Genomic DNA, 72,089 nt, shown 5'->3' with positions numbered 1-72,089 from the left:
GATAAATAAATTGTGGTATATCCAAATCATGATATATCCATACAATGGAATATTATTCAACCATAAAAATAATGAAGTACTGATACATGTTACAACTACTTGATGAACCTTGAAAACATTATATAATGGGAAAGAAGTGAGACCCAAAAGTCATATATTACATCATTCCATGTATGTGAAATGCCCAAAATAGGCAAATCTATAGAAACAAAAAGCAGATCAGTGGTTGCCAGAGGCTAGAAGTAGAAAGAGAATGAATGGTGATTACTGAATAGGTATAGGATTTCTTTTTGAGGTAATGCAAATGTGCTGGGGTTAGATAGTAATGATGGTTGCACAATATAGTGAATGTATTAAAAGTTACTTAATTTACACTTTGAAATGGTTACAGTGGTGAACTTTTTTAATGTGAATTTTACCTCAATACAAAATTAAAAAAATAATGATAATATCAAATGCTGGCAAAGATTCAGAGAAACTGAATTATTCATACATTACCGGTGAAAATATAAAATGGTACTACTACTCCAGAAAATCAGTTTTGCAGTTTCTTAAAACACTAAGCATGCAACCATCATTCAGCACAACAATTGTGCTCCTGGACATTTACTCTAGAAAAAGAAAAAACTTACATTTACCCAAAAACCTGTGCACAAATGTTTACAGCAGCTTTATAGTAATAGCCAAAAACTGAAAAAATATCAGATGTCTTTAAACTCATAAATGGTTGAACAAACTGCTACATCCATACCATAGACTACTTCTCAGCAATAAAATGGAACCAACTATTGATACATGCAATATCTCTAGATAAATTACTCTTTGGGTGAATCTCCAGAAAACTGTGCTTAGTGAATAAAATCAGTCCCAAAAGATTAGGTACTGTATGACTCCATACACAAAACATTCTTGAAATTATAGAAATGAATGCAAAGTTATAAAATTGTAGAGCAAGTTGGTGTTTGCTAGGAATTAATGAGAGGTGGTGATGAGGAGGATATGGGGGTGGCTACGTAAAGGCAACATGAGGAATTTGGGGGTGATGTAAATATTCTTTATCTTAACTGTATCAATGCCTCAGTTATGATATTGTGGTATAGTTTTGCAAGATGTGTTCATTGAAAGGAAATTGGGGAAAAGGTACATGGGCTCTCTATTTTTTTTTTACAACTCCATGTAATCTACAATTATCTTCAGATAAATAAACTTTAAAAAATTTTAATAATATATTTTATGTCTTCCAATATAACAAAAATATCTTCACTTTATCAAATAATATATAGTTATTTTTATAAGCTTTATTTTGTTTTTAATTGATGCATAATAATTGCACATATTTATGGGGTACAGTGTGATATTTTCATATACATAGTATATATGTGTATATATAGTGTATATATATAGTGTAATGATCATATACTATATATATAGTATATATGTGTACATATAGTGTAATGATCAAATCAGGGTAAATAGCATATCTATCACCTCAAACACTTGTTATTTCTTCATGGTGAGAATGCTACAAATCCTCTCTTCCAGCTGTTTTGAAGTATACAATAGATTGTTGTTGACTATAGTTACCGCAATATACAATAGACCACCAGAACTTATTTCTCCTATCTAACTGTAACTTTGTACACATTGACCAATCTTTCCTCATCCTCCCTCATTCCTACTCTTCCCAATCTCTGGTAACCACTATTCTACTCTCTACTTCTATGAGATTAACTTATTAGAGCTCACATATGAGTGATATCATGCGTGTTTGTCCTTCTGTGCTTGGCTTATTTCACTTAACATAATGTCCTCTAGGTTTATTCATGTTGTTTCAAATGACAGGATTTCATTCTTTTTTATGGCTGAATAGCATTCCATTGTGTATATATGTCACATTTTCCTTATCCATTCATCTATTGATAGACACTTAGGTTGATGTCATATATTGGCCATTGTGAATAGTGCTGCAATAAGCATGAGGTTGCAGTATCTCTTCAATAAGTTGCTTTTATTTCCTTTGGATAAATACCAATAGTAGGATTGTTGAATCCTATGGTAGTTCTATTTTCAATTTTTTGAGGAACCTCCATACTTTTTTTCATAATAGCTGTACAAATTTACCTTTCCATCAACAGTGTAAGAGTTTCCCTTTCCCCATATCTTCACCAGCATTTGTTATTTTTATCTTTTTGATAATAGCCATTCTAACTGGAGGGAGGTGATATGGTGGTTTTGATTTGCATTTCCCCAATGATTAATGATGTCGAGCATTTTCTTAATGTTGATTGTTTGTCTTGTCAAATATCTGAAATGTCTATTCAGACCTTTTGCTCATTTTAAAAATTACTTGTTCATTTGCTATGAGTTATTTGAATTATTTATATACTCTGGATATTAACAGCTTGTAAGATGCATAGTTTGAGAATATTTTCTCCCATTTTGCAGGCTGTCTCTTCACCCTGTTGATTGTTTCCCTTGCTGTGCAGAAACTTTTTAGTTTGATGTCATTCCATTTGTCTATTTTTGTACTTGTTGTCTGTTTCTGAAGTCTTATTAAAAAATATTCTTGTTCAAACCAATGCCATGTTTTCTTCTAGTAGTTTCATAGCTTTGGGTCTTACATTTAAGTCTTTTTTCAGTTTCGAGTTGATTTTTGTAAGTGGTGAGAGAGAGGGATCTAGTTTCATCTTTCTGCATATGGATATCCAGTTTTCCCAGCACCATTTATTGAAGAGATAATCCTTTCTCCAAGGTGTGCTCTTGGCACTTTTGTCAAAAATGAGTTGGCCGTAAATGTGTGAATTTATTGAGCACTCTATTATGTTCCATTTGTCTATATGACTATTTTTATACCAGCAGCATGCTGTTTGGTTACTATTGCTTTGTAGCATATTTTAAAGTCAGGTAGTGTGATGCCTCCAGTTTTGTTCTCTTTTCTCAAGATAGCTTTAGCTATTTAGTGTATTTTGTGGTTTAATACACATTTTAGGATTGTTTTTTCTATTTCTGTAAAAAATGTCATTAGTATTTTGATAGGGATTGAATTGAATCTGTAGATCACTTTGGGTAGTACGGGCTTTTTATTTTTGTAAAAATATAATAAAGAAAAATCTTATTTGCTTCTATGGTGAAGTCCTTGCTATCTGGTGGTAACTTGGAGGTAGAAGGCCAGGCTGGCTAAGGCAATTGTGCACTGTAGCCCCACCATCCTGTCAGGGCACAGCAGTCAGGAAGGGGGACCTAGAGGTGGTGATTGTGCCAGGACCTTCTGGAGCTCTACTTCCACTCTGCTTTCTGGATCTGGCTACCAAACAGGAGCAAGAAACTGGGGGAGAGTGTTTTACTATTTCCCTGTGGCAAAGATTTCTACAACTTCTAGGAAAGGAAACCGGTGGTAAAGAGTGTATAAGAAGACTAGTAAATTCCTTGGTTATCTGTAATCTTGTGTCCATCATACAGAAGCTGGAGTCAGAACTGGGTTCTATAGTTCTATTGATGATGGAACAGGTGAACTCAGACAATTTTTTTTTCTAACTTACTATGTTTCAGTTTTCCTTTTAAAATGGTTGTACTAATCTCTCCTTTTATTATCTAGATGTTTGTATATCAACTTCCCTAATTAGACTATAAATAACAGGATGGCAAGCAAGTGTACCTTCATAATTTTCTGTCTGCAGTATCAAATTAGCACAGTGCACACAGTCAATAAAGGAATGAAGACATAACCCAAATGGAACCCTAAAATCTAATAATTATGTAGGCAAGCAGATCCCTTCCCTCAGAACTCTTAAGTACAATGTCTGGAGAATGGGTTTAGAAAGATAAATTTGGAACAAATGAATTAGAGCCATGGTTGCCAGGAAAGTCTTTCCTGATTGGAAGAGACCAACCAATTCATGTCGGCTCAAGGAGTCACCTTGAGAAATAGTTCGGTGTCCTCTTCCTTTTCACAAGAAAATAGCAAGAAATAAAGATTAAGACAAATTTTGAAATGAAGCCTTACAAAGCAAAAAGACATGAAGTCTTACAAAGCGAAAAGAAATTTGCCTTCCTTTCTCCATCTGTTATCTTTTGGGTATAGCAATGCTCACAAGTCAATGAACAGTTAATTAGTAACTCTCTGTCACAGGACATAAACAGCAAAGTGAGACTGAACTAGAACCACTTATCAAGGGATACTGAAGCTCAAGTGCCAGAACAGTCCACGTTCCCCACAGTGCTCTGGCTCTTAGCAGATTCAGGTTAACTTTGCTATTGAGGCCCAGACAACAACTAAAATAATCTTCGAGAAACTAATCTGTAGCTGGTGTTTGTATATACTCTTTAAAAATATTTATCTCTAGGTAAAATTTGTACAAAGTGAGTAATATATTTACTTAATATTCATATGTCTATTTTAAAGTAATGCTTTCTTGAAAAGCTAAGAAGCAGGGTTGTGTGGTCCACACTGCCTGTCCTGTGACATGCACTTGAGGACAGCTTGGCTGGTTAGGCACAGAAACATAATTTCTCCCCTGAAGGCAAAGTCCCTGAGGAAGATAACCAACTCCTAACAGCTGACCTTGGGAACCCAATTCTTAAGAACAACTGCAAACTTCATGGTAATATCATAGATTTTTTGTTCTCATTATTTCCTGCAAATAATTATTATCTACTATGTGACAGACACTGTTCTTTGCACTGGGATACGGTATCAGACAAAGCAGAGTTCCCTGCTCTTGTGGGATTACAGTCTAGTAGTAGGTGCAGTCAATTACCAAGGAAATAAAAAACATGCTTGGAAATAATGATATGCACCATGCCGAAATAAAAGCAGGGCATGCTCTAGGCAGAGGCAACAATTACAGATTCTCTGAGATAAAATAGGACTTGGTGTTCTTACAAGATGAGGCAAAAGAGAAAAAAAAAAAACTAATAGGCAGCCGAAAATAGTTAACTTTTATTTATATCAACATAGTCACATTCACAATCATGTGAATTTCTGAGGTTGACATATTAGGCTCAAAAATCCTTTTATTTCAGTCTTTTACATTTTCTTTTTAGATTTTCTTTCACCTTTTAAAGACTACCAATATGTAAAGATTATAATTGTAATCTTTCCTGAAGTCAAAGGATCAGAGTTATAATTGCTTCTTGTATTGTGCTATATGGGTTAAGAGTCAAGTATTACATGAATCTTACCCTCTGCAGAATATGTTTGAAGTTTCTATTCCTGAATAAACCTGTATTAGTGGCTTGATCTCAAAAAATAAATATCTCTTATTTCTAAAAGTAGAATGATCTCTTAGAAATTGAAAATTAGCCTTTCTGCAAAATAATTAAGTAGCTGAAATGCTTGAAACAGGCTTATCTGAAATGGTCTTGCTCTAAATAAAATAATCTTTGTATTTTGATCAGTGTTCTTTGACTTTTAAGAGGTATCATTTGGCATATAAAATCTTTTTAGCATCATTACTGCTTCTAACACCTATTCAGCTTCAATTCAGGCTCTAGAGTCCTTCCTCTAAACTGACTTGCTGACAATACCATTTGTGCAGTCTGCTAAAATGGAAAGGACACTAGATTTGAAGGAGTCAGACATTTGCTCCATATTTGTTCATTCCTCTAACTGATTAATCTTAAAGCCCTTGCTATGTGACAGGCTCCAAGATAGGACCTAAGTATGGGGTAGTAATGAGCAGGCACGTCTTCATGGGACATGCAGTTTGTTCCCAGTTCCCTCACAGTCCTCTGCCTGGACAGTTCTCAATGAGGAACTCTCTCAGAGCCTGGATGTCCTCATTTGTCAAACTGGCAATATAGAGGGGTTGTGAGGATGATAGATAGTTAAACTGGCATACATTAGATACTTAGTAAATAGATATCAATAAGGACAAGATTGCAGGAAGTCTGTATACTATAGCATAGACAACAAAAAAAAAATTAGTTCTAAAGAACAAATGAGATAGTTTCAATTTAGTGTTTATTTCATCAGTTTCATTTGTTTCACTTATTGGAGAGCTGTATTAATTTGTTAGTTTGAGCAAATGTCTCTCCAGTTTGCCAATGCCTATCGATAAATAAGAACTTTAATTCCATAAGGTTTCCATCACAAACTCACATTTCCTAGAACAGAACTAGCCTCAGTAACTTTTTTTTTTTTTTTTTGAGACGGAGTCTTAGTCTGTTGCCCAGGCTGGAGTGCAGTGGCGTGTGATCTCTGCTCACTGCAACCTCTGCTGCCCGGGTTCAAACAATTCTCCTGCTTCATCCTCCCAAGTAGCTGGGATTACAGGCGCCTGCCACTGAGCCCGGCTAATTTTTTTATTTTTATTTTTAGTAGAGACGAAGTTTCACAATCTTGACCAGGCTGGTCTTGAACTCCTGACCTCGTGATCCACCTGCCTCGGCCTCCCAAAGTGCTGGGATTACAGGCGTAAGCCACTGCGCCCAGCCCCTCGGTCACTATTTTTAATCAATGACAAGAATCCAGGAGGACACAAGTTCTTTAGAATCTTAATTGATGGCTTTGACAATAAATGTTTACTATTGCAGATAATTGTTTTGGTTCCCTACCAAACGTGTGACAATAAGGAGATGCACAGTGATTTTTCTTTCAGGAGGTAGAAACAAATTGAATGCTTCCTTCAAAATATTATTTTAATCCATTCCCCTAAAGCACAACATAATCACTCATTTTCAATTAAATCACTTTGTAAAGGTCGTATAAGTAAAAAGAGTCTTTATCAAAGTAGAAGCTTAATGCAAAGCAAGGAGGAAAAAGACATTTTCTTTAAGGTGAAGGTACCTTGGTTTCATAGAATTTGTAAGGTAAACAACAATTCCCCACCAGAGTCATTTGGGAAATGCCCATGAGCACCAGTATCAGGGGCTTTGCCCACAGAGGGATTCAAGTTTATATGGAAAAAAGAAAGCTGATAAATGAGGGCCAACCTCAAGTATCCTCCTACGTTCATGGGGAGAGACAGCTCTGACATGGTTTTTGTCAAGTGCACCACGTGGCATATTTCTGCATAAAAGCTGGATTCCAGATATCTAGCCCAGTTCTACAAATCCAGGGGAGGTGTACATGCCATAGTATTTGTGGCCTGGCTCCCCAAAATGGGAGAGGGTTCCTGTAAGGCACTGACAGGTAAAGCTCATCCATTCTGATGGTATACACTTGAATTTTTCCTGTTTTGAGTCCGCAATTTGCTAGATGAGTCCGTGTATACAATTGCCTACTGTATTAAATAAAATATTCCATATTGGTTTGGTGGCAAAATAAAATTATTTGCCTACATGGTTGTCCAATTGCCCAATTGTTCACCTGAACTGACCAGCACTTGGCATGAGTCAACTGTCCTTACCATCAGCTAGATGTTGGCTGAATGGATTGGTTAGTTCACTGACCACTTAATTCAGCTAAGAGGGTAGATCCTATTCATATAGCCCCGATTCCTCCTCTGCTTTTTGTTGTTGCTAGTGGAAGTTACAAAGCCCAGGATAATTCACCGAGTACTTGTGTTTTTTCTTGGCTTTGTGATAAGCGTCTTATATTTTGCCTAAATTTGCTTTATGTGTGTGTCCTAGGGGAATGAAATGCTTCTCAATTAGGAAAAAAAAAAATCTCAAGTTTGAAAGGAACGTTAAAAATCGTCAGATCCAAATAATTCTCTACTGATTTAGTCTCCTTTAGTTGTCTTCACATGTTTTTCTCATTGAACATCTCCAGTGATGGGGAGCAGATTCCTTCCTGAAAGAGTCCATTTACCTATAGACAATACTAACTGTGCTGGGCATATTTGGAAGGAAAGGAGGGAGTAGAGGAGGAAGAGCTGGAGAGGAGAGGATGAGGAAAAAGCACTGCCACTTACTGAGCACATTCCCTGGGCTCAGCCCTGTGCCAACATCATTTACAGACATATTGTGCAATTTGCCGGGCTGTGGCTCTAGAGTCAAGCTGCCTTATGTGAGCGGAGTTAACATAAGAGCATGTTAGCAGAGTTCACACCTTTAGCTTTTTCAATAATATTCTTTTAAAATTTGCTCACTTCTGCTGAGGAGATAAGGGAGGAGATAGTGGCTGCATGCTAGGGTGGGAGGTCAGTATCACTGGCTTCTCTGCTGCCCTTGAAGGCCTCTTTCTACTCAGATCTGGAGACAGTAGAACTGATTTTCCCTTAAAGGTTATCAAACTTGCCTTTGCTGAATGTCTTTGTCGCTGAGCAGCAGTTTGAAGCCAGCCTGTTTAGTTTTACAGCCCGTGCTCTCACAGGCTTCACTGTCTTTCTAGTCAATTCTCTCCTACTTTCACCTGGCCTTCCATTCTCCATCATGGGGCTCTGCCCTGCATCCAAGTGGTGAGGCAGTCCCGCAGCAGAAATGTAATTGCCTGGTAGAGGGGAAGTGGTAATGCCCTGTGCACATAAAAGTAGCAGCATGAAGGCAAATTCAGGAGATGATACAGAAAGTTGTCAGAGAGTGTGACTCTTCATGGGATTGTACTCTCACCAAGCAACAAAGCAGGCCTCACTTTCGCTGAAGTTAAAACCAGGATGAAAGGCTGCCCTGTGAAAACTTTTATCTTCTTACCGCTGTGAGATGATGCACACGAGCCAATGTACTCAGGCTCCATGATGGGCAGTGTTAGCGGTTAGGTACGAGAGATGTAGAGTGAGTCTAAGTTTCATCTTTGCCATTTTTTAGATGATTGTCATGGATAAGTTATTTAACATCTCTGTGACTCCACGTAAAGTGTGCTTCCATCTGTAATAAAAGTACTCACCACATAGGGTTGTTGTGACGATGATATTTAGTTCTACATTTTCAGCACTTAGAACAGTGCCTGGGATAGAGAACATCACCATCATTAGCAGCAGCCCCAGCCAGGAGTTTGGCTGTGTTCTGTCAGAACTGAAGCCCTCTCTTTGAGATCTCAGATCATAATTTGTACTTTGCAGGGGCTGGAGAGAAGTTTTCTCTTTGCACCTTCCCCATACTCCACTCAATGTGTTCAGGGTCTGAATCACCAGTTGCTGGGCATCCTCTGGGCACCAGGGCATCCTCTAGGCACCAGGACTGCCAGGCAGGTTATTTCTATAAGCCACCTGGAAAGCTAGAACTGATGCTCCACAAAATGGTTCCCACTGGATCAGTTTAAACATGCGATCAGTGTATTACCAAAGGCTATTGGTATGAGAACAGATAGCAGGAGCAGCTTAATTATTCATGCAGCTACACACACACACACACACACACACGTACACACACACACACACACAGAGTACAGGATACTGCAAAGGAGACTGAGCTTTGTTTCCAGTGCTCCCTTCAAAGTAAAAGCAATTCCTTGGTAAATTTAAGTAATGTCTGCAGCCCTGAATAGCCAACGATTTCCCAGTCTTTTCAGTTATATGCCTTTTGTACATATTTAGCACATGTTAAGTCCTCCAGTCCTATATCCCATTTTATAGTTTATGGCAAACTGTTAAACAACTTGCTCGAAGTATGATGCATAAACAGAGCTCCTGGCTTTGTTTGGGACTCTCTGGCTACTCATGGTAGCTACCTCATTATTATGGCCACACAGTGCTTTCCGTGCCTGTGTGTGTCCCATCTCCACTTGCTTTCCTGCAGCCAATGGTCCCTCTAAAACTACCTTAAGTAGGTGCAGATCCAGCACAAGGGAGCTGAGGATACTAAAGTGGGTTCAGCTTCAGACCTTGCCTGTGGCCTTAGCAGTTTTTTGGGGGGGATTGGGGGAGATTGTCTATCCATCCCGAGCATTTTGGTTGAGTGTGTGGTTAGCTTTAACCAAGATGGTACTGAAGATGAGACTTGGGCTTCCTTAACTAACTTAAACTAACCCAAGGCTACCTTACACTCAATTGGTTGTTTGCACACAGTGTGTTAGGCCAGTTAGTTCTGAATCTTATTTTCCCATTTACTGCAGTCCTAAATAAAATACTTCCAATGATCTGACTTTATCTATTTAAAATTGCAATAGAAGGCATTCCTGGGTTATACCAGCATTGCACGCTGACCTCAGAATTGGGGAATCTCAGCCAGGCATGGTGGCTCATGCCTGTAATCCCAGAGCTTTGGGAGGCTGAGGCGGGTGGATCACTTGAGATCAGGAGTTCAAGACCAGCCTGGCCAACAAGGTAAAACCCTGTCCCTACTAGAAATACAAAAATTAGCCAGGTGTGGTAGCACGTGTCTGTAATCCCAGCTACTTGGGAGGCTGAGGCAGGAGAATCGCCTGAACCCGGGAGGCAGAGGTTGCAGTGAGCCAAGATTGCACCACTGCACTCCAGCCTGGGTGAAAGAGTGAGACTTTGTCTCGGGGAAAAAAAAAAAAAAAGGAATCAGAGAATCTCAAACCTCACATTCACATGATTTTCTCTTGATAGTGCCATAGAAACCGAAACAGAAATAAAAATCTTCCTTCCCAACTCAGGAAGAAACTGAAAAGTAAAACTGAAAAGTAAAGGATACATGATTGATAGGATGGGGCCATTTCACTAAAAACAAACAATGCTTGAGGCAGGAGGGAAGGGCGGAGGAGTTCTTTGTCTTGGATCCATGACTCTCTAGGTACTGTGTGAGAGTTCTCGAATCTTCCAGAATGTGCTCCTCATCCTGTTCTTGGTCCCACCTCCCTTCAGATCTTCTTCCTTCCTTTTCATAACTCACCAGATGAATACAGAACATGCAGGAAGGGCATATAGTAGGTGATTTTTCCTCTCTTTCTTTGTCCTCCTTCCCCCTTTGCATTCCTCTGTTTCCGTTTTCCTCAAAGACTGACATTGCTCCTGAGGAAGTGAAGATACGAGATAAGAGAAAAGAGGAGATTGAAATCATAGGTTCTTATTCCAAATTTTTTTCTTTCCCATTTTAGACCTTGAAATGAAAAGATGATCTCTCTCCACTCAAATAAGAAACCTTCCAAAAACCTGAGTGGGGATTAAAAACCCTTCACTGTCCATGTTCTTCATGTAAGCTAGAACTTTCTGCATTTTCTTGTTTTATCACTGGGTGTTCTGTTTCTAGTGAAGTTGAGGCATGGTGATCCTGTCATGGGAAAACCAAATGATGAGAGTGGAATTCGTGCTTCGAGGATTCTCTTCCATCAGACAGCTAAGTATTTTCCTTTTTATGATAATTTTAGTTTTCTACATCTTAACTGTTTCTGGAAATATCCTCATTGTCCTTCTAGTTTTGGTCAGCCATCACCTCCACACCCCTACGTATTTCTTCCTGGTGAACTTGTCACCTCTTCTGCAGTGACTCTGGTCCCATTTCTCCTCATTGTAGCCTCCTACTCCTGCTTCCTTTCTGCTATCCTAAGAATTCCATCTGGCACAGACCAGAAAAAGGCCTTCTCCACCTGCTCTTCCCACCTCACTGTGGTCATGGTGTTTTATGGGACACTGATTGCCACATATCTTGTGCCCTCAGCCAACTCATTCTGACTCTTGCGCAAAGGGTCCTCTCTGCTCTACGTCATCCCGACACTCCTGTTTCACCCCATCATGTATAGCCTGAGAAACAAAGACATCCATGAAGCTCTCAAGAAGTGCCTGAGGAAGAAGTTAGGTTGCCCTAGATAATACGAAAAGGAAAAAAGTTGTATTTGTCTAAATGTTGATGAGCTGGGTTGAGTCATTTAAATTCTACATGAAACACAATTGCCTAAATGAGGAGCTACCTAAAACAGATGGCCAGACACCTCTACTGAGTTATGACAGCCCCAGGTAAACTGCTGTCCCAGGATACGATCTATGCAGGTCAGAGTGTGCTCTATCATCTCCCGTAGACTTGGATTCTTATGTAGAAGCCCATATTCAAAATGAGCCAGTAAGCGTGTTCACTCATTCATTAAAATATTCATCAAGGGTTTGTTATGCTCAAGGCATTGTGTTGGACATAAGCAATAAAGTGATGGGCAAAAACAGAGGCAGTCCCTGCTTTCACTGAACTCACAGTCTATGGGGAGAAAAACATTAATCAAGTAACGAATATAAAACTACATATATGACATACAACTGTACTTGTAATTCAAAATTGAAAATAAGAAGATGACCAGTACACACCTATTAGAACGGCCAAAACCCAAAACACTGACACCACCAAATGCTGGTGAGGATGTGGAGCAACAGGAACTGTCATTCACTGCTGGTGGGAATACAAAATGGTACACCCACTTTGGAGTATACTCGCAGTTTCTCACAACACTGAATATACTTTTACAACAAAATTCAGTAATCACACTCATTTTTTTTTTTTTTTTTTTTTTTGAGACGGAGTCTCACGCTGTTGCCCAGGCTGGAGTGCAGTGGCGCGATCTCAGCTCACTGCAAGCTCCGCCTCCCGGGTTCCCGCCATTCTCCTGCCTCAGCCTCCTGAGTAGCTGGGACTACAGGCGCCCGCCACCGCGCCCAGCTAATTTTTTGTATTTTTAGTAGAGACGGGGTTTCACTGTGGTCTCGATCTCCTGACCTTGTGATCCGCCCGCCTCGGCCTCCCAAAGTGCTGGGATTACAGGCTTGAGCCACCACGCCCAGCCTACACTCATTAATATTTACCCAAATTAGTTGAAAACATATGTCCATACAAAAACCTGTACATGGATGTTCATAGCAGCTTTATTCATAATTGCCCACATTTGGAAGCAAACAAGATGTCCTTCAGTAAGTGAATGAATAAATAAACTGTGGTATATCCAGACAATAGAATCCTGTTTGGTGCTAAAAAGAAATGAACCATCAAGCTATGAAAAGACATGAAGTAACCTTAAATGCATATTACTAAGTAAAAAAAGAAACATCTGAAAAGGCAAAATTATGGGAAGAAGTCAAAAGATTAGTAGTTGCCAAGAGCTAGGAGGGAGGGAGGAATAAGAGCACAAAGCAGAGCACGGAGAAATTTTACAGCCGTGAAACTACTCTATATGATAATATAGGGGTGGATACATGCCATTAAACATTTGTCCAAACCTATTAAGTGTACAACACCAAGCATGAACTCTAATGTAAATTACGGACTTTGGTGATGATGTGTCATTGTGGGTTCATTGATTATAACAAATGTACCACTCAGGTGTGAGATGTCAGTAGTGGGGAAGGCTGTGCATGTGTGAGGGTGAAGGGTATGTGGAAACCCTCTGTATTTTCTGCTCAATTTTGCTGTGAACCTAAAACTGCTCTTAAAAATCAATTTAAAAATAATAACTCTTATAGATGTTAATTGCATATCAAGAATGTAAGACTTCAGTCTCTCTGGAGTAGATTTTGCCTAGGAAAAGCATTTTCTAGTCCTTTGTACTCTTGAAATTAGAAGTGGGAAAATGAAGATTTGGGGAAATATGCTAGACAAAGGACCTATGACAGAATCTCCAGCACTCCATCTTCTCTGCTGCCACAGGCTAGAGTGCAGTGGTGCGATTTCAGCTCACTGCAACTTCCACCTCCCAGGTTCAGGCAATTCTCCTGCCTCAGCCTCCTGAGTAGCTGGGACTACAGGCATGCACCACCATACCTGGCTTTTTTTTTTTTTTTTTTGTATTTTTAGTAGAGACAGGGTTTTACCATGTTGGTCAGGCTGGTCTCGAACTCCTGACCTTAAATGATCTGCCAGCCTTGGTCTTTCAAAGTGTTGGGATTACAGGTGTGAGCCACCGTGCCCTGCCTGTCATGTCTATCTCATACTGCTAAGAACATATCCATTTCACGGTCTGGCCCACAGGAAAAGCTCAGTAAATGAAGAGCTCTTGTAATTCTTCTAGATTGCACCTTTTGCACCAAATCCTAGTCAAAAATATGCTCTACTAAGAATTATTTTTGATATTATAAAGTGATAAATGCCCAGAATTTTTTTTTTCCTTTGAGATGGAATTTCACTCTGCTGCCCAGGCTGGAGTGCAATGGTGCGATCTTGGCTCAACACAACCTCCGCCTCTGGGGTTCAAGCGATTCTCCTGCCTCAGCCTCCTGAGTAGCTGGGATTACAGGCATGTGCCACCAACCCAGGCTAATTTTTGTATTATTAGTAGAGATGGGGTTTCACCATGTTGGCCAGGCTGGTCTCGAACTCCCAACCTCAGGTGATCTGCCCGCCTAGGCCTCCCAAAGTGCTGGAATTACAGGCATGAGCCACATGCCCGGCCAATGCTCAGAATTTTTAAGGTGCAGAGAGAATATAATGGCTTACCTAGTCTATATTATTTCACAGATAGAAAAGTAATCTCCTACTTTAGGTGGACTTTTCCTGGATAATTATATAACAAAGGCTAGAATCCAGTGCTTCTGTTTCCAAATCTAGGCCTCTTCCCCAGTGACACACCACCTACCAACTCAGTGGCTTCTCTCTCTGTCCAGAGGCACCTAACAAACTTCCCTTTCACAGTAGTGCTCCCCTTATCTGAGGTTTTGCTTTCCAAGGTGTCAGTTACCCTCAGTAAACTATGCTCCAAAAATATTAAGTGGAAAATTCTAGAAATGTATAAGCTTTAACTTGCTTGTTCTCCTGAATAGCATGTTAAAAATATTTCACTGTCCCACTCTGTCCTGCACAGAAGTGAATCATCTCTTTATCCAGTGTATCCACACTGTATAGGCTACCTGCCCCATTAGTCACTCAGTAGCCCTCTGGAGTGTCAGAGCAATTGTCTCAGTATCGTAGAGTTTGTGTTCAAGTAACCATTATTTTGCTGAATAATGGACTCTAAGTGCAAGAGTAGTGAGACTGGTATATTGTTATTACTGTTTTATTTTGTTATTAGTTATTGCTGTTAATCTTACTGTGCCTAATTTATAAATTAAACTTTACCAGGGGCATGTAGGCATAGGTAAAAAAACATAGTGTATATAGGGTTTGGTGCTATCTGTGGTTTCAGGCATCTACAAGGGCTCTTGAAATGTGGTATCCCCTGCAGATAAGAGGAGACTACTGCATATGCCACAATTGCCTCTAGGATCACTGTTTGGTTACGCTTGGCAGGGATAGAGTGCAGTGTATCACAGCACATGCCAGCGCCATTGACATCCTCTGCCAGCACTGAGCTCCACGTTGTACCTTCTACAAAGTCACAACCTTGAATTAGGTAACATGGCCTCGAATGTTTGTGGTGAGCAAACCTCTATCACCTGAGAGATATTCCCATTATTCTTTCTGCAAAAAAGCCACAGCTCCCAGCCTTCTAAACAGGGAAGGGGAAATGTTGGGTATAGAACTGGCTTATTTTCATTGTGACATGACAAGGAAGCACAAAGGCTGGGGAGTCTTCTTCCAGGTCACTGAGGGATGTAGGACTGGAGGAACCACACCCCTGGTCTCACAACTGAAAAGAAATTCCAACACTGGCAAGGAACCCAGAAGTGTGACCCCCTGGACCAGTGGTTTTCTATCCTGAGAATTGGGCAAAGGTGCCTAAGAAGCCACCAAAGGAGAAAAGTGGCTGGGCAGTCTCTGATCCCACCCCTGTGCTCCCTGAGCAGTTCTGCTTTTATCTATCCTGTTTACTGCTATTCCGTTTAAAACTTCATTTGAATAAAGACTTTTGGTGCCATATATGCATGCCCACACACTTTCACACATATATCTTTTTGCTAGGCCTTTTCTTTCTTTAGAGCTTACCTTATTTTTCTGCTAGAAAACATGCAAAACACAAGGGTCATGTTTGGCTTAATTTATCTCCTGTGAGTTCAAAGACAGTTGGTGTGCCCTGGCTGAGAGGAGAAAAAGGAGAGAGTATCTGGAGAAGGCTACAGCTCCTAGAGAATGACCAGCTTCTATAGATAATTTTGTACATCACCATTACAAGCACTACACCTTTTTAAGCCTTCTGAATCTCTGTAACTGACTTTTCTTCTCCAAGTTGAGTCTTAAAACAACACTTGCCAATGCCTTCTCCAGATTTGTCAAGGATGCCCATCCCTGTGTGGCACAGGATACCCCCAGTTAACCTGGCTACACCCTGACATATTTGTTCTTTGAAGCTCAGGTGTGAGATGGACTTCAAAAGGAGTGTTTTGTCATCCACAGACAGTCAAATTACTTTTGAGGACAAGAAAAGGGAGTAATGCTACATCATGATCTATAAATTACTGCTCATAGCTGGCAGTCCTTTGGTGATAAATGGGAGAGGATACTGATGTACAGTCAAGGTCGGATTGGAGAACTGCATGGGAGATAACATAGCCACTGCAGTCATCACAGGATGTAGCAGTGTTTCCTGAGAGACTTCTCACTCTTCCCTCTTGGGACAAGAAAGCCCATCTAGTCGGGCTACGGTGTCATCCAGTCTTGGTTGCTTCTCACCTATCCATATCCATCTGAGCTCAAAGAAGATGAAACCTAAACGAGAGAGTCACAGCTTTCAAGCTGAAATCAAGAGTCTGCAGCATAAGGAGACCACTTCTTGTACATCCTCCTGGGACCTACCTGTCCCTCAACCGCTGAGTGAGTCAAGGTTGTGATGGTTCCTATGTAGCTGACAGACCTGGGCCAGTCTCTTAACTGCTTTGGGGCTCAGACTCCAAATCTGAAAAACCAGGAATATTGGCTAGGTGTTTTCTAAGGAACATAATAATAACTAATATTTATATTTTATTTTAAACTTTATAAAACTTTTCCACACAGCTACTCATGTGCTCCTCATTTAGTTGTAAAGTAGAAACCAACCCCATGACACAGATGAAAAAACTTAGACTCAAAGATGCTAAACAACTTTCACAAAATGTCTCTGTGAATGCCTTCAGGTTCCCAACATTCCATTATTTATTTCCATTACATCATACTCTTAGCTCTAAGATTTCATAATTCAGTGTTTTTCTTCTGGAGATATATATATATAAATATATATATATATATTTCTTCTGGAGATACATATATATATATCTCCATCCAAAGTACAGCAACTTCAAAGACTGAAGGAACATCAGCCCACACAGATGAGAAAGAACCAACTCAAGAACTCTGGCAACTCAGAAAGCCAGAATGCCTTCTTACGTCCAAACAACCACACTAGTTCCCCAGCAACGGCTCTTAACCAGACCAAAATGGATGAAATGACAGAAAGAAATAGAATTCATACATATACGCAGTTTTATATATATATATGTATATAATTATAGCTATATATAAATATATATATTTAATGACAGTTACAATAATCAGTCATAATACAGCCTTATGGGCCGGGCGCGGGGGCTCACGCCTGTAATCTCAGCACTTTGGGAGGCCGAGGCGGGCGGATCACGAGGTCAGGAGCTTGAGACCATTCTGGCTAACGCGGTGAAACCCCGTCTCTACTAAAAATAAAAAAAAATTAGCCGGGCGTGGTGGTGGGCGCCTGCGGTCCCAGCTACTCAGGAGGCTGAGGCAGGAGAATGGGGTGAACCTGGGAGGCGGAGCTTGCAGTGAGCCAAGATCGCACCACTGCACTCCAGCCTGGGCAATAGAGCGAGACTCCGTCTCAAAAAAGGAAAAAAAAATACTGCCTTATCTTTGGGGCTTAATCCAATGTGATACAGATTGGAAAGCTTGCATCCATGGTAGCTGCATGCTGGTACCATTGTCCCAGATGCCATACTGCCAAATAGTTTGGTACTTTTTATGTAATCTGTGACATATTACGCATAACTTGAATTAGGCCCTAGTAATGATATGGGCTCTTGGCAATACATACCCAATGTCTGAAACCCAGATTTTAATTCATATTTAATATAATTTTCTTTAACTTTTATTTTAGGTTTGGGGATACATGTGGAGTTTTTTTACATAGATAAACACATGTCACGGGGGTTTGTTGTACATATCATTTCATCACCCAGGTATTAAGCCCAATACCCAATAGTTATCTTTTCTGCTTCTCTCCCTCCTCCCACACTCCACCCTCAAGTAGACCCAGGGGCTGTTGTTTCCTTCTTTGTGTTCATAAGCGCCTATCATTTAGCTCCCACTTACAAGTGAGAACATGCAGTATTTTGTTTTCTGTTCCTGCATTAGTTTGTCTAGGATAAAAGCCTCCAGCTCCATACATGTTCCCACAAAAGACATAATCTTATTCTTTTTTATGGCTGCATAGTATTCGATGGTATGTTTGTAACACATTTTCTTTATCCAGTCTGTCACTGATGGGCATTTATGTTGATTCCATGTCATTGCTCTTACGAATAGTGCTGCAATTAACATTTGCATCCATGTGTCTTTATAGTAGAATGATTTATATTCCTCTGGGTATATACCCAGTAATGGGACTGCTGGGTTGAATGGTAGTTCTGGTTTTAGCTCTTTGAGGAATTGCCATACTGCTTTCCACAATGGTTAAACTAATAATTTACTCTCCCACCAACAGTGTATAAGCATACCCTTTTCTGTGCAGCCTTATCAGCATCTATTGTTTTTTGACTTCTTAATAATAGCCATTCTGACTCGTGTGAGATATTATCTCATTGTGGTTTTGATTTGCATTTCTCCAATGATCAATGATATTGAGATTTTTTTTCACGTGCCTGTTGGGCACATGTATGTTTTCTTTAGAGAAGTGTTTGTTCATGTCATTTGCCCACTTTTTTATTGGGTTGTTTTTCTCTTGTAAATTTGTTTAAGTTCCTTATAGTTCTGGATATTAGACCTTTGTCAGATGCATAGTTTGCAGATATTTTTTTCCCATTATGTAGGTTCTCTGTTTACTCTGTTGACTGTTTCTTTTGCTGTGCAGAAGTTCTTAAGTTTAGCTCTTAATCAGGTCCCAATTGTCAATTTTTGCCTTTGTCGTGAGTGCTTTTGGTGTCTTTGTCATGAAATCTTGCCCATTCCCATGTCTGGGATGGTATTTTCTAGGTTATCTCTCAGGGTTTTAAAAAGTTTTATGTTTTAGATTTAAATATTTCATCCATCTTGAGTTGATTTTTGTATATGGTGTAAGGAAGGGGTCCAGTTTCAATCTTCTGCTTATGGATAGCCAGCTAGCCCAGTACCATTTATTGAATACAGGGTCTTTCCCCATTGCTTGTTTATGTCAGCTTTGTGGAAGATCAGATGAATGTAGATGTGTGACCTTATTTCTGGGCTCTCTATCCTGTTCCATTGGTCTATGTGTCTGTTTTTGTATCAGTACCATGCTGTTTTGGTTACTATAGCCTTATAGTATACTTTGAAGGTGAACAACATGATGCCTCCAGCTTTGTTCTTTTTGCTTAGGATTGTTTAGGCTATTTGGGCTCTTTTTTGTTCTATATGAATTTTAAAAATTTTAAAATAGATTTTTCTAGTTTTATAAAGAATGACATTGGTAATTTGATAGGAATAGCACTGAATCTGTAAATTGCTTTGGGCAGTATAGCCATTTTAATGATATTGATTCTTCCTATTTATGAGCATGGGATGTTTTTCCATTTGTTTGCGTCTTTTCTGACTTTTTTGAGCAGTGTTTTGTAATTCTCATTGTAGAGATCTTTCACCTCCCTGAGTAGTTATACTCTAGATTACTAGATATTTTATTCATTTTGTGGTGATTGTGAATGGAATTTACTTTCTGGTTTGGCTGTTGTTGGTGTATAAGAATGCTAATGATATTTGTATTGTACAACTTTGCTGAAGAGTTTATCAGCTTGAGGATCTTTTGGGCTAAGACCATGGGGTTTTCTAGATATGGAATCATGTAATCTGCAGAGATGGTTTGACATCCTTTCTTCCTATTTGGATGCCATTTATTTATTTCTCTTGCCAGATTGCTTTGGCTAGGAATTCCAATACTATGTTGAATAAGAGTGGTGATAGAGGACATCTTTGTCTTGTACTGTTTTTCAAGGCGAATACTTCCAGTATTTGCCCATTCAATATAATGTTTCTGGAGTTTTGAAAAACCATTTGTTGTCCCACAGCCAATGAATTTTTTTTTAAACTCCAGAAATATCCAGATTATATGAAGACAAATATTAGAATTTTTAAGCACTTTTGCTTATTTCTAAGACAAAGTAATAATAGAAATGAAATTATATGATACATTTTTTTTACCGAAGATGATGTTCTGGCACTGAGCTTAGTTGTTATTTCCATTGCTCCATCTTCTCTGTTCTAGGAGTCTCTGAGTGATTCTACTGCAGCCTCTGTCTGTCATCCTGTGACCTGCAGATACTGGGAGGAGATCCATAGAAAAGACTCCAGAACATATGGAGGCTGGGAAATGTGCTGGTTGATTCCACCATGCTGTCATGGCTGCTGGCATGCATGAGTGAACATAGATCCTGATAAAACACTTTGGCTAGAACCACCCATTGGAGTGTTGTGGCCAGTACACTAGCAACACTTCGGGCCCACCAGTGTAGCAGGTTCCCATCCCTGAGAGATTGGAGAACAAAGCCAGAGGCTGAGTACCAGCCCCCCAGAGTTAGAGCATGCAGATCAGAAGTGCTGAGCTGAGCCTTCACCCTATAAAACTTTCCAGATATGAATCCAGTCGACTGAACCCACCTCATGTTACAGCCAAATCCCCAAGGGCATCAAAGAAGATAAAAGCCAAAAAAAAAAAAAAGAAAAAACAAACCAAAAAAACACACCAAAGTACAGCATCTTCAAAGACTGAGGGATCATCAGCCCACACAGATGAGAAAAAAACCAATGCAAGGACTCCGGCAATTCAAAAAGCCAAAATGTCTTCTTACCTCCAAATAACCATATTAGTTTCCCAGAAATGGTTTTTAACCAGGCTGAAATGGCTGAAATGACAGGAAGAGGATTCAGAATATGGATAGGAACAAAGATCATTGACAGGAGAAAGTCTAAACTCAATCTAAGGAATCTAAGGAATACAATACAATGATACAGAAGATGAAAGATGAAATAGCTATTTTAAGAAAGAATCAAATTCATCTGATAAAGCTGAAAAATTCATTTCAAGAATCTCATAATACAATGCACGTATTAACAAAAAAATCAACCAAGCTGAGGAAACAGTCTCAGAGCTTGAAGACTAGTTCTCCAAACTAACTCAGTCAGACAAAAATAAAGAAAAAACAATAAGGAAGAATGAACAAAACCTCTGAGAAATATGGGATTATGTGAAGAGATCAATGTATGACTCATTGGCAACCCTGAAAGAGAGGCAGAGAAGACAAGCAAGTTGAAAAACATATTTGAAGACACTATCTATTAAAGTTTTCCCAACACTGTTAGAGAGAAAAACATTTAAATTCAGGAAATGTAGAGAACTCTTGTGAGATACTATATAAGATGATCATCCCCAAGTCACAAAATAATCAGATTCACAAAGGATGAAATGAAAGAAAAAATGTTAAAGGCAGCTAAAGAGAAGGGAGGAGACACCTACAAAGGGAATCCCATCAGCCTAATAGCAGACCTTTTAGCAGAAACCCTATTGAAGGGGTGGCCTGCCCCTCCACACTTGTGGGCATTTCTCGTTAGGTGGCACGAGAGACTTGAGAAAAGAAATGAGACACAGAGACAAAGTATAGAGAAAGAAAAAGTGGGCCCAGGGGACCGGCGCTCAGCATACAGAGGACCCACGCCGGCACCGGTCTCTGAGTTCCCTAGTATTTATTGATAATTATCTTTACCATCTTAAAGAAAAGGAAGTGGAAGGATAATAGGATCATTGTAGGGAGAAAGTCAGCAGTAAGACACATGAATAAAGATCCCTGTGACATGAATAAGTTTAAGGAAAAGTGCTGTGCCTTGATATGCATATGTAAACATCTCCATAAACCTTTTCAGTGCATAAAGAACAGCATTGCGCTAGCAAGTCCTGTCTTTCACCCTAAGGCGGTTTTCTCCTTTCTCAGTAAACAGAACATACAATTGGGTTTTATACCGAGATGTTCCATTGCCCAGGGACGGGCAGGAGACAGATGCTTTTCTCTATCTCAACTGCCAACAACCGCCAAGAGGCCTTCTTTCCTCTTGTACTAGTCCTCCTCAGCACAGACCCTTCACGGGTGTCAGGCTGGGGGACGATCAGGTCTTTTCCTTCCCACGAGGCCATATTTCAGACCGTCATATGGGGAGAAACCTTGGACAATACCTAGCTTTCCTAGGCAGAGGTCCCTGCGACCTTTGGCAGTGTGCGTATCTCTGGGTGCTTGAGATTAAGAGAATGGTGCTGACTTTTAACCAGCAAGCTGCCTTCAGGCACTTGTTTAACAAGGCACAGCCTGCACAGCCCAAAATCCTTTAAACCTTGAGTCACCATAGCACATGTCTCTTGCAAGGACAAGGTTGGGGGTAGGGTCATAGATTAACAGTATCTCAAATACAGAACAAAATGGACTCTCTTATGTCTACTTCTTTCTATATAGACACAGTAACAGTCTGATCTTTCTTTCTTTTTCCCACACTCTATAAGCCATAAGACATTGGGGGCTATATTTGGCATCTGTAAAGAAAAGAAATTTCAACCAATAATTTCATATCCAGCTAAACTAAACTTCATGAGCAAAGGAGAAATAAGACCACTTTCAGAGAAGCAAATGCTAAGGGAATTCATTACCACTAGTCCTGCCTTACAAGGAGCACTTATAGGAGTGCTAAATATGGAAATGAAAGACTGTTACCAGCCCAACACAAAAACACATTTAAGCACAGAGACCATTAACACTATAAAACAACCACACAAACGAGTCTGCATAACCAGCTAACAACATGACAACAGGATCAAATCTTCACATATCAATATTAACCTTGGAAGTAAACGGATAAAATGCCTCAATTAAAAGGCACAGAGTAGCAAGTTGGATAAAGAAGCAAGATCTAACTGTATGTAGTCTTCAAGAGGACCATCTGACATGCAATGACACCCACAGACTCAAAGTAAAGAAGTGGAGAAAAATCTATCAAGCAAACAGAAAACAGAAAAAAGTAGGAGTTACTATTCTAATTTCAGGCAAAACAGACTTTAAACCAACAAAGATCAAAAACAACAAAGAGGGTTACATAATGGTAAAGGGTTCAATTCAACAAGAAGACATAGCTATCCTAAATATATATGCACCCAACACAGGAGCGCCCAGATTCATATAGCAAGTTCTTAGAGACCCACAAAGAGACTTAGACAAACACGCAATATTAGTGGGAGACTTCAACACCTCACTGACAGATCACTGAGATAGAAAACTAACAAAGATATTTGGGACCTGAACCTGACACTTGACCAAATGGGCCTAAACAACATCTACAGAACTCTCCACACAAAACCAAAAGAATATACATTTGTCTCATCTGCACATGGCACATACTCTAAAATTAACCACACAGTTGATCATAAAACAACCCTCAGCAAATTTAAAAAGACCAAAATCTTGCCAAACACATTCTCAGACCACAGTGCAATAAAAATAGAAATCAGTATGAAGAAAATCACTCAAAATCACATAACTACATGGAAATTAAACAACCTGCTCCTGAATGACTTTTGGGTAAATTATGAAATTAAAGTGTAAATCAAGTAATGCTTTGAATGAGAACAAAGATACACTATACTAGAATCTCTGGGAAACAGCTAAAGCAGTATTAAGAGGAAAGCTTATAGCACTAAATGCCCACATCAAAAAGGTAGAAAGACCACAAATTAACAACCTAACATCATACCTGAAGGAATTAGAAAAACAAGAGTGAAGTAACCCCAAAGCTAGCAGAAGACAAGGAATAACCAAAATCAGAGTTGAACTGAAGGAAATTAAGATGCAAAAAAATCATACAAAAGATCAACAAATCAAAAGGCTGGTTATTTGAAAGGATAAATAAGATTGACAGACTGCTTGTTAGACTGATAAATAAAAAAAGAGAGAAGATACAAATAAACACAATCAGAAATGACAAAAGGGACATTACCAATGACTCCACAGAAATACACAAACTCTCGGAGACTACTATGAACACTTCTATGCACACAAACTAGAAAACCTAGAAGAAATTGATAAATTCTTGGAAACATACACCCTCCCATATTTGAACCAGGAGGCAATTGAATGCCTGGACAGACCAATAAGAGGTTCCAAAATTAAATCAGTAATAAAAATCCTATCAACCAGAAAAAGCACAAGACCAGATGAATTTATGGCCAAATTCTACCAGATGTATAAAGAAGAGCTGGTACCATTCCTACTGAAACCATTCCAAAAAATTCAGGAGGAGGGTGTCCACTCTAACTACTTGTATGAGACCAGCATCATCCTAATACCAAAACCTGGCAGAAACAAAAACCAAAAAAGAAAATTTCAGGCCAATATCCCCCATTAACAGAGACACAAAAATCTTCTACAAAATGCTAGCAAACTGAATGCAGCAGAACATCAAAGAGCTAATCCACCTGATTAAATAGGCTTTAACCCTTGGTTGCAAGGTTAGTTCAACATACACAAATCAATAAATGCAATTCATCACATAAATAGAACTGGAAACAAAAACCACAGAATTACCTCAAAAGATACAGAAAAGGCTATTGATAAAATTCAACATCCCTTCATGTTACAAACCCTCAACAAGCTAGGCATTGAAGGGACATACCTAAAAATAATAAGACCCGTCTATGACAAACCCACAACCAACATCATACTGAACGGGCAAAAGCTGGAAGCATTCCCCTTGAGAACTTCAACAAGACAAGGATGCCCACTCTCATCACTCCTATTCAAATAGTACCGGAAGTCCCAGTCAGAGCCATTAGGCAAGAGAAAAAAATAAAAGCCATCCAAATAGGAAGAGAGGAAGTCTAACTATCCTTTTCTGCCAACAATATGCTTCTATACCTAGAAAACCCCATAGTCTCTGCTCAAAAGCTCCTAGATCTGATAAACAACTTCAGTAAAGTTTCAACATATATAAAACCAATGTACAAAAATCAGTATCATTTATATACATCAACAACTTCCAAGCTGAGAACCAAATCAAGAATGCAACCCTATTCACAAACACCACAAAATGAATAAAGTACCTAGGAATATAGTTAACCAGGGAGGTGAAAGATCTCTGCAATAAGAATTACAAAACATTGCTCAAAGAAATTAGAGATGATGGAAACAAATGGGAAACATTCCATGCTCATAAACTGGAAGAGTCAATATTGTTAAAATGACCATACTGCCCAAAGCAATTTGCAGATTCTATGCTCCTATCAAACTACCTACACTATTTTTCACAGGACTAGAAAAAAACTATTTTAAAATTCATGTGGAGCTAAAAACAAGCCCAAATAGCCAAGATAATCCTAAGCAAAAAGAACAAAGCTGGAAGCATCACGTTACCTGACTTTGAACTACACAACAAGGCTATCATAACCAAAACAGCATGGCACTGATACAAAAACAGACACATAGACCAAGGGAACCGAATAGAGAGCCCAGAAATATTGCTGCACGCCTATAACCATCTGATCTTCAACAAAACTGACAAAAACAAGCAATATGGAAAGGACTCCATATTCAATAAATGGTACTGGGCTAACTGGCTATCCATGTGCAGAAGATTGAAACTGGACCCCTTCCTTATACCATATACCAAAATCAACTCAAGATGGATGAAATTTTAAATCTGAAACCTAAAATTTTTAAAACCCTGGGAAATAACCTAAGAAATATCATTCTGGACAAAGGCCCTGGTAAAGACTTCCTGATGAAGATGTCAAAAGCAATTGTGACAAAAACAAAAATTGATAAATAAGACCTAATTAAACCAAAGAGCTTCTGAACAGAAAGGGAAACTATCAACAGAGTAAACAGACAACCTAGAGCATGGGAGGAAATATCTGTAAACTAGGTACCTGACGAAGGTCTAATATTCAAATCTATAAGAAAGTTAAACTAATTAACAAGCAAAAACTAAACAACTCCATTAAAAAGTGAGCAAAGGACCTGAATAGACATTTGTCAAAAGAAGTCACACATGTAGCCAACAGGCATATGAAAAAATACCCAGCATCACTAATTATTAGAGTAATGCAAATCAAAACCACAGTGAGATACCATCTCACACCAGTCAAAATGCCTATTATTAAAAAGCCAAAAAATAACAGGTGCTGGCGAGGTTTCAGAGTAAAGAGAATGCTTACACACTGTTGGTGGGAATGTAAATTAGTTTAGCCAGTGTGGAAAACAGTTTGCAAATTTCTCAAAGAACATAAAACAGAACTGCCTTTTGTCGCAGCAATCCCATTACTGGGTACATATCTAAAGAAACATAAATTGTTCTATCATAAAGACACATACATGTGTATGTTCATCATAGCACTCTTTACAATAACAAAGACATGGAATCAATCTAAATGACCATCAATGGATAAAGAAAATGTGGTACATATATGCCATGGAATACTATTCAGTCATAAGAAAGAATGAGATGATGTTCTTTGCAGCAACATGGATGCAGGTAGAAGGCCTTATCCTAAAAAATGTAATGCAGGAACAGAAAACCAAATATCACATATTCTCACTTATACATGGGAGCTCAACACTGAGTACACATGGGCACGAAGAAGGGAACAACAGACACTAGGGCCTACTTGAGGGTGGAGCAGGGAAGGGGGGAGAGGATAAAAAAACTACTTATTGGTCACTACACTTATCACCTGGGTGATGAAATAATCTGTACACCAAAACCGTGTCACACGCAATTTACCTATATAATAAACCTGCAAATGTACATTTGAACCTAAAATGAAAGTTAAGAATGATGTTCTATTGCATTTTCTTCAAAACTTTACTCTTAGAGCCCATAAACAAAATCCAATGTACTACTAGTTAACTTTAATCTCTCGTTTGAAGTTTCCAATCTTATAATTCTCACAAAATCTATGCCTCCTAAACTCTAATATCCTTATGTACTTAAATAACTCTGAAATAAACTTGGAAGTTCTATCTGTATTCTCATATTTCAACAGTGATTATCTTCCAATAATAAAACAGTTAGAACTACTCACTTAGAAGGCTTTTGAAAAAGGTCTAAATGGGGACTCAATTCACAATGTCCATAAGAGGTTTTGCTATTCAGAATGTATTTTGGCCAGTACGACTACGTAATAGTGGAGTACTCATAATTTGTATTCCCACTATTCATCTGGCCAAGTTCAAGTTTCCTAAACTCTCAGGTTCTATTATCATCTATGATGGTGATCAATATACCCTGTATTGAGAAGATCAAGCCATGAGTCTGAGCTTCTGCTAAATGCATTTTCTAAACTAGTTTGTTCAAAGTTTTTGAGCATTCTTTTGGGTTATTCAATAACATGGAGTTCCCTGACATTGTCTTATTCTCCAGTTGTTTTTGTTCTTGTCCCTGCAAATGAATTCTAAATATTTGATGGTCAGAAACAGAATTAATTCTCAATAAAATCTTATAGGTGTGGGTATAAGCGGGCATGTTTTTCTCTACCAAACCCCTAATCCCAGGAAACAGCCACCTCTAGTTGTCTGGCACTTTGAACAACTCTTCCCAGTGAAATGATGGAAAGAGGCACATTTAAGGAAAAATGTTCTCCATTAAAATGGTCATCTATTCTGCTGTGAACAATTTGTCTTGAGATAGTCTTCCTGATATTCCTAAGATTCCCCCTAATTTATCACTTCTGCCTCTGCAGACGTTCAGTCTACCTATCTCTTTTTTCCCCTTACTCTCTCTGCCTGTCCCAAAATTCTGGTTCCCCTAACTTTCAGGCCTCACATTACCTGAAACTATTGAAATATTTATAGAACACCTCTTACGTGCCAGACCCAATACCAGGCACTAAAAATACAGTCATGAGCAAGATCACCTAACATATACAGAGTAACACAGAACCTACAGAGCTTTGAGTCTAGTGGGGAAAAACAATGAAAAACAAGGAATGACAGAGGGTGGAGGGATGCCTGTGGGCAATGGGAGCAGAGAGCAGGAGTAACTGGCCCTGCCTGGAAGGCTTTCTAGTGCTATGATGGAGGATGAGTAAGGAATTAGGTGAACAGGTGAGAGGATATTCTAGAGAGAACACGTGAGACAGAACTAGATTGATTTGTTTAAGCAACTCAAAGGAATTCCACATCCAGTGTTATCCAGTGTGAGGAGATCTCCGGGGTGGGGCCAGGGAAGAAATAGCCAGCTGAGAGTTTTAAGCTGGGGAGTCATGTGATTAAATTTGCATTTTAGAAGGCTCTCCTCCCTTCTTCCTGAGGACGGAGTGAAGAAACGTCCAAGCTGGTCTTGAAGGAGACTGGCATCCTGTAACACAGGTAAGAGATAAGGACTAATGTAACGTCTATGGGGTTGGAAACAGGTGGTCTGGTTTGAGAAATATTTAGGTAAAAGCATAGTTGACAGGACTTGGTGGTTGATAATAGGTGGTGGTGTGGGAGACAGAGTAGCTTAAGAAGATACCTGGTTTCTCATGAATGTGGCTGAAAGGCCAGTCAGGTCTTTCCTAGATGGTGGACATGGTGGGAGGAGCAGGCTTGAGTGTGGGGATGCCAAGTTCATCAAACTGAATTTGGATATTGGATTTGAGGTGCCTGGGAGAGAGTGGAGCTCAAATGAGAGATCATGGCATCCATATAGATTTGTGAATCTTTGGAACAGACAGAGTAATTAGAGTCATCAGAATGGGTGAGATAACTAGGAAAATATGAGTTCAGCCAGAGCCTCTTCTCAGCCCCACCACTTCAGGGATCTGTCAGCATGGCAGCAGCCCTGAGTGACGGGCAGTGATTCCAGCTGAGGAGCAGAAAGTTTTTAATAGCATTCCCTAAAGTGTAGTCACACTGAAAAAATTGTTCCCTAAGAAAAACCACACACACACACACACACACACACACACAGAAACCACACACACACACACACACACGGAGTTGATGCTCAGATAAGTTTGGGGAAATCTGTATATTATTTCCCCTGCTTAGAGAATATTAAGGACTGACAAGCTCTGCAGTAAATACCTTTTTACCATCATTTAACTCAGTTTTCTCCACAAGACAGCCCTGGCTGGAGATTACTCTGGATCTGAATGTCTCAGGGTGAAGGAAGCGGGAGACAGCTAGCTTTCCCAGAGGCATGCTTCCAAGTCAGCATCACAAAGAGTGTCATCTATCTGTTCATTTATAAGATGAAAACACTGGGGCTCAGTGATTGCTTCCAGGTTTCACAGTTAGCTAGTGACGTATTTGGGTTGTCACCTACTCCTTTGACCCAGTCTAAGGAAATTCCAGTGATGCAGCATAGTGAAAGTAGAAACACATTTTTCAAAATACATTGATCACAGTGTTTCTCAAAAGGCATTCTCCGTGACCTGGAATTTGAATCCTAGCTCTGACATGTCTTAGTTGTATGAGCTTGGGCAAATTTTCTAACCTCTTTGAGCCCCTGTTTTCTTGTATATAAATAAGGATGTAACAGTAACTAGTAGGATTATTATTAGATGCTACCATTAATAAACTGAGGCTGACAGATTGAGACTTGCTCAAGATCTCACGGCTAAAAGAGATAAAGCTGGAACTGAAACTCAGATCTTTGGCTCCAAATGTGGTGTTTCCTGTACTAACCAAATCATTTCTACCAGCGCCCCTGGGATTATGCCTTGGGGGCTCACCTTAAGACAATCTTGCTCTTGAGACAGAGAAGTCTGCAAATGGTGTCCAATTAACTGAAGTCTAGAGACTGGCTGAAGCCAGACAGGGAGTGTGAGGAGGGAGCAGAGAATCTTCAGAAAGACATTCCGAAGTCTCAGGCCTAGAAAATGTTTAGAAATATTGTTTCTTGTGTTCCCCTCCAGTCTGTCTACCTGAATAGGAAACTGGTGGTGGGGCCAGGTGCTTATTTTTGAACAAATAAACAGTTAATTCTGAGATGCCACCTTGATTGAGAAGCACTGTCCTTTTCTAAGCAAAAATCATCGCCAAAATTACCCTAGAATCCACCACTGCTCAGAGATCTGTGCCTGAACCAACTTGGTTATGAAGTTTTCCTTTGTTTCACGAAACTAGTTTAGGGTGGGCTGTGGGAGGAAGTTTCTAAAAAGCCACTGGGGAAGGACTGAGTCTCTGAGGCGAAAGAGGGCGGACTCAGCCTCACTTCCTCCTTCTTCTCATCTGGGCTTCCTGTCGTCACAGCACGATCATATTTTTTCGCCCTTTACTTCTCCTTTTACACAAATAGCCCCGGATACCCGTGTTACCAGCCTTGTCTCAGCCACCTCAAGGATAATCACTAAATTCTGCCTAAAGGACTGAGGAACGGTGTCTGGAAAAGGTAAGGTTGATGACATTTTAACCTGGTTTGCTGTCTAATGTGGGGTAGGGCGTATTCTTAGGGGTCTCCATATACCTCGTTAGTAACCATAAAATCTCCTGCAACTTCTCTTTCGCAAATATTAAGTGCACGAAGTAAGACAGATTAGCAAGATACTAGTAACATCCCCAAAGGCAATCAGGCCAGAAATGCTTTTACTTAATCAGGTTCCCGGTATCTAAATCTCTGAGTTGAGGCATTCACACGCCTTAATTGCTACAGAGCTTGAATTACTCTGTGTAGTAATTCCTGATGCCTGGAGCTTTCTCTGCGAGATGACAATGGGGAGATTTCCTATGTGCTCTGGTTTTCAGAAAATTGGCCTTGTGATTTTAAAGTGAGGAAAGAGCCCACAGCCAGAGCTGTCTTTAGAAAGACAGCTAGAAGACACAGTTCTTTTTCATTTGAGAAATTTTCTAAAGTTAAGTTAGTGACTCTTCAAAGCCACTAAATAGAAAGGTGGCTAAAAATCAAAACACCAGGATGTGCTCAGTAACTGTATTTTAAAAGGTCCTTTAGACACCTCTAAAGGACGTGTAGATTGTTGGCTTTTAAGGAGCAGGAAGCGCATTGTGATCCTCAGCATTTCTCCAGATTATCCTTGGTGTACAAAACGTGACCACTGATGCACGTATAAATGCAATCCCCAAAACTTGATACTGCAGTAATTTCCAATCATGTGCTGTAACTAATGACTGAGGTTGCATGAACTCAGCAAAGTGATAGCAGAGCTTTGGTCCTGACTCTGTGACCACCATAGGAAACTCTATATAAGAGCTTTCTTCTTCCAAGACCTGTGAGAATTTCACTTGATTACGCCCTGGAGCAGAAAGGAGAAAGTTCTCTTTGACTACACCCACCCATCTAAGAATGAGGGTTGGGAACAGGGCAGAGGGCTCTAGATTTCCAAGAGGGGTGGGGACAGGGGAGAGGGTTCTAGATTCCCAAAACACCTGAGAGCTTATTGAGCCTTGAATTAAAAAATAAAAAGCAGTCGTCTAAAACACTTTTAAAGACACTAAAAGTGGCTTTTAGAAGAAAAAACACTTAATAATCAAGTGTTAGGTGCCTCCTGAGGCCAGGCACTGTGCTTTGGGAATTGTGGGGGAGGGAGATGAAAAGGTAGAAGGAGAATATTTATCTAGCAAACAGTCCTACTCTTAAGGAACTCCCATGGGAGATAAGAGATATCATACTATGCATGTGCTTTGGAAGAAAGCTGAGAAAAAGCAGACTCCTAGCTGCTGGATAAACAAAGAGGTTTTGCTTTCTCAATCTTGAGGAGAATCTGTACTATTTTGAAATTGTGGTTGAACGGGAGCAAAGACTGAACTGAAACATTATTTCCTGTGATGTTTCCTGTGTGGGTCAGTTAAGAACATTTAACTTTTAAATGAAAGGATTGAGTACCTTTACATTCATGAGGAATGATTCCGAGTCCATGCCTTCACAGCTATGGTTACCACCACCTAAGTGACCTCACCTTTGTTCACTGACAAGAGGCACAAACTGGAAAGGATGAAGTCTGTCAGTCCTTCCTTTTTTATGCCCTCTGATTGACCCCTGACTGCACAGAGGCCCTTGGACTGCGGTTCTCCTTTCCCACTCCTACCCCATGGCCAGATATGGCACTTGGTGCTGGAGATACAGGATAACAGAGAAGATTATCATCTGAAAGGAGTTGTACGGTTTATTGTGGACTACAGTCACAGCAATATACAAATACAGTGCAATGTGCTCTTTTCTATAATAGATGGAGAATGTGCACAAACTGTAGGAGGAGTTAGGAGTGTGCCAAAGAATCCCTGGAGAGGTGACTGGTGGGTTCACTTTCACAGAAGTATGGGTTTGCTCTGGAGACATTCTAGACCAAGGGTGCTGTATATTCAAATTCAAAGAAGTGTGTACCTCCAGGCATGTTAGAAATGAGAGCGAGCAAGTGAGACTGCAGTGTAACACACCGTGCTTACAGAGTCACATGAAGTGGAAAGTCCTTTCTCCTACTTGGCACCAGAAAGTGGAGGGCAAGATCGCTGACCAGGCAGGTCCTAGGTCCAGCTCTGGGTGGGGCTATGCCCACCATGTTCACACGACAGAATTGATGGGATGTGGGGTTGAAATGAGGGAGAAGAGGCAGGTTTTTCCCTCCTCAACCTAGATTTTCACTTAGAGCAGAAGGAAGGGTGGAGCTTCTTGTGAGGTTACAGCCATTGTTTTCAGCTTAGCTTCTGTTCCAGGAAGTACTGCACTGATTCAGTTATAGTGGTTTCTTTTGCGTTCCTAGATTAGTCAGCCCAGGGCACTTCTTGTACTGAGCAAGCATCCACTATGTGTAAATCACCCTGGGCCCTAGAGACTGGGCACCTGTCGTCAGGAAGCTCCCAGGACCCATCTGCCACTGCAGGTGCAGGGCACTGAAGCAAAGTAACTCAGAGAAACCAGACAGCTGTGCAGAGCAGGACAGCATGGCTGCTGGGGCAGAGGAGGGAAGGATTGAGGTGGAGGTTGGGTGGCCAGTTTGGGAAGGCTGACTGGAGGTAGCTTCTGGAAAAGAGAAAGACATGCATTTGCAAAGTCAGTGAATGACCACTCAGAGTAAAGGCCAGGAATCTCTATGCTGAGAGTTAGAGGTGAGTGCTCTCTCTTCATTATCCATTTCATAAGCACACAGCAGAATTTCTTTTTTTTTAAAATTATACTTTAAGTTCTAGGGTACATGTGCACAATGTGCAGGTTTGTTACATATGTATACATGTGCCATGATGGTGTGCTACACCCATTAACTCGTCATTTACATTAGGTATATCTCCTAATGCTATCCCTCCCCGCTCCTGCCTCCCCATGACAGGCCCCTGTGTGTCATGTTCCTCTTCCTTTGTCCAAGTGTTCTCATTGTTCAGCTCCCACCTATGAGTGAGAATATGCAGTGTTTGGTTTTCTGTCCTTGTGATAGTTTGCTGAGAATGGTGGTTTCCAGTTTCATCCATGTCCCTACAAAGGACATGAACTCATCCTTTTTTATGGCTGCATATATTACATGGTGTATATGTGCCACATTGTCTTAATCCAGTCTATCATTGATGGACATGTGGGTTGGTTCCAAGTCTTTGCTATTGTGAATAGTGCTGCAATAAACATATGTGTGCATGTGTCTTTATAGCAGCATGATTTATACTCCTTTGGGTATATACCCAGTAATGGGATGGCTGGGTCAAATGATATTTCTAATTCTAGATCCTTGAGGAATCGCCACACTGTCTTCCACAATGGTTGAACTAGTTTACAGTCCCACTAACAGTGTAAAAGTGTTCCTATTTCTCCACCTCCTCTCCAGCACCTGTTGTTTCCTGACTTTTTAATGATTGCCATTCTAACTGGTGTGAGATGGTATCTCATTGTGGTCTTGATTTGCATTTCTCTGATGGCCAGTGATGATGAGCATTTTTTCATGTGTCTGTTGCCTGTATGCATGTCTTCTTTTGATAAATGTCTGTTCATATCCTTTGCCCACTTTTTGATGGGGTCATTTTTTTTTCTTGTAAATTTGTTTGAGTTCTTTGTAGATTCTGGATATTAGCCCTTTGTCAGATGAGTAGATTGCAAAAATTTTCTCCCATTCCGTAGGTTGCCTGTTCACTCTGATGGTAGTTTCTTTTGCTGTGCAGAAGCTCTTTAGTTTAATTAGATCCCATTTGTCTATTTTGGCTTTTGTTGCCATTGCTTTTTAGACATGAGGTCCTTGCCCATGCCTATGTGGTATTGCCTAGGTTTTCTTCTAGGGTTTTTATGATTTTAGGGCTAACATTTAAGTCTTTAATCCATCTTGAATTAATTTTTGTATAAGGTGTAAGGAAGGGATCCAGTTTCAGCTTTCTACATATGGCTAGCCAGTTTTCCCAGCACCATTTATTAAATAGGCAATCCTTTCCCCATTTCTTGTTTTTGTCAGATTTGTCAAAGATCAGATGGTTGTAGATATGTTGTATTATTTCTGAGGACTCTGTTCTGTTCCATTGGTGTATATCTCTGTTTTGGTACCAGTACCATGCTGTTTTGGTTACTGTAGCCTTGTAGTATAGTTTGAAGTCAGGTAGTGTGATGCCCCCAGCTTTGTTCTTTTGACTTAGAATTGTCTTGGCAATATGGGCTCCTTTTTGGTTCCATATGAACTTTAAAGTAGTTTTTTCCAATTCTGTAAAGAAAGTCATTGGTAGCTTGATGGGGATGGCATTGAATCTATAAATTACCTTGGGCCATATGGCCATTTTCATGATATTGATTCTTCCTATCCATGAGCATGGAATGTTCTTCCATTTGTTTGTGTCCTCTTTTATTTCACTGAGCAGTGGTTTGTAGTTCTCCTTGAAGAGGTCCTTCACATCCCTTGTAAGTTGGATTCCTAGGTATTTTATTCTCTTTGAAGCAATTGAGAATGGGAGTTCACTCATGATTTGGTTCTCTGTTTGTCTGTTATTGGTGTAGAGGACTGCTTGTGATTTTTACACATTGATTTTGTATCCTGAGACTTTGCTGAAGTTGCTTATCAGCTTAAGGAGATTTGGGGCTGAAACGATGGGGTTTTCTAAATATACGATCATGTCATCTGCAAACAGGACAATTTGACTTCCTCTTCTCCTAATTGAATACACTTTATTTCTTTCTCCTGCCTGATTGCCCTGGCCAGAACTTCCAACACTATGTTGAATAGGAGTGGTGAGAGAGGGCATCACTGTCTTGTGCCAGTTTTCAAAGGGAATGCTTCCAGTTTTTGCCCATTCATTATGATATTGGCTGTGGGTTTGTCATAAATAGCTCTTATTATTTTGAGATACATTCCATCAATACCGAATTTATTGAGCGTTTTTAGCATGAAGGGCTGTTGAATTTTGTCAAAGGCCTTTTCTGCATCTATTGAGATAATCATGTGGTTTTTGTCTTTGGTTCTGTTTATATGTTGGATTACGTTTATTGATTTGCATATGTTGAACCAGCCTTGCATCCCAGGGAGTAAGCCCACTTGATCATGGGGGATAAGCTTTTTGATGTGCTGCTGGATTCGGTTTGCCAGTATTTTATTGAGGATTTTTGCATCGATGTTCATCAGGGATATTGTTCTAAAATTCTCTTTTTTTGTTGTGTCTCTGCCAGGCTTTGGAATCAGGATGATGTTGGCCTCATAAAATAAGTTAGGGAGGATTCCCTCTTTTTCTGTTGATTGGAATAGTTTCAGAAGGAATGGTACCAGCTCCTCCTTGTAACTCTGGTAGAATTTGGCTGTTAATCCGTCTGGTCCTGGACTTTTTTTGGTTGGTAGGCTATTAATTATTTCCTCAGTTTCAGAGGCGGTTATTGATCTATTCAGGGATTCAACTTCTTCCTGATTTAGTCTTGGGAGGGTATATGTGTCCAGGAATTTATCCATTTCTTCTAGAATTTCTAGTTTATTTGCGTAGAGGTGTTTATAGTATTCTCTGATGGTAGTTTGTATTTCTGTGGGGTCGGTGGTGATATCCCCTTTATCATTTTTTATTGTGTCTATTTGATTCTTCTCTCTTTTCTTCTTTATTAGTCTTGCTAGCGATCTATCAATTTTGTTGATATTTTCAAAAAACCAGCACACAGCAGAATTTCTACCCAAGCAATAGCATCAATACCTCATAGCTATGACCAAGAATTGTTGTAAAAGCAAATATGCCACAAGGATACATTTTTATAATCATTTAAAATGAGAGTGCTATATTCCAAGAATTAGAATATTGGTACTTAAAGTGATGTTAGAGATTATTTAGATTCAAATAAAGTATCTAACTCATAATGAGAGCTCAATAAATGTGAGCTGTTGCAACTGTCCAATCTGCTTACTTTTCAAGTAAAATGACTTGTCCAAAATCATAAAATTACTTAGTAGTTATTTAGAATGTCTTCTGATTCTCTATGGCATGCTCTTGCTTCTATATTATACTATAGTCCCTTTCCTAAGAGATTTTTTATTAAGTAGGCATCATTAGACTATTCTTCATTTACATAAATTCTTAGTGCATTTTAACATAAACAAACATAAAAATACAGCTTACTTGTAAATGTAATTGATCCTAAGCCACTATGCTAGAAAACTAAACACTAGAAAAACTAAATATATATTTTATTTTCCAAATATTTTTGTTTGGCCTTTTCTATTTCAGGAGAACTAGATTGAGGAATAGGGGTAAGAAATGATTTTAACACCTCATATCTTTTAAAACTTGTTAAAGTTTACTTGTTAAAGTAAATTTGAACTTATGGCTTACTCTATATCAGGAGCAAATAAAGGCATTCAAGAATTATTCCATGGTTTAGTCTTCTTAAAATAACTATTGTAGAATCTCAATATTTATAACATAGAAGACTTAAATTGTAATGATTTTGAGATGAGAATCCCTTAGATCATTTATTTATTTTCCAACTCTTTAAAAAAATTCTGACAAAATTCAGACTGATAAAAAAGTTGAAAAAATATTATTAAAAATTTCTAAATTCTTTTCACCCAGATTTCCAAAATGTTAACATTTTACTTCATTTGTTTATTCTTCTCTGGCTCTCTCATTTGAGTAATTAGTAACTTGATTGATGCCCTTTCCCCTAAATACCTTAGTGTATATTTCTACAAACAAATGCATTCTCTTATATGACCACTTTACAATGATCAAAACCAGGAAATTAACACTTATGCAATATAATTAACAATCTATGGATTTTATTCAGATTCCACCAATTACCTCATTAATATTCTTTATAGCAAAAGGAAATTTCTAGTCATGCATTGCCTTCAACTCTAACTTTTGTCTCCTTTAGTCTGGAACACTTCCTGCATTTTTCTTGCCGTTGATATTCCTGGAGAGTAAGGTCAGTTCTTTTTTAGAATGTTTCTCCATTTGAGTTTATCTGATGCTTCCTCATGATTAGATTCAGGTTATTTAAATTTTTGATAGGAATACCAACAAAGTGGCTTTTCTTATCCCACAAAGAGTCTTGCTTAATCTGAGCACAGCCATGGACAGGGCTCTAGCCAAGCGACCCTGTCTGTAAAGTTCTGCATATTTCTACATAGGAGGAAAGAGAACCTCTGGTCTCTTGACTCTGTAACAGTGCTAACTGTTTTAGGTGATTGTTCCTGATTTAGGGAGTAAGTTTATTAGAAGAGTCCCTGTCCCACTTCAGCTGTTAGTAGTGTCTTGCTAAGCTCCCAAATGGGAGGAAGTGAGCTTCCAAGATCATCTGGATTTGTCTTTCTTCATTTTTTCTCTCCTCTTTTCTTCTTCCTTATTTCTCTCTTCTTCTATAAATCACCAAATCTCCTCCCCTAACAGTGGCCTAGATGAAACAAAATTTTTACCAGATTACAATTTTAGGAAGGAATAAGGTAACAGACATTCCTTGATAAGTTGATGGAGAGATGAGCCGACACTAATACATGAGAGTTGATGCTTTGGCTTTGTTTTATTTTACTCCTGCTTCTTTCGCTACAACTGCTTATTGCTCTTCAAAAGGACGTACAGCCATAACTCTGATTGCATCTCAGCCACTGCTCATAGGAGTTCAAACTGCAGAGGCACAAGCTGATGAAAAATGGAAGGTCTTCTCCTGGATGCTCAACACATTGCACCAAATGAATTGGGAAGTAGCAGGCACAAAACCAGAGCCTGGGATAGTGGAAAGAGCTTGGGCTTTGGAAGCTGAAAGACCTTGGCCTTCACCCTGCCTTTGATGATTCTTAGCTGGGTGACCTTGTGCCAGTCCTTGACTTCTCTGCAGAATGGGGCTAATGACACCTATGTTGTCAGGCTGATTTGAGGATTATAAATAAGACATTTATGAGGAACTCAGTATTTTGTGGGATTCAGTGAACTATCTATTATGTATCTAAATTTGTTTGAGCAAGAAAGCCTAAATTTGGGAGCCCTCATTGGGAACAGATTTTCGCTCCTATTTAGAAAAAAATTTTCTTAATCACAGCCTCAATTTTCTTTGCTAAGGAACAAAGAGTGCTACAGGCTCTGTGTAGGAAGGGATAGGGAGCCATAATTACCTCGCAAATGCTCTTGTATGTAAATTGACAAATCTGTATATAGAGAAATGTATATGGAGAAGTGTCTGGAAAGATGTTTGCCAAAATGCTAATGATGGTTATCTCTGGGAGGTGGGATTTCAGAAGACTTTATGCTTTCTTCTTTATACTTTTCTTTATTTTTTAAATGTAGATTTTTTTTTTTTTTTAAAGAAAGCATGCTTACATTTGCTTTCTATTGCTGGATTTTTCAACTTTTCCTAATAGATTTCAATGGAGTCAGAAATGTGTTCTAATAATATATATTCTCACTCTTAGCTTACAAAGGTGTTGCTCTACCAAATTCTTCCATTCACTGAAAGAAAATAATTATGCATCTTAAAGAAAGTGTGCTTACATTTGCCTTTTATTGCTGGGATTTCCCAACATGTCTTAACAGATTTCAGTGGAGAAAGAAATGTGTTCTAATAATGTATTCTCAATCTTAGCATACAAAGGTGTTTTTCTATTAAACACTTTTCTTCACTGAAAGGAAGTCTTACAGAAACTATACTTACACTTATTTATTTATCTTTTATTGCTGAAATTTGAAATTTTCAATTTGTCCTAATAGGTACAAATGGAGAAAGAAACATGTACTTTTCTTTATTGTTTGATTTTTTAAAATTTTTTTACAAATGGCACAAGAAATCTCTTTTTAAAAGTTATGAAACAAGCAAAGGATTATTCTGGCCCCATGTATATTTTATTCCTAAAAATCTATTAGAAGCTAAGGGTTACCCTTAAGGACTGGTAGGTAAGCTCTGAACTTGATCTTTCAGTGAGTATTCACTGAATAAGGCAGATACTCAGGGACTGGGCCATCCTGGAAATAGTATCTCATTTAGCCCTCAGAACAACCTCTGAGGTAAGTATTAATAGCCCTATTTCAAAGATATAGTGAAAGACAGGTTAAGCAAGTTGCCCAAGATCACACTTCTGATAAGTAGTACTACCAGAATTCAAAACTAGACCTGTCTGATTCCAAAGCTAGTGTTTATCAAACTGTGTTCCACGGAATACTATATTCTTTGAGCTGTTAATAAGTAATCTCCAACATAAAAATAGGTTTGTAGTTATATAAGTATATGTTTCTCTTTTCACAGCGCACATTAGCATATAAGAAGCTTTTCTCTTACACTGTTTTTTTCTTTATCTTGGCTTTTGTTTGAAGAGCACTTATCAATATCTCATAAGTGTAATGGTCTATGTAGCACCAAAGCTGTCTTACTGTGGCTCCAGACCAGCTTGTAACATTGGATCAGATAAGGCTGAAGATGAAGAACTGATAGAGGTTTTTTTTTTTAACTTAAAAATTTTTAAAAATAGAGACGGGGTTTCACTATGTTGTTCTGGCTAGTCTTGAACTGCTAGGCTCAAGGGCTCGTCCCACCTCAACTTCCCAGAGGTTCTTGAAGCCTCTATCCAACCTTAACCACTTCTAAGCTTGATTAAATTCAAGAGTAGATTACATGGTGCTGTTAGTCCAGGTCAAAAAAAGACAGGATGGAATTAGAAATCCACAGGTCTACCAGCTCAAGCCCATTGGAGGAAACTAAAGGATAAAGTTAATCCCTAACCTCCATGTTGAGTTGTGGAAGGTAGCCACAGCTAAGTGTAGTTTGGTCATGCAGATTTCCTGGAAACTGATGTTGGTGGTTTTTGCATAGAACCATGAGTCATGGAGCTGAGAGTCATAGACTTTGACTGTGGGAGGGGTGTCAGTTCCTCTAGATGGTAGTTGGAAGGGGTGGGAGGCTTAATCACTGCCCAGTAGCAGTGAAGAAGGGGAAAGGGAAATGGAGCAGCATTCTCTCTGGGGCCCTTATGGCATGTGGCAAAAGTAGTGACAATCTTCACCAGGTGAGAAGATTTTCTTACTCAATTTGGTATGAGTCTGGAAAGGTAGAAAGTGGGAGAGGAAGGAAGAAGAGGTTCTTCTTCCTGTCTGTGAAGGAAAGAATCAGTAGGAATGTCCCTAAGTTTGGGCACCTAGCCAGTTGGTGCTCTGTGGACAATCAGGTTACAGGGGCCTGAACTAATTGTCATAGGATACCAGGATGTTGGGGCTGATGTGATTCTAGGAGGCATCTGGCTCAATTCCTTTCTGTTACTGATGGGTAAGTTAGTTATTTGCCTATGTCCAAAACATCAGTTTATTAGTAGACTAAAAATTCAAGCCCAAGGCTCCTGACTCTGCAGTGTCATGTTCATTCCACTACATCAGATAATTCTGAGGTAATGAGGCTTTGAGAATCCAAAGATGAATAGCATAGATCTTACCCTCAAGGAGCTCATATTCTAGTGAGGGAATAGTCATTTATAAAACAGAATGGTTAGTACAATGGCAGAGGTACACAGGTATTACAGATACTCCTTAGGAGAAGTGAGGGTTGGGTGTGAACACTTAGACATAAACAGAGATGCCGGGCGCGGTGGCTCACGCCTGTAATCCCAGCACTTTGGGAGGCCGAGGCGGGCGGATCACAAGGTCAGGAGATCGAGACCACGGTGAAACCCCGTCTCTACTAAAAATACAAAAAATTAGCCGGGCGCGGTTGTGGGCGCCTGTAGTCCCAGCTACTCGGGAGGCTGAGGCAGGAGAATGGCGTGAACCCGGGAGGCGGAGCTTGCAGTGAGCCGAGATCGCGCCACTGCACTCCAGCCTGGGCGACAGAGCGAGACTCCGTCTCAAAAAAAAAAAAAAAAAAAAACAGAGATGACTTCCTGGAAAAGTGACACTTGAGCTGAATCATTAGGATGATCAGTAACTAACTAGAATAAGAGACCATAAAGAAAAGGGGAAATTTCAGCAAAGAAACACATTAGCAAAGTAAAGAAGGAAGCATTAAGACAAGGATTCAATATTGCTTGCTAAATTTTAAAGTATAATACAGGGGGTGTTGCCATGAGTGTGAATTGATGGACAAGAGTAAATTAGGAGGGGCCTTTGACGTAAATGTACCCATGCATAAATCCATCACCACAGTCAAAACACTGAGCATATGCATCAGTCACTACAGATTCCTTGTGACCTTCTGTAATCCCTTTCTCTCACCCTTCCCTGCTCCCTCTATTCACCTCCTACCCTCCCCTACCTTCATCCTCATACAATCATTGATCTACTTTCTGTTGCTATAGATTAGTTTTCATTTTCTAAAATGTTATATAACTGGAATCATACAGAATATACTCTTTTTTATTTACCCTCTTTCATTCACCATGATTATTTTTACATTCACTTATGCTGTAGAGTGTAACAATAGTTCATTCTTTTTAATTGCTAAGTAGTTTCCATTGTAAAATCATACCACTCTTTATTTATACATTCACTTGTTTATGGACATTTGGGTTGCTTCCAGTTTGGGTTATGACAAATAAAACTATGAACTTTCCTGTACTAGTCCTTGTATGGACATATGCTTTCATTTCTCTTGGGTAAATACCTAGGAGTGGAATGGCTGGATCATATGATAAGTATATGTTTAACTTTGTACAAAACCAGCAAACTGCTTTTGAAAATAGCTATAGCATTTTACATTCCCTCCAACAGTGTGTAAGAGTTCCAGTTTCACCACATCCTCGTCAACACTTGGTGTGGTCAGGTTTTGAAAACATTTTAGCCATTCTAGGAGATGTGGAGTGGTATCTTACCATGGTTTTAATTTGCATATCCTTAATGACTAATGAAGTAGAGATTTTTTTTCATGTGCTATTTGCCATCCATATAATATCTTCTTTCTTTAAGTGTCTGTTCTGATCTTTTGCCCATTTAAAAAATTGGATTGTTTATTTTCTTACCATTGAGTTTCAAGAGTTGTTTTTATACTCTGGATACATGCCTTTTATCTTCTGTGTGATTTGGAAATATTTTTTGCCTTATGTGCCTTGTCTTTTCATTCTCTTAACAGTGTCTTTTGAAGAGCAGAAGTTTTTAATTTTGAAGAAGTCCAATTTATCAACTTATTGTACTTTTGGTGTCTTATCTGAGAACTCTTTGTGTAATCAAGGTTGCAAATATTTTCTCCTAAATTTCCTTCTGGAGAATTATAGTTTTGGATTTTACCTTTAGATCTATGATTCACTACTAGTTATGATTTCATATGGAGAGAGGTATAAATGCAAGTTCATTTTTTGTATATTAATAGACAATTGTTCCCAGCACCATTTGTTGAAAAAAGTATTGTTCATTCTCTAATGTATTAATTTTGTATTTTTTTGAAAATCAGTTGTCCGTATACATATGGACTCTCTATTCTGTTCTCCTGATATATTTATTTAACACCAGTGCTATGCTGTCTTTATTGTTGTAGTTTTATAGAAAGTAATGTAATTAGGTAGTGTTTGTATTCCAATTTTGTTCTTTATCAAACTCATTTTTACTATTCTAAGTCTTCTGCATTCCCAAATGAATTTTAGAATTAATTGCTTGAAGTCTACAAAAAATTCTGCTGTAGTATTGATTGGGATTACAATCTATAGATAAATTTGGAAGAATTGACATCTTAAAAATATTGAATTCCTGGTAGATGGATGTGGTATATCTCTCCATTATTTGCATCTTTTCAATTTCTTTCAGCAATGTTTGTTTTTAAGTTTGCAGCGTACAATTATTTCACAACTTTTGTCAGATTTATGCCTAAGTATTTCATATATGATGCTGTCATAAATGATACTTTAAAAAAATACTTGATTTCTAATGGTTACTAGTGCATAGAATGCTATTATTTTTTGTAGATTGAATCTTGTGTCTAGCAACGTTGCTACACTTACTTGTTAGTTCTAGTAGTTTTTTTTGTAGATTTATTTAGATTTTCTACAAAGACATTTATGATATCTGTGAACAAAGACAGTTTTACTTTCGTTTTCCTTCCAATTTGGATGCCATTCTTTTCATATTTCATTTGCACTGCCTAGAAACTCTAGTACAATGCCAAATAGAGTAGTTAAGAGTAAACAGACTTATTTTCTTCCTTATATAAGGGTAAGACATTTGGTATTATACCATTAAGTATGATGTTCTTAATTCTATGCCCTTCATAAATGCCTTTTATAAGTTTGCGTAAGTGTTCTTCTATTCCTAGTTTGCTAAGTTTTTATCAGAAATAGATGTTGAATTTTGTCAAATAAATTTCCTGTATCTATTCAGAAGATAATTTGTTTTCTCTTTCAGTTTGTTAATATGATTAAGTACCTTTTTCAATGTTAAAATAACCCTGCATTCCTGAGAGTAGCCCCATTTGTTCATAATTTCTTATCATTTTTCTATATTGTTAGATGTTTTTTACTAAAATCTTGTTTATGATTTTCACATCTTGTTCTGAGGAATGTTGGTCTGTGGTTTTATTTCTTGTAATATCTTTCTGCTTTTAGTAACTGAAAATTCTGGCCTCACAGGATAAGCTAGAGACTGTACCCTCCTTTTCTATTTTCTGGAAGATTTGATATAGAATCAGTATTATTTCTGCCTTACATATTTAGTAGAAATCATCAATAAGACATCCGGACTAGCAGTTTTCTTTATGGGAAGATTTTTAAACTCCAAAATCAGTTTCTTATTAGAGATAGGATTATGCAGGTTATCTATTTCTTGAGAGAGATTTGGTAATTTGTGCCTTTCGATGAGTTCATCTATTTCATCTAAGTTGTATTGGCATCAAGTCATTTATTATATTGACTTATCCTTTTGATATCTATAGAATTTGTAGTGTTGTTCTCTCGTTCCTAATATTGATAATTTTTGTTCTTTATTTTAAAATTGATTACCTGTGTATAAGTTTATCAATTTTATCAGTCTTCTAAAAGAGCCAACTTTTGTGAGGTTTTTTTTGTTTTGTTTTGTTTTTCTGTTTAATTGATTTCAGTGTTTATCTTTATTACCTACTTCCTTCTGCTTATTTTGGGTTTAATTTGTTATACTTCTTCTAGTTTCTCAAGATGCAATCGGAAGTCATTAATTGGAGACCACTCTCCTTTCAGCTGTAGATATTTAGCACTAAAATTCACCCCGAAATATTGCTTTAGTGACATTCACACATTTTCAACATGTTTTTAAAGTTTTTCTCAATTCAGAATTCTAATATTCTCTTTGATTTCTTCTTTGATCTATGAACTGTTTAGAAGTATGCTATTTAGTTTCCCAATTTGAAGAGATTTTCTAGGGATATTTCTGTTATTGATTTCTAATTCAATTCCTTCTAAATTTATTGAAACTTGGTTTATGTCCAGAATGGTCTATCTTGGTAAATGTTTCATGTAACCTTGAAAAGAATGTATATTCTGCTGTTGTGGGGTGGAGTGTTCTATCACAATCAGTTAGTTTAAGTTGATTGGTGCTGTTGTTCAAATATTTACTGCTTTTCTGTCTACTGATTCCATCAATTATTAAGAGAAGGATATTGAACTATTCAAGTATAACTGTATACTTGTCTATTTCTTCTTTCAGTTCTGTTCATTTCTGTCTCAGATTTTGACTAGGTGCAAAAACGCTTAAGATTTTTATGTTCTTTAGCTCAATCAGTCCCTTTATAATTATAATCTTCTTTATCCTTGATGATTTTTTCTGTAATAGTGTTTGTTTTAGTTTAATATAGACACTCCAGCCTTTTTTTCCTTTTATTAGTGTTAGTATGGTATATCTTTTTCTGTCGTTTTACTTTAAAATGTATTTGCTTCTTTATATTTTAAATGCATTTTTTGTAGGCAACATAATTGGGTCTTGTTTTTATAATTCATCTATTTATTCCTGCTTCATATTTTAAGTATTCAGACCATTTCATTTACTGTGATGTTGATATGGTTGGGATTTTAGCATATTTGTTTTTTATTTGTCCATTTTTCTATTTGTTCTTTATTTTTCTCATCTGTTGTTCCCCCTTTTCTCTTTTTCTGGCTTCTTTTGATTAATCTAGTATTTTTAAAGATTTTTACCTTCAAGTGAGGTTACCACTTCACAAGTAAGAAGCTCCCAATGGTATACTTCCATTTCTCCCTTCCCAGCCTCTACACTATTATTATCGTAAAGTTTACTTTTACATTTATTATTAATGCAATGCAATATTGTTATTATTTTTGTTTGAACTGTTCAGTATCTTTTAAAGAGATTTAAGACCAGGTGCGGTCGTTCAAGCCTGTAATCCCAGCACTTTGGGAGGCTGAGACAGGCGGATCAGCTGAGGTCAGGAATTCGAGATCAGCCTGGCCAACATGGTGAAACCCCCTCTCTACTAAAAATGCAAAAAATTAGCTGGGCTTGGTGGTGCATATCTGTAATCCCAGCTACTCAGGAGGCTGAGGCATGGAAATTTCTTGAACCTGAGAGGCGGAGGTTGCAGTGAGCCAAGATCATGCCACTGCACTCCAGCCTGGGTCACAGAGCAACACCTTGTCTCAAAAAAAAATAAATAAATAAAAATAAAAATAAAGAGATTTAAATAAAAAGAAAAAAGTATTGTGCATTTATTCCTGTAGCCACCTTTTCTGGTGCTCTTTGTTCCTTTGTGTAAATCTGTAATTCCATCTGGTCTCATTTTTCTTCTACTTAGAGGATTGCCTTTAACATTTCTTGTAGTATGGATCTACTGGTGTGGAATTCTTTCACCTTTTATATATCTTAAAGTCCTTTTTTTAGTTAGTAAAATGTATTTTTGTTGGGTATAGATTTTCAGGATGACAATTTTTTTTTCTTTAGTATTTTAAATGCGTTGCTCCACTTTCTTCCAGCTTGCCTATTTTCCAGTAAGAAGTCTGCTATTATCCTTACAATTGTTCCTTATTCCTTAACAGGTCTTTTTTCCCCTGGTTGTTTTAAGATTTTCTTTTTATCATTGTTTCTTGAGTACTTTGATACTGATAAAGGGCTGGGAAACACCCAAATTCATCATTCACTCCTGATAAACAGAATAGTTCTTTAAGACTTAATAATTGGCAGGTTGCTGTGGCTCACGCCTGTAATCCCAACCCTTTGGGAGGCTGAGGCAGGTAGATCACAAGGTCAGGAGTTCGAGACCAGCCTGGCCAACATAGTGAAACCCTGTCCTTACTTAAAAAAAAAAATACAAAAATTAGCTGGATGTGGTGGCGGGCACCTGTAATCTCAGCTACTCTGGAGGCTGAGGCAGGAGAATCACTTGAATCCGGAAGGTGGAGGTTGCAGTGAGCCTAGATCATGCCACTGCACTCCAGCCTCGGTTAAAGAGCAAAACTCCGTCAAAAAAAAAAAAAAAAGACTAAATAATCATGGGTTCAATTTACTGAGTACCGGTCTTGCTGTATCACAGTCTGTGTGATAAGATCATTTAATCTTCACATCCACCCTAAGAGGGATAAGTATTGGCCCGTTTTACATAGGTAGGAAGAACTTATGACTAGAACTGTTAAGTTTGGTGTCCAATTCTCACAAAGCTGTTTAATGGCATATGTAAGAGGAAAATTCGAGTTTGACCTCAAAGCCTGGGTAGTAAATCATCACATTTGACTCTTGATATATATTCAAATGCATTTGTAATCCAATTAATTTTATTTTAATTTTATTAAAGTAATGATGTAGATTTAAGGATAATCCTGAGGAGTAAGACAAGAAGAAAAAGGGGGAAAAAAGCACAAAGTAAAGGAAAAGGGTATGAAATAGATCTAAGTTTTTGGTGTTTACAACAGAGAAATTCACTTTATTGTGGAAGAGAAGTAGCTCACCAGGGTTATCTACAGCCTGGATGAACTATTCCCTCAAGACCATGTGATTCCCGGGTACCTTGCAACTGCAAAGAAGATACTATGGATTGCACAAGTGACCCATGCACTGGAAAAGGCATAATTTTAATGGAACACTGCCTCAACATTCTGCTTTAAATATCAGTCCTGTGCACAGTTTTAAAAATGAGTCACTTTATAGAATATCATTACCTCTGACAGAAAATTCAAAATTCTGGCCAGGCACGGTGGCTCATGCCTGTAATCATCCCAGCACCTTGGGAGGCCGAGGTGGGTGGATCACTTGAGGTCAGGAGTTTGAGGCCTGACTAGGCAACATGGTGAAACTTCCTTTCTACTAAAAATACAAAAATTATCCGGGCATGGTGGTTCATGCCTTTAGTCTCAGCTACCTGGGAGGCTGAGATGGGAGGATCACTTGAGCCTGGGAGGCGAAGGTTGCAGTGAACCGAGATTGTGCCACTGCACTCCAGCTTGGGTGACAGATTGAGACTCTGAAAAAAAAAAGAAAGAGAGAGAGAGAGAAAGGAGGAAAGGAAAGGAAAAGAAAGGAAAGGAAAGGAAAGGAAAGGAAATGAAAGGAAGGGAAAGGAAGGAAAAGGAAGGAAAAGGAAGGGAAAGGAAGGGAAAGGAAAGGAAAGGAAAGGAAAGATCAAAATTCTGTATCTTGATTTCTAGAATTGAGGACCACACATTGGAAACTGATGTCCTCACTAAGAAAATGATATTCTAGTTGAAAAAAAAAAATAAAACTTACATTGCTATCTTTTTTTACTTCCCCATTGCATATTTGTTGGCTTGTTTTATCTCTGCTGTAAGACTGTTATCTTCTGGAGGATAGCTACTGCTTAGTCACAGTTGTGTTTTCCACAACATCTAGAACAGAAAACATTATAAATGTTTCTGCAGTAAAAGAATAAATGAGGCGTGGCTATGTTCTCCCCACTTTCATGTGGAGAAGTTTACTATCAAATGTAGTATGTACATGAATCATAGAGTATTTAAGAAACTGGCCCATCAAGCTGTTGGCTTTCTTGATGGCTGATTGACCAGTTCATCCCTGACTTCAAGGGCTTAAGTAAGTGCCCAGACACTAGTTGCTAATGCTGCAGATAGAGCTGAAGCACTGGCCTGGTCTTTGTCACTGTGACCCATCCTCTTCTAAGAATGGCTCTATTTTCTTCTACAGTGCTTAATTCAGTGTTAAGCATTGTTGACTTACTGAATTGGACAAAAACTGAATGTCTAAGATGAGCCAGTTGGTATTTCAGTTCAGAAACTAGGGAAGTGGAGAGTTTGGGGAAACTTTCCAGAGGAGAGCCACAGCTCAACCCCAAGGTAATGCTAGAGATCCCTGAACATTTGCGCACTCTGATCTCTGGCTACCTTACAGAGCCAGGTAACTTAATTTCTTCTTCCTTATTCCTTAGGGCAAGAATATCACAGCATGGGCATGAGTAGCTTGAAATTGCTGAAGTATGTCCTGTTTTTCTTCAACTTGCTCTTTTGGGTAAGTGTGTCTCTTCTGAGCATGGTTAAGCTCACCTTTCCCCAGCTAAGCTCTCCTCTCTCCTCTACTGAAGAGGCTGGTGTGGGGTAAAATGCATGCATGTTTGGGTCATGTCCAGCACAACCATCCTAGAAACAAAGGAATAATAATTTTTCCCCTCTTCCTGCCACAGAATAAACCTGCAAAATTGAAAGGTACTAGTGCAGTTATTAATGGAGGTGCTGTTTCTCTCTGAGGGCTTTAGTTTACTACTACTTATAGCTCATATATATAGGTGAGAAACCTGAGACTGTGTGCTTTGGGTATTGAGTGCCTCTGTTTTTCTTGTCTTTTTTTTTAGATTCCTTGAAACAATAAGTGAATGAAAGGAAAGTCACCCTTTCCGGGGAGGTTTCACTGTACAAAATTCAGCAATTGAATTTCAGATACAGGATGGGTTGGTACTTGTGTATATGAGAAGATTGTTATAAGTTTGGCTTCTCTAGTTTTCTGCCTAGCAAGATGAGCTTCCTCAAGCAGGACATCTTCTCTACATGGTCATGGTTTCCACAGGGAAAGCCATGTGTGAGTGACTGAAATAAGGAACAGGAAGTTAGACCTATATATAGTGAAGATACTGTGCGGCTCACAGGAGTGCTTTTTCCTTGGTATTTCGAAATGGGTAGGAAGAGTTGTGAGTAGGTCTCCACATGAGAAAGCTGAGATTGCCTCTCCAATGTAAGCATGGAAAAGTTTGGTAAAAAAATTGTTCATGAGACTCTGATTGAGCCAGTTAAAAATAAAGTGATTCTGATCTCAAGGAAGTGAGAATATGAGGAGATACCCAAGAACCACATTTTGCTTCAGGATGTTGTGGGATTCTTCCTTTCAGATCTGTGGCTGCTGCATTTTGGGCTTTGGGATCTACCTGCTGATCCACAACAACTTCGGAGTGCTCTTCCATAACCTCCCCTCCCTCACGCTGGGCAATGTGTTTGTCATTGTGGGCTCCATTATCATGGTAGTTGCCTTCCTGGGCTGCATGGGCTCTATCAAGGAAAACAAGTGCCTGCTTATGTCGGTGAGTCCTTACAGAGATGTGGTGCCCCAAGTCAGGGAGATGGTGCCTAAGTCCCAGGCAAGATGTTTTTTGGTAGGTCACTTATAGGCACAGAAAGATCTTAGGAAAATGAGATTGGTACCTCAGATCAGCCAAGTCTGCCCAGACCAATAGTATATTATGTATGACTAAGGTCCCATGGACAGGTGAGAGAGGGCATTGCTATCCCCCTTGGTAGCCATTTTACACTGCTAATAATGACCTTTGTCATTATTATAATTCCCCTTCATAGCATTTTATTTTTTCTTTATGTCTGGATGAAACCAGGTGTCATCTATCTTCCAAAATCCTCCTCATGTTAGCTATTATTATGCACTTTCAGGATCTGACTCAGAGTCACTAACTAATGGAAAAATAATTTCTAGATTCTTTCCTCCCCAAATGCCAGAGGATGCTTCCTTAACTCATATATGCACAAGATACTCCATAGAGATCCAACTTAGTTGAGGGCTCTGGCTGCAGCCGTTGAGGTCTAATGTGAGAGATGCTAGAGCCTTTTGCATATTGCCTATCAGGTACTATCCCGAGGAGTACGTTAAGGCTTAGGTTTTGCCTGTAAGCACAGTGCCTGTAGAACACTGAGCTCTGCATTTCTCTAGTGTTCCCAGAACAGAGCTTGGTGTAACAGTGCCACTCTACCAATAGATGTGGGTTTCTAATCACCTTGGCTCTTCCTTAAGTCATCTGGTTAATCTTTTTTTCCATTATGGTTCAACTTTTTCGTGGTTTTTTTTTTTTTTTTTTGGAGATGGAGTTTCGCTCTTGTTGCCCAGGCTGGAGTGCGATGGCACGATGTCGGCTCACCACAGCCTCCACCTCCCAGGTTCAAGCCATTCTCCTGCCTCAGCCTCCCGAGTAGCTGGGATTACAGGCATGCACCACCATGCTCGGCTAATTTTGTATTTTTAGTAGAGACAGGGTTTCTCCATGTTGGTCAGGCTGGTCTCTAACTCCTGACTTCAGGTGATCTGCCTGCCTTGGCCTCCCAAAGTGCTGGGATTATAGGCGTGAGCCACTGCGCCCAGTCGCTATGGGTCAACTCTTAAACTGCAGCCAAGAGAAGGAATAAAAAAAGTCCCTCTTCTCAGATAGTTCTCAGACTAATGGCAAAGGATGGAAGATAGCAGACATGGGGTAAGGTAAATGTTTTAAGCAGTCAAAATTAATGTTGAGGTAAAAAAGGTAAAGGAGAAGGAATAAGTGAAAATGTTTTCTGTTGTGTGTTATTAGCATAAAGGGAGTAAGCATCGGAAGCTGGAAACAAATATGAGTTAGAACCATGGCTAGGACCCTTCTTTTCACCATTGTATAAGGCTCCTCTCAGCCACTACCAGCAGTCCTCCACACAGAGGTATCCTGATCTTGTAGAAAGGACCAGGCCCCAAATGATCTAGTTTATTGAGCTTTTGCTTAACTGCTTCAATAGGTAGATGTCAAAATTGCTTAACTTATTCAACAAATGGTGTTGTGTATGTATTACGCATATAGTGCTCTGATAGACACAGCAGGTAGGAGAGAACAAAGAAGACAGTTGATCTGCCCTCTAGAGTATAATTGTAGAAAAAAAACACATATTTTCACAAAACAAAAGAAGGCTTAGAAAGGCCTGAGGAGGCAGAACAGGAACATCCTACACATGTGCAAACACTCCTGGATGCTCCCAGAGCTGAGTGGGAGTGGGACGAGAATGGGTATCAGTGCTGTGAGAATGTATCTGCTTTGTCCCAGTTCTTCATCCTGCTGCTGATTATCCTCCTTGCCGAGGTGATCTTGGCCATCCTGCTCTTTGTATATGAACAGAAGGTAAGTTATAAAGAGCACAACTCATTGTCTTAATACTGAAAGTGGGGAGTATGCAGTGGAGAAGTTGTTACAAAATTACAAAATAAGTCCTATAATAGAGATAGAAATGAAATGGAAGGATAGAGGAAAGAGAGAGTAATTGTAATTGGGGGCAGAAAAAATTTGTATGAAAGAGATTGTATCTGAGTGGTATCTTGAGGGGTGCCTGGAAAGAACAGTAAAACAAGTGTCTCTTCCTCTACTTGCTTTCCTCTGTATGTTTGGCAGGAGAGAATGTCTGCCTCAGTGCCTAAGGATAGTCCTTGCTTTAATTGCCCCTTTTCCTCCCTTGTAAAGCCAGAGCTCTAGAAGGAAGCAAGCCTACTAAATACTTCTTCTTTCAATGTCATCTCATGCTCAGCATGTATGCCCATAGATAAACAGCCTCCCCTCACCCTTAGTTCTGAGGAGACCACTTGGAAGGGAAGAGCAAGTGGAACCACTAACCTATACTGGAAATTCCTTATTCCTTGAACTCACCTGCTTTTTACCATGTCTCCTCTGCTGGAATGTGCCTGCCCAGCTGAATGAGTATGTGGCTAAGGGTCTGACCGACAGCATCCACCGTTACCACTCAGACAATAGCACCAAGGCAGCGTGGGACTCCATCCAGTCATTTGTGAGTACAAGTGGAATCCTCTTCAGATCAGCCCAGACTTCATGTTCAAGTCTAAAACCCTGGGGGCTAGTTCCTTTTTCTGGAAGTTTCAGAATCTAAGGTCCACACTGCTGAATCCCAGAATAATGCCTTGGCTATCACAAATATGGGAGCCCAGTAATTAGTCTGATTAGTACAAAGTTCTCTACATTCTCTCTTTCATCCTTTTCTAACATGAATAGGTTTATTATCTAAGTTCTACTAGGATGTGAAGAAGACCCAAACACAGCAAACTGGATTAGTTTATGTATTTTCCAAAATTTTACTGAAAACAGCATTGTATAACACAAGAAATTGCCATTGAATTCCTGAGTTGCCCAAATCAGGCTTGTTACATAGCCCACCAACACCCCATTCCTCATGCGCTGTTTCCACCCACAAACATGTATATGTATATGTACAGCATATACAAGCTCTGCGTTCCTGATGTGATGTGTTGGCAGATAAAGATGGAGCCTTGCACTGGTATAAACTATTTGTGTCTCAAAACAGTACCACTATGACTGCACGCTGGCTTAGTGTGGAGTAGAAGAAATGGCACAGGAATTAGAACCTGGAGACCACAATTGGGTAGCCTTGGGGAAGTCCCCTAACTTCTTTAGATCTCCAATTCTTTATTTTTTCAATTCAGTTTAGAAAACTTTTAATTATATAATTTTTAGAAATATGCGAAAGTAAAGAGAAAAACAGAAAAATGAATCTCTCAACTCTTCAATAATTAATATTTTCCAGTGTCATCTCCTCTAATTCCCCACACTTTTTTTGCTAGAATATGTTAAAACAAATACTAGACAATATATTATTATTATTTATTTTTTTTTTTTTTTTGAGACGGAGTCTCGCTCTGTCGCCGAGGCTGGAGTGCAGTGGCGCGATCTCGGCTCACTGCAAGCTCCGCTTCTCGGGTTCACACCATTCTCCTGCCTCAGCCTCCTGAGTAGCTGGGACTACAGGCACCCACCACCGCGCCCGGCTAATTTTTTGTATTTTTAGTAGAGACGGGGTTTCACCGTGGTCTCGATCTCCTGACCTTGTGATCCGCCCGCCTCGGCCTCCCAAAGTGCTGAGATTACAGGCGTGAGCCACCGCGCCCGGCGACAATATATTATTTCACCCACTAAATATAAAAGAACTTCTTTTTAATACACCTAAAATTTTGTAATTTCTTAATACCACTAATAAAGTATATAATTAAATTTCCCTAATTTTCTCAAAAAATTTTAATTGACTTGTTCAAATCAAGATCTTAACAAGGCCTATGTGTTTATATTTGAATGATAGGTCTCTCTATTTATCTTTTAATCTATAATAGTACCCCTCTTCGTTCTTGCTTTTTGTGGAAAGAAATTAGGCTGTTTGTTCTTTAGACTTCTCCACTCTCTAGATCTGGCTAGTTGCTTCCTCGAGTATTTTGGTATCAGGGAGTCTCTGTCTCCCGTAAGCCCCGTGAACTTAAAAGTTTGATGTGGTTTTTGTTTTGTGATAAGATTGCAATAGCCGTCACTTCCTATTGCATCATGTAAGCAGGTACATCATGTTTGATGGTCCTACTTTCTGTGATCTTAAGACTGTCTGGTGAGTCCAAGGGTGGTCAGCCTAATCCCTCCATTATGCAGTCCCTGGGTGCCTTATTCTTGATCTGTAAAATGTGACTAGATTAAGCACAGGGGTCTCTACTCCACAGGGATCTTATGGGAATGAAAGGGTATAACAGATTAGAAAGCACTTTGTTTCAAGGAGCCCATAGTAATCAGACCAATTCTGGACTTCTGCTATAGAGTCAGTTCTGAAGGGCCCACCATTTCCTCTAAGGTCCACAGCTTTTTTTCACTGTCGACTTTCTAACCATCATCATTTTGGGGGTTTGGCTTTTAGCTCCGGTGCTGTGGTATAAATGGCACGAGTGATTGGACCAGTGGCCCACCAGCATCTTGCCCCTCAGATCCAAATGTGGAGGTAATTTTGTTAGCAATGTTTCTGTTATTGACCTCTTTGTTTAAATGTTTAATTACCTTGGAAACTGCAGTCATAGAAGACCTAGACCTTTTATCGAGAAACAGGGGACCTTGAATAAAAGAGAGGCCAAGGCAACAACCTTGGGTAATTAGAAAAGTCAGAAAAACATAGGAACAAAATCATTTAGACTAGAGACTATGATTGATCTTGCTACACTAGACTATTACATTAGAGGGGAACAGTTTGTGTGAAAGTAGCAGAGGGTTGTGTCTAGATATTTCTTAAGCAAGAAGTAGGTCTCCTTATGGTTAAAAGTGAAATGAATAGGGTCAAGATAGAAAAGTTTCCCCCTCTCCCTCTTTCTCTGCTCTTCTTCCTTGGAGATGGCAGAATCCAGCCCCTTAGGGAAATGAATCATAAGTGAAGGAGTAAGGAGTTGAGGGAGACAGAGTTAGTGGAACTACTGAAACAACCTGTCCAATTAATTTGGATCTCCAGAATAGGCTCTGAGAAGAAGCCATAACTATCTTCCAACTAGACCAAATCCCTGAGGTCTTGTCTCCTCCTGTTATCTGCTCCTGAAGGGGTTTGGGAATCTCCAGGATTTTTCAGGTTTGTGGAGAAAGACTAGGACACCCACTGACCAGCAGCTGCCCTGGTGCTTGGTAGGGCTATGATGGATTTACTGAATGTTAAAGCAGAAAGTGAAATGCAAACCAATTTTAGTATTGCATGCCGTATGTTAATCTCTGATCAGCACTGAGTGTTCAAAGACAGTAGGATGTTGGTTGCTGACCTGCCTCTTAGAAGCTAGTTTAACTCAGCGGGTAAGGATCTAGGACTTCTACATTAGGTACCACTGTAATGATAACAACACCAGAAAAGTCTCTAGTTTAATATTTCCCACCTTATGCCTGTTTCTTCATTCATGCAAAGAAAATAAAAAATATAATACCTAAGTCTCTTTGTATTACATAAAGCAAAATGCAAAGCACTGTATCTTCCAAATAATCCTCTTGATATGGTGGAATTTGTAACTGAAATGTTTAGAGTGGCATCATTTGTAACTGAAATGTTTTCTAGGGTTGCTACGCGAAAGCAAGACTGTGGTTTCATTCCAATTTCCTGTATATCGGAATCATCACCATCTGTGTATGTGTGATCGAGGTAAGCACTTAATCACAGGGTTACTGTGAGGATTACATGAGTTAAGTCAGGAAAGGTTTCAGAATAGTACCAGGTACACAGTATTTACACAATAAATGTTAGCTATTTTTACTAGTATCTGAATTCCCCCAGCCAAGTAGCAAATAATGTAATTAACAATTTACTTTAAGGTATATAGAAAATGTGCTGTAAGAACATCTCTCGGCAGGGTGTGGTGGCTCACGCCTGTAATCCCAGCACTTTGGGAGGCCAAGGCGGGCAGATCACGAGGTCAGGAGATCGAGACCATCCTGGCTAACACGGTGAAACCCCGTCTCTACTAAGAATACAAAAAATTAGCCGGGCATGGTAGCGGGCGCCTGTAGTCCCAGCTACTCCGGAGGCTGAGGCAGGAGAATGACCTGAACCCCAGAGGCAGAGCTTGCAGTGAGCCGAGATCGCACCACTGCACTCCAGCCTGGGCGACAGAGTGAGACTCTGTCTCCTAAAAAAAAAAAAAGAACATCTCTCTGGTCAATTTATTCCTCAGAGATATGGATGATTCACATGATTCGTAGTCAAACAGAAAGCCAACAAGCAGACTCCCACTTTGATCCTTCCTCAGCTGGTCTCAAAAAGACAAATTGATAAAGTATTTCATTTGAAAACCTGATCTTGCATGTTAAGGGGCTGATGATGAAAATTGTAATCAATTTCCTCTTTGTTTCTGTGCTTAGTTTGACAAGTGATGGGTGAATTGAGGGTAGTTTTTTGTCCTTTTTAATAAAAAAGGACAAAAATAATGTGATATTTCTAACATTTTTCCACCCAAGTGTTGGGTATATCATAGATTAGTTAAAACTCAACCAGGAAGCTCAGAGAAAATGACTTTTCTCTGCTTGGAAACAAAGGAGGCACAGAGCATGGACAGAGATAAGTCATTGCACAGTGTTCAGTGAGCAGAATATGACCATCCTAGTAGCAGGGCTTCTGTGACTTCCTCAGAAGATAAAACATGCTCCAGTACTTTACAGCCTATTATCTTGTCATCATTGACCCCGTTTCTCTCCCCACTGCTATTCTTTAACTAAAGGAAAGAGCTCCTGAGAGAGACTTGAAAGTAATGGTGGGAAGGGTGGTTTCAGTGTAATGGATACATTCTTTTTCTCAGAGGCCAATCCCAGGAATTGTGAAAGAAATGGCTTTTCTTATGAAGACTTCAAATTTTCCCAACTCTTTTCACAGGTGTTGGGGATGTCCTTTGCACTGACCCTGAACTGCCAGATTGATAAAACCAGTCAGAGCATAGGGCTATGATCTGCAATTGTCCTGTGGTGAAGAGACTTGTTTCATCTCTGGAAATGCAAAACCATTTATAGCATGAAGTCCTAAATGATCACCTGCTGGATGATCCTCCTCCCAGCCTTTCCCTTTTTAGGTCCCTGTCTTATACAACCAGAGAAATGGGTGTTGGCCACGCACATCCCACCTCAGGCAGCAAGACAATCTTTCACCCACTGATGGCAGCTACCATGTCTCTCAAAGTGGTGAAACTAATATCTGAGCATTTTTGAGACACAAGAGGCAAAGAGAAACTGGATCTAATGGCCCAACATCAAAAGGTGAACCCAGGATATGAATTTTTGCATCTTCCCATTGTCGAATTAGTCTCCAGCCTCTAAATCATGCCCAGTCTTCTCCCCAACGTCAAGCAAGAGACAAGTTGAAGGGAATTCTGGGGCCAGCCTCACTGGACCATTGTCGCAACCTTCTGTTTCTCTTTGACTAACAGCCCTGGCTACAGGAATTACACAGTTCTCTTTCTCCAAAGGGCAAGATCTCATTTCAATTTCTTTATTAGAGGGCCTTATTGATGTGTTCTAAATCTTTCCAGACAAAAACTATCCAGTGATTTACATCCTAACTTCAACCAGTAACTTAGCTGATAATCACAGTAAGAAGACTTCTGGTATTATCTCTCTATCAGATAAGATTTTGTTAATGTACTATTTTACTCTTCAATAAATAAAAGTTTATTATCTGAATCACAATATTCATACATATCAAACACTCCTTCCATGACCCAGCCTGATTACCCTGATTAATGCACCAAGCCAGGTGTATATTAATTATCTACTGCTGCATAAAATATTACTCCAAAATTTAAAATTTAGTGGCTGAGGACAACAAACATTTATTATCTCCTGGTTTTTGTGGGTCAAGAATCTAGGAGCAGCTTGGCTGGGTGATTCTGGTTCACAGTCTCTCATGTAACTGCAGTCAACATGTCAGCCTGGGCTGCAGAAACCTTAAGGCTCAACTGAAAGAGGATCTACTCTCAAGCTCTCTCACCTGGCTGTTGTCAAGCCTCAGATCTTTGCCACTTGTGCCTTTCCACAGGGCTTCCTTATGACATGGAAGCTGGCTTCCCCGCATTTAAAGACATCCAAGAAAGAGCATGAGATTTGGCACCCAAAACAGAAGCCACAGTTTGTTGTTGTTGTTGTTGTTGTTTTGAGACGGCGTCTGGCTTTGTCACAGGCTGGAGTGCAATGGTGCAATCTTGGCTCACTGCAACCTCCGCCTCCCAAGTTCAAGCGATTCTCCTGTTTTAGCCTCCTGTGTAGCTGAGACCACAGGTGTGTGCCACCATGCCTAACTAATTTTTTTTTGTATTTTTAGTAGAGATGGTGGTTCACCATGTTGGCCAGGCTGGTCTTGAACTCCTGACCTCTGGTGATCCACCCGCTTCAGCCTCCCAAAGTGCTGGGATTACAGGTGTGAGCCACATCACAGGTTTTTTTTTATAACCTCAGATGTGCCACCATATCATTTCTGCCATATACTGTTTCTAAAAAGTGAGAATATGGCACATGTATACATATGTAACAAACCTGCACATTGTGCACATGTACCCTAGAACATAAAGTATAACTAAAAAAAAAAAAAAAAAAAAAAATTAAAAAAAAGTGACTTGAAATGTTCAGCTCACATTCAAATAAAAAAAAAAGGGAGATTATAGACAAGGATGTAAATCTGTAGTGGATAGATCATTGGAGGTCATCTAAGAGGCTGCCAACCCCACCATATTTGTTTGGTCAAAAAAAGAAGCTAAATTGAATTGTCTGTAAGCTAAATTTAATTATCTACATATAACCACACTTTATAAGGCAGAAAATAAGACCACATCTAATAGGCAGCCAAATGTAGAGAAGTCAGAGAAAGGGATAGAGAAGAACTGGTTTCTGTTCTTGAAGTTTTATGGATCATCTCCCCTCTCCCTTTAAAAAAATTAGTCATTTCAGTGGTAGTCTATAGAAAAGCCTACAACTTTTGCATTTTCCTGAGATAAAGAAGTAGCAGAGGAGACATTCTCTCTCTCGCTGTTTCTTGTTTTTGTTTTTTTTTCTGAGACAGAGTTTTGCTCTTGTTGCCCAGGCTGGAGTGCAGCGGCGCGATCTTGGCTCACTGCAACCTCCACCTCCTGGGTTCAAGTGATTCTCCTGCCTCGGCCTCCTGAGTAGCTGAGATTACAAGCACACGCCACCACGCCTGGCTACTTTTTGTACTTTTAGTAGAGACAGGGTTTCAGCATGTTGGTCAGGCTGGTCTCGAACTCCTGACCTTGTGATCTGCCCGCCTTGGCTTCCCAAAGTGCTGGGATTACAGGGGTGAGCCACCTCGCACCCAGCCTTTTTTTTTTTTTTTTTTTTTTTTTTAAGATGGAGCCTCACTCTATCACCAGGCTGGAGTGCAGAGGCCTGATCTTGGCTCACTGTAACCTCCGCCTCCCTAGTTAAAGCAATTCTCCAGCCTCGGCCTCCCGAGTAGCTGGGATTACAGGTGCACACTACCACGCCTGGCTAATCTTTGTATTTTTACTAGAGATGGGGTTTCACCATGTTGGCAAGGCTGGTCTTGAGCTCCTGACCTCAGATGATCTACCTGCCTCAGACTCCCAAAGTGCTGGGATTATAGGCGTGAGCCACCATCCATGGTGAGACATTCTCTTGATTGTCACAAGTTTCAAAAGTATCTCACATTAAACATGCACAAAATGAAACTTATCATTCTATCTTCCAAATCTGCTTCTTTTCTTTGTTCCCCATATTAGTGAGTGATAACATCACCCACCTAGTTTTCTTAGCCAGAAGCCTAGGCTTTGTCCTTAACTCTAGCCTGTCTTTTACTCCCAAAAACAAGTCACTGTCAGTCATGAAGCTCTAAGGATTCACCCACCAAGTATCATTAAATTCACTCATTCTCCCTATTTCATTAACTGCCTGTATTCCTTCAACAGTCTACTATCTGCTCTTCTAGTATTCACCATTGGTCCTTATCTACACTATTCTGCATATAGCAGCCAAAGTAATATTTCTATAACATAAATGTAGTAATGACACTTTTATGCTTGAAACTCTTCAATGACTCTGTTGTTCTTAGGATAAAGTCTAGATTTTTTTTTTATTTATTATAGCTGTCAAGCCCTACATGGGATGGCCCACTCTTAGCTCTCTAGCCTTCCTCTTGCGATTCTCACTTTGTTTTACTCAACAAGAGAATACAGCACATAGTGCATCTTAAAAGAAGCATGCTTAGATTTACATTTTAAATGGGTATATGTAAACCTCTCATAATAAGGCTTTGTGAACAAGGGCAAGAAACATCCTTTAATAGCATGCTTCCACTTGCTTACAGCGATCAAATCAAACCACATCAATCACTAAAAAAAAAAAAAAGAAAAAAAGAAAAAGTAGTGCAGACTGAAAGGGAGAAGGAAGAAAGAATTCTAAAGAATAAATTTCAGGCATTAAAAAAAGTGATCGCAGATGGAAAGTCTCAAACACAAGAAGGATCGAAGAGAAGAGGTAAATACGTGGAAAATATAAATGACCACTGGTTTTATAAAAGTTATAACAATGTATTCCTTGAGTATAAACAAAAGATAGAAGGAATAGTGAGATGGTGGAATAGAATACCAGTTTCCCCTCCCCACCCAAGGACACCAATTTAACAACTATCTAACACACACAAAAAAACACCTTTACAAAAAACAAAAATCAGGGGAGTCCTCATAGGACCTGCTGTTAAGTTTGTATCACTGAAAGGCACGCTGGAGAGGTGAGTAAAACAGTTTTGAATCTCTAATGCGACCCTCGGCAGCAGCAGCATGATGCGGAGAGCGTCTCTGGGTGCTGCGGGAGGGAGAACACAGCAATTGTGAGGCACTGAACTCAGTGCCATCCCATTAGAGCAGAAAGGAAACTGGACCAAACTCTGCTGGTGCCTACCCATGGAGGGAGCATTTAAATCAGCCCTAACCAGAGGGAAATTGCCAATCCCAATTGTCGAAACTTGAGTTCCTGCAAACCTCATCACCAACGGCTACAGTGCTATGTGTTTCTAAGTAAACTTGAAAGGCAGTCTAGGCCATAACGATGGCAAATCTTAGGTAAGTCCTAGCGTTGAACCAGGCCCAGAGACAGTGGACTGGGAGGGGCATGTGACCTACTAAAACACCAGCTGGGGTGGCTAAGGGAGTGCTGGCATCACCCCTCCCCTAACCCCAGGCTGCACAGCTCACAGCTCCAAAAGAGACACCTTCCTTTTGCTTAAGGAGAGGGGAAGGAAGAGGGAGAAGGACTTGTTTTGCATCTTGGATACCAGGTCAGCCACAGCAGATAGGACACCAGTCAGAGTTGCAAGACCCCTGTTTCAGGCCCTAGCTCTTGGATGACATTTCTAGACAACCTCTGGGCCAGAAGGGAACCCACTGCCTTGAAAGGAAGAACCCAGTCCTAGCATCATTCTTTACCTGCTAAGTGAAAAGCCCTCAGGCTCTGAATAACCAGCAGTGAAACCAAGTTACTATGTCGAGGGCTTTTTGTGACCTTCTGAGACTTGCTGGCTTCAGGTGAGATTCAGCACATTACTAGCTGTGGTGGTTATTGGCTGAAACTCCTACTTGAGAAAAGCGGAGGGAAAAGTAAAGGGGACTTTGTCTTCCACCTTAGGTACCAGCATGGGCACAGGGGAATAGAGCGCTAAGTAGGCTCCTGAGGTCCCTGATTCCAGGACTCGACTCTTGAATGGCATCTCTGGACCTGTCCTGGGCCAGAAGGGAGCCCACTGCCCTGAAGGGTGAGTCCCAGGCCAGGCAGCATTCACCACAAGCTGACTTATGAGTACTTGGACCTTAAAGGAACATTAGCAGTAGTCTGGCAGTACTCCCTATGGCTTGTGATGGTGGTGGCTACAGGGTGAGGCTCCTCTGCCTTTGGAAAGGGGAGGGAAGAGTGGGGAGGACTGAGTCTTGTGGTTTGAATGCCAGCTCAGCCACAGTACAACAGAATACCAGCTAGAGTTCTAAGGTTTACCACCCTAGTCCCTGACTCCCAGACAGCACCTCTGGAACCACCCAGGGTCTAGAAGAACTTGGCACCTGGCTGGCTTTGCCATCTGCTGATTGTAGAGCCCCAGGGAATTAAGTGAACATAGGCAGTAATCAGGGAGTGGTTACAGCAGGCCTTGGGTGAGACCCAGTGCTGTGCTGGCTTCAGGTATGACCTAGCACAGTCATGGTGGTGGTGGCCACAGGCACGCTTGTGCCACTCCACCCCCAGGTTTAGGTGGCTCAGAACAGAGAGAGGGAGAATCCCTTAGTTTGGGAGAAAGTGAGGGAAAAGAACAAGATTCTCTGCCTGGTAATCCAGGGAATTCTCCCAGATTTTATCCAAGACCATCAAGGTAGAACCTCTATGAGTCCCTAAGAACCACAGCATTACTGGTCTTGGGGTGCCCCTAAAGCAGATACAGCTTAGATTACAACACTCAAGTCCTTTTGAATGTCTGAAAAGCCTTCCCAAAAAGGACAGGTACAAATAAGCACAGATGGTGAAGACAACAATAAATACCTAACTCTTCTATGCTCAGACACTAAAGGACATCTATTAGAATCAACACCATCCAGGAAAACATGACGTAACATGACGTCACCAAAAAAACTAAAGAAGACACAAGGGATCAATCAGGGGAAACAGAGATATGCAGCCTTTCAGACAGAATTCAAAATAGCTGTTTTCAGGAAACACAAAGAAATTCAGGGTAACACAGAGAAGGAATTCGGAATTCTATCAGATAAATTTAACGAAGAGATTAAAATAATTAAAAAGAATCAAACAAATTCTGGAGTTGAAAAATCCAATTGACATATTAAAGAATGCATCAGTCTTTTAATAGCAGAATTGATCAGGAAGAAGAAAGAATTAGTGAGCTTGAAGACAGGCTATTTTAAAATACAGTCAGAGGAGATTTAAAAAAAGAATAAAAAACAATGAAGCATGTCTGCAGGATCCAGAAAATAACCTCAGAAGGGCAAATTTAAGAGTTATTGGCCTTAAAGAGGAGGTAGAGAAAGAGATAGGAGTAGAAAGTTTATTCAAAGGGATAATATAAGAGAATTCCCCAAACCTAGAGAAAGATATCAATATCCAAGTATAAGAAGGTTATAAAGCACCAAGCTGACTTAATCCAAAGAAGACTACCTCAAGCCATTTAATAATCAAACTCCCAAAGTTCAAGCACAAAAAAAAGGATTCTAAAAGTAGCAAGAGAAAAAAAAACAAACAACATACAATGGAGCTCAGTACATCTGGCCGCAGACTTTTCAGTGGAAACCTTACCAGCCAAGAGAGAGTGGCATGACATATTTAAAGTGCTGAAGGAGAAAAACCTACCCTAGAAGAGTATAACCAGCAAAAATATCCTTCAAAAATGAAGGCAAAATAAAGACTTTCCCAGACAGACAAAAGCTGAGGGATTTCATCAACACCAGATCTGTCCCACAAGAAATGCTAAAGGGAGTACTTCAATCAGAAAGAAAGGGATGTTAATGAGCAATAAGTAATCATAGCTCACTGTACAAAGTACACTGTACAAAGTACAAAGCTCACTGGTAATAGTAAGTACACAGAAAAACAGAGAATATTATAACACTGTAACTGTGGTGTGTAAACTACTCCTATCCTAAATAGGAAGACTAAACAATGAACCAATCAAAAATAATAACTATAATAACTTTTAAGACATAGACAGTACAATAAGATATAAATAAAAACAACAAAAAGTTAAACAGTAGAAGGATGAAGTTAAGGCACAGAGTTTTTATTAGTTTTCTTTTTGCTTTTTTTAAAATGCAGACAATGTTAAGTTGTTATCAGGTTAAAATAATGGGATATAAGATAGTATTTGCAAGTCTCATGCAAAAACATATGATGGATACACAAAGAATAAAAAGCAAGAAACTAAATCATGTCATCAGAGAAAAATCTTCTTCACTAAAGGAAGACAAGAAGGAAAGAAAGAAGGAAGAGAAGACCACAAAACAACCAGATAAAATGTAAACGTTTACAGATAAACTATAAGAATTAATAAGAGATTTTGGCAATGTTATTGGATATAAAATCAATGTACTAAAGCCAACTGTATTTCTACTTACCAGAAACATAAAATAAGAGATAACAGAGTAGACATGGTGGCTCATGCCTGTAATGCCAGTACTTTGAGAGGCTGAAGCACAGGATTGCTTGAGGCCAGGTATTTGAAACCAGCCTAGTCAATATAGTGAGACCCCATATCTACCAAAGAAAAATTAAATAATTAGCCAAACATGGTGGCTCATGCCTGTAGTCCCAGCTATTCAGAAAGGTGAGGCAGGAGGATCACTTGAGCCTAGGAGTTAAAGGCTGCAGTGAGCCATGATTATACCACTGCACTCCAGCCTGGATGACAGGGTGAGATCCTGTCTCAAAAGAAAGAACATTTATGACTGCATCAAAAACATAAATAAATAAACCTGAAAAAGATGTATAAGACCTTTACATGGAAAATATTCTAATTTGATTCGAATTCTAAAGAAGAGAGCTATATCCTGAAGATGAATACCCACAGGAAACTACCATACTCACCAATAGGAAGACTCAGTATTTTATATATGTCCAATCTTTCCAAATTGGGTTATAGATTCAATGCAGTCTCAAAAAAAATCCCAACAGATTTTTTTTAACGGAACTTGAACAAGCTGATTCTAAAATTTACATGTAAATACAAAAGGTCAAAACAACTGAGATGCTCTTGAAGAAAAAACACCAAGTTGGAGAACTTACTTTAAAAATATTGATACATATTTTAAAGTTATTACAATAGTATGGAAATTATAATAGTTTATTTTGTTTCAGGGACAGGTTAAACAGACCAGTAGAATATATTAGAGAGTTCTTAAAGAGGCCCTATGCTGAGAAGTACAAAAGAACTCTCAGCAGATAACAACTCAATCCAAACCCCTGCACTAAGAGACCTGACCACACTCTAGCATGGCTTCTAGCAGCCTAAGGTCGTGTCTTGAAAAATAGCCGAATCCCCCTTTTGAGCTTTAAGAAAGCTCAAAACTGATGGGATAATTTCCTGTTTGTTCCAGCCAAAACCTGGTGATAGGTAAGTAGATCCCTGAACCTCCTCTTAAAAACATTAACTTTAGAAGGCTTGCAATTATATATTTTTTGCTACCCTTTGAAATGTGAACGTTCTACCAGAATTTTCTTCTCAGAGATTTTAGAAATGCAAACATTAAGGGAGATAACTTGCTCTCAGTCTCTGTGGGAGGATAAGGACTTAATTTTGGTGGTCATCTTGCTCCAACTTCCACCATTGCCTCTTGTGATTAAGATTTGAGCTGGGCATGGTGGCTCACGCCTGTAATTCCAGCACTTTGGGAGGTCGAGGTGGGTGGATCATGAGGTCAGGAGTTCAAGACCAGCCTGGCCAAGATGGTGAAACTCCCTCTCTACTAAAAATTCAAAAAAAAAAAATTAGCTGGGCTTAGTGGCACACACCTGTAATCCCAGCTACTCAGGAGGCTGAGGCAGAGAATTGCTTGAATTCAGGATGCAGAGGTTGCAGTGAGCTGAGATTGTGAGACGGCACCATGACGCTCCAGTCTGGGTGACAGAGTGAAACTCCATCTCAAAAAAAAAAAAAAAAAAAAAAAGATTTGAGAAGTTTGTTTCTTTTCCAGTAAGTGCCAATTAGTAAACCCAGATGGCCTAGTCACACACACCAACCCACTTTAATATCCTTCAGCACCTTACAATTAGCATACTCTAGATGCTAAAAAATATCTTGCCTTTTGTTTCAACAGAGTTGAACTCAGATGACACATGGTTCTCTCCCCTATTGCAATAGTTATTACTGAATACAATTTGCCTTTACTGCTTTAACTAGTGCCCAACTTGTTTATATTTCAAAATGCTAATATGATGCTTGATTTATATCACAGTGACCTTTCAGAGAGATGATAAAAGAAGGGACTTTTCAACAAATGTTCCTCGGAAAACAGAAATTCTATATAAAAAGAACAAGTTTTGATTCCTATCTCACATCACAACAATTTGTAAATCAATTTCAAGTGAATTAAATATTTGGATGTAAAAGACAAACATAGAAAGCTTTGGGGAGGCTGGGCATGATGGTGAAGAATATAAAAGCAAAAAACCTCATTCAAAAGACAATAACTTCAAAGATTAAAGGAACATCAGCCTACACAGGTGAGAAAGTGCGAGTGCAGTAACTCCAGCAACTCTAAAAGCAAGAGTGTCTTCATACCTCCAAATGATCACACTAGCTCCCCAGCCATGGTTCTCAACCAGACTGAAATGACTGAAATAACATAGAATTCAGAATCTCGATGTCAAGGAAGCTCATTTAGATACAGAAGGTTGAAACCCAATCCATAGAAAACAGTAAAATGGTTCAAGAGTTGAGAGATGACATATTCATTTTAAGAGAGAACGAAACTGAACTTCCAAAATGAATTAGCACAGGAACTTCATAATGTAATTGGAAGCATTAATATCAGAATAGACCAAGCTAAGGTAAGAATCTCAGAACTCAAAGAATCTCCGAACTCAAAGACCATTCTTTTGAATCAACACAGGCAGATAAATATAAAACAATAATAATTTTAAGAAAATGAACAAAACCTCTAAGAAATATGGAATTATGTAAAAGAGACCAAACTCATTGGATTCTTGAAAGAGATTGAGAGACAGCAAGCAACTTTGGAAACATATTTAAGGATATCGTCCATGAAAATTTTCCCAACATCTCTAGAGAGGTCAACACACAAGTTCAGGAAATTCAGACCACCCCTGTAAGATACTATGCAAGATGACTATCCCCAAGCCACAGAGTCATCAGATTCTCTAAAGCCAATGTGAAAGAAAAAAATCTTAAAGGCAGCTAGAGAGAAGGGGCAGGTCATGTACAAGGGCTAACAGTGGACCTCTTAGCAGAAACTTTACAGGACAGAAAAAGTTGGGGGCCTATATTCATCATCATTAAAGAAAAAACAAATCCAACCAAGAACTTCATATCTAGTCAAACTAAGTTTCATAAGCAAATGAGAAATAAAATCCATTTCAGGCAAGCAAATGCTAAGAAAATTCATTACCACCAGACCTGCCTTACAAGAGGTCCTTAAGGAGGGCTAAACATAAAATTGAAAGCCTAATACCTGTCACCACAAAAACACACTTAAGTACATAGAGCTTACTGCCATTATAAAGGAACTATACAACCAGTCTACATAACAACCAGCCAACAACATGATAGAATAAAATTCTCACATATTAACATTAACTTTCAATGTAAATAGGCTAAACACCCCACTTAAAAGACACAGAGTGGCAAGTTGAATAAAGAAGCAAGACCCAACTCTATACTGTCTTCAAGAGATTCATCTCACATGCAATGACACATATAGGAGCAGGGGTAGCTTTTTTGGTGGTTGTTATTTGTTTGTTTGTTTTTGTTTTGTTTTGTTTTTTGAGATGGAGTTTAGCTCTTGCTGCCCAGCTTGGAGTGCAATGGCGTGATCTTAGCTCACCGCAACCTCTCCCTCCCAGGTTCAAGTGATTGTTCTGCCTCAGCCTCCCAGGTAGCTGGGATTACAGGCATGCACCACCACACCTGGCTAATTTTTGTATTTTTAGTAGAGACGGGTTTCTCCATGTTGATCAGGCTGGACTTGAACTCCTGACCTCAAATGATCCGCCCAGCTCTGCCTCCCAAAATGCTGGGATTACAGGCATGAGTCACCGCGCCCAGCTGGGGTAGCTATTCTTATATCACACAAAACAGACTTTAAACCAACAACAATCAAAAAGGACATTATATAATGAAAAAGGGTTCAATTCAACAAGAAGACTTAACTATCCTAAATATACATGCACCCAACATTGGAGCATCTAGATTCATAAAGCACGTTCTTAGAGACCTACCAAGAGACTTAGATAACTACATAATATTAGTAGGAGACTTCAGCACTCCACTGACAGTTTCACACATCATCAAGGCAGAAAACTAACAGAGATATCTAGAATCTAAACTTGACACTTGAAAAAAACAGACCTAACAGACATCAACAGAATGCTCCACCTGAAAACAGAATATTCATTCTTCTCATCTACACATGGCACATATTATGAGATCAACCATGCAATTGCCTTAAAGCAATTCTCAAAAATAAAAAAAAAAATCCCTGGGGCAGACACAGTGGCTCATGCCTATAATCCCAGCACTTTGGGAGGCTGAGGTGGGTGGATCACCTGAGGTCAGGAGTTCGAGACCAGGCTGGCCAACATGGTGAAACCCCGTCTCCACCAAAAATACAAAACGATTAGCTGGGCGTGGTGGCACATACTTGTAATCCCAGCTACTTGGGAGGCTGAGGCAGGAGAATTGCTTGAACCCAGGAGGCAGAGGTTGGAGTGAGCCAAGATCTTGTCACTGCACTCCAGCCTGGGCAACAGAGTGAGACTCTGTCTCAGAAAACCAAAACAAAACAAAAACACCTGAAAATCATACCAACCACACTCTCAAAGACCACAGTTTAATAAAAATAGAAATAAATACCAAGAAGATCTCTCAAAACCACATAATTACATGAAAATTAAACAACCTGCTCCTGAATGACTTTTGGGGTAAAGAATCAAATTAAGGCAAAAATTGAAAAAGTTCTTTGAAATGAATAAAAACAAAAATACAACATGCCAGAATCTCTGGGACACAGCGAAAGCAGTGTTAAGAGGAAAGTTTATAGTGCTAAATGCCTATATCAAGAAGTTAGAAAGGTCTTAAATTAACAACCTAAGATCACACCTAGAGAAACTGAAAAATAAGAACAAATCAACCCCAAAACTAGCAAAAGGAAAGCAATAACCAAAATCAGAGCTGAGGTAAATGAAACTGAGATGTGAAAATCCACACAAAACATCAATGAAGGCAAGAGTTGGTCCATCAAAAGAATAAACGAGAACAATAGCTCACTATAGATTAATAAATGAGAAAAAGAAGATACAGATAAATACAATTAGAAATGACATAGGTTACACTACCCTCAACCCCACAGGAAAAAAAAAAAAAAACTCTGGAGACTATTATGAACACTTCTATGCACACAAACTGGAAAACCTAAAAGAAATGGATGAATTCTTAGAAACATACAGCCTCCCAAGACTGAAGTAGGAAGAAACTGAAATCCTGAAGAGATCAATTAATGAGTTTCAAAATTGAATGAGCTATTTTTTAAAAAATCCCTATCAACCAGAAAAAGCCCTGGACCAGATAGATTCACAGCTAATTCTTCCAGATGTGTAAAGAAGACGTGATACTAATTCTACTAAAATTATTCAAAAATATTGAGGAGGAGGGACTTGTTCCTAACTCATTCTACAAGGCCAGCATCATTCTCATACTAAAACATGGCAAAGACAAAAAGAAAAAAGAAAACTTAAGGCCAATATACCTGATGAACACAAACACAAAATCCTCAACAAAATACGAGCAAATTGAATCCAGCAGCAAATCAGAAAGGTAATCTACCAAACAATCAAATGGGCTTTATCCCTAGGATAAAAGGTTTGGTTCAACATGTATGAATCATGCAAAACCAATGTAAAAAATCAATAGCATTTCTTTTATTTATTTATTTATTTATAGACCGAGTCTGGCTCTGTTGCCCAGACTGGAGTGCAGTGGCACGATCTTGGCTCACTGCAACCTCTACCTAATGATTCTCATGCTTCAGGCTCCCAAGGAGTTGGGATTACAGGCATGAGCCACCACACTTGGCTAATTTTTGTATTTTTAGTAGAGATGGGGTTTCACCACGTTGGCCAGGCTGGTCTAAAACTCCTGACCTCAGGTGATCCACTTGCCTCAGCCTCCCGAAGTGCCGGGATTACAGAAAAAAAAAAAAAGAAAAAAGAAATACTGATCAGATTAGAAAATAATTATTAGAAAATAATTAAAAGATCAGATATATAAATAATACAGATCTTACCAAGGATATGGAGCCTCAGGAAACCTGATTAACCGCTGGTGGAAATGTTTCCTGGTACAACAATGTTTCACAACAGTACGTCATTATATAGTAGAATTGAAGATATGACCCAACAATTCCATTCCTAAGTATATACTCAACATAAGTGCATGTTTATGTGCACCAAAAGAAAGTATAAGAATGTCAGTAGCAGCATTATTTTTAACTACCTGTGACTAGAAATAATCTACATTATCATAAACTTAGAATGGGCAAATAAATTATGGTACAGCCACATAAGGAATTATAGTACATAGTAAAAAATAAGCTACAAATATTTCTAACAACATAGATGAATCCTACAAATAAAATATTAAACTATAAAAAGGCTATAAAAATAAATTTATTAATTATGTTCAAAAATGTACAAAACCATATTATTTAGGGATACCTTCACCAACAGCAAAAGTGAAGGAAGAAAAGTCATTATCATAAAGTCAGAGCAGTGACTATCCATGGAGGAGGAGAACAAGTGGTAATTGTGAAGGAATATGCAGGAAACTCTTGGGATGCCAGTAATGTTTCATTCTTGATCTGGGTGTTATACACAGGCCAGTGTTTCTTTTATCACTACTTGTTCAAATGTTATTTATGTCATACTCGTTTTTTAGATATTATGTCACACAAGGATAAAAAATTTAAAAAATAATATAAGCTGTGAAAATAAAAAGACAAATTAACTTTTAAAAAGCAACAGATTGTCAACTGTCTTCTCAACAGCTAATAGTAGATATCTGATTAACAACAGCACATCTTTGATGACTGTTGCCTATCTTTGATGTGGTAGGAGAAAATAAATGTCAATGTAACATTTTATACGTAGTGGAAAATATCTTTTAGCATGTATGTGAAATTAGACCTTCAAAAAACAAAAACTGAATGTGTTTATCAAGAGCAGGTAAAGGAATTTCCTTTACTCACTAAAAGAAATTCTAAAATACGTACTTTAGGCAGAAAGTGATCCGAGATGAAAAGTCTGAAACCAGAAAAAAATGAAGAGCCTAGTAAAATGATAAATATATAAATAATCTAAATATATTTTGACTTTATAAACAGTGATAATAATGTCTTGCAAAGTCAAGAGTATTGTAGACACAGGAAAGGTGGCAAATGAAGTTAAAGTGCTTAAATGTAATTTCATTGTTGGAAAGAAGACGAACATATTGATTCATTTTAGACTTGTAGGGTTGAATAACATTACATCAACTAACATTAAATATGTGTGGTTACATGAACTAATCAGTAAATGCAGAGAAACAACATATAAAACTCAAAAATGATAAAAAGTAAAACCTAATTCAGTCAAAGTAATATAAAATGATACCAAAAACGAAATATTGAAAAGATTGGAAAATAGAAAGCAATAAAAATAAGAAGAGTCAACACTAACATCTTAGTAATTATAAGTAATGTAAATATTCTAAATGTACAAATAAGAAAGACAAAACTTGCCCCAAACTGTCTGTTTAAAAAATAAATTCCACTATATGCTGTTTATAAGAGATAGCTCTAAAATATAAAGATACTGAAATTGAAAGTGAATAATTGGAAAAATATGTCTTACAGGCACTAACCAAATAAAAACCAGTGAAGCTGTATTAGATAGACCTCAAGGCAAACAGCATTTATAGAAATAAAGAGGGTCACTTTATAATGAGAACACTGTCAACTCATAAGGAAAAAAATAAAACTTCAAATTTTTAAACTCCTGCTGTGACTTTGTCCTACTTATCTAAACTAAATTATGTTTCTTGCTTAGGGTGTGCCACAGACATATTTCCATATGCGATTTGGAGGATGACAGTGAAACTGCAGTCATGTTTTTTTACACTAGTGAGTTCAGGGCAGAGTCACCATATTTGCTGGCTCACCTTGTGGGTGTGGGCAGCAGCCAGTCCTGCAACTGTTTCCCCTTCTCCTGGATCCTCCTTCAGGTTCTCCTACTCCTGAGCTAGGGTTATGTTTAGCATCAGGACAAAGTTTCTCCCGCAGGACACCTACATTATCCATTATTGGAGCAGTGAGAACTGACAGGGGTTCGTGTATTCTCACAAATTCCAGCTTACATTAGTTGGTTCCTACTTGTTTCCACTCTCTCCCAATTTACATCCAACTTTCCTTCCCAATTGCTTACCCTGCAGACTTTCAGCTCTAACATCAGACAGGAAGACAATGTCTTTTCAGAGATTGTTTAACCATCTCCCACAATTGTGTAAGTAAAATTTATGTAACAAATTATCTGTGTATTTGTATATTCAAGTGCACATGAAACATTTGCAGAAATTGACCACAATTAGGGGCATAGGGTAATTTGTACCACAATCTCTGTCTTCAATTAATTTATTTAAAATATTTACTCAAAATTTATGACATGCCAGGAATTTGGGTGCTTGACATATATCA

General features: G+C 39.1%; 1 protein-coding gene across 2 annotated transcripts; it reads left to right on the top strand.

The window, feature by feature from the left end:
* The first annotated feature begins 28,135 nt into the window (after positions 1–28,135).
* On the top strand, positions 28,136–57,294 carry LOC105479228 (CD53 molecule). 2 transcript variants are annotated; one of them, XM_011737147.2, is made up of 9 exons: positions 28,136–28,199; positions 30,115–30,207; positions 48,469–48,548; positions 49,420–49,608; positions 51,376–51,450; positions 52,013–52,108; positions 54,023–54,103; positions 55,187–55,270; positions 56,495–57,294. In XM_011737147.2, exons 3-9 carry the CDS (start codon positions 48,486–48,488, stop codon positions 56,564–56,566), a joined length of 660 nt encoding a protein of 219 aa, XP_011735449.1. In that variant the 5' UTR covers positions 28,136–28,199; positions 30,115–30,207; positions 48,469–48,485; the 3' UTR covers positions 56,567–57,294. The 2 variants fall into 2 exon arrangements, with proteins under 2 accessions (XP_011735449.1, XP_011735450.1); XM_011737148.3 differs by lacking the exon at positions 28,136–28,199 and adding an exon at positions 37,078–37,128 and having other exon boundaries at positions 30,055–30,207.
* The last annotated feature ends 14,795 nt before the right edge of the window (positions 57,295–72,089 follow it).

The sequence above is a fragment of the Macaca nemestrina genome, chromosome 1 (assembly GCF_043159975.1).
Source record: "Macaca nemestrina isolate mMacNem1 chromosome 1, mMacNem.hap1, whole genome shotgun sequence".
Classification (NCBI taxonomy): Eukaryota; Metazoa; Chordata; class Mammalia; order Primates; family Cercopithecidae; genus Macaca; species Macaca nemestrina.
Note: the sequence above shows the minus strand (reverse complement) of the source record. Positions and strands in the feature narration are given on the sequence as shown.

Excerpts from the sequence above, each read along its gene's own strand:
- LOC105479228 (XM_011737147.2), top strand. The coding sequence starts at position 48,486 with ATGGGCATGAGTAGCTTGAAATTGCTGAAGTATGTCCTGTTTTTCTTC. Across the intron at positions 51,451-52,012 it reads TCTTTGTATATGAACAGAAG|CTGAATGAGTATGTGGCTAA; the intron begins GTAAGTTATAAA and ends GTGCCTGCCCAG. Across the intron at positions 54,104-55,186 it reads CCTCAGATCCAAATGTGGAG|GGTTGCTACGCGAAAGCAAG; the intron begins GTAATTTTGTTA and ends AATGTTTTCTAG.